Raw genomic sequence first — 72089 nt, forward strand, 5'->3', positions numbered from 1 at the left:
AAGATTGTTGCAGAAGGGGTTTTATCTGACATTCTTATATATGACCCAGAAAGCCATTTTGTAAGATTAATGTGCAATGAGGTGGGGTGTCATGCTGAATAAAATTCTCTTTCCCTGGGGAGTGTTTTATTCAGCAGCCCGTGGGACCCAGGGTCAGAAAGCCCCTTCCTTTGACCAGAGTTTGATTCCCAGACTGCAACACTGCATCCAACTAAAGCTTTTTGCTTTGGAAAACCACCCAAGATGTTTATTAACCTGTATATAAAAAATCAACTATACTAAATCAACTGCTAACACACCAGATTTTCAACTGAGTTACAAGTTTAGATTTATATGAGTTACAATAATATACCAAGTCTCCTCACAACAAGGGCACATTCTAACCCTAACCCATTTTCCATTATGCTACAAGTCGTGGTGTAAGGAAACCCAGGCACGACACGGCCAGGAACTAAACAAGATGAAAATCAAAAGGAAACCAAAACTCCCCAACAAAAATAGGAGAGAAAAGAGAGAAACTTCTTGGAAATACCAAAATAAAATAAGCCACTAAAACTGGCCGAACTCGTAACTACAAGGAGGAGAGTATAATCTCTCGGCAGTGCCAAAATAAAGCAACCCACTAAAAACTTGGCAAACTAGTAGTAAATGATGAGGAGAGTATAATCTCTCGGCAGTGCCAAAATAAAGCAACCCCTTAAAATTGGGTGAACTTGTAGTAAACGAGGAGGAGAGAATAATCTTGGCAGTGCCAAATAAAGCAACCCCCTAAAACTGGGCGAACTCATAGTAAACGAGAGTAAGAAACGAGGAGAAGGAAAGTCAAAGACCTAGCTAAAGTGGAAATAGAGGGAGCTGAACTAAGGAACGCTTCCAGTACCCACACTAAGGAGCTCAAAGGAAGCAAAAAATAACAAACGTAAAGGGGTTTGACAATAACCGCAAGGATATTGTCAGGAATACAATAGCAAGAGAGACCGCTGTAGTACCGACTTCAGGAAGTGGCAAAAATACACTGAAGCACCGAGCTACAGACAGAGAGCGTATAAGTAGCCCTCCCACAGCTGGTGCGAATGATGGTAATGAGTGGGAGGGTTGTCAGGTACACGCCCACTAGGCAACGACAGGAAAATCTGAAAAAAGGACAATAACGTCCCCACGGTGAAACTAACACCCGGGCAGTAATAAAAACCTGACAAGTGGATTAGAAGTAGTAATTAATACAGAATTTCATCAATCTAAACTGCATTTGTGATTTTCTGGTGTGGGTGCAGACTATCGTTAGGAGGAAGTTGTTCATTTGAGATGGGCTTTGTTTGAGGTGGCTCAATAACTTTTACATTAAAACAACAGCATTACACAGAAAGAAACTGGGAGAAAAAGACTTAAGTTGGCTGTGTATTGTTTTGGGTGTTGCAACCTGCATATAGAGGCATGCTTTAGCTATTTCTGGTCATAAATATTTTGAGTATTTGTGGTGGCTTATATGACTTACATAACTTTTGTAACAACAACAACCAAATTGCATGACACAAAAAATACGAGTTTAATATTTAAACCCATAACTAGATGTAAATTTTAAAGTATTCTCATGACATTTGTGCTTCAGATAACACACAATATTTTAAGTGTGACAATTTTACTATTTTTTTCCCTATCTGATTATAAATTCAAGTGTCTTCAATTATTTCTGGTTTCTGCCTCCCTGTCTCCATGCCTGCACACTGAGCGTTAAATCATTACAAGCGCAGGAATTAAATTAGTTCAGCGACTGTAAAAAAAAGAGGCCACGTATGCTGGTACGCCTAGCGCCTACTTAGCCAATTACCCATCGACAGAATTTCCTAAATCAAATTTCCCATCAACCCTGAAGTCACAAGCACAAGACTAGGTGATAATCTGGCGGTGTTTAATGGGATTAAGATGGAATAGCAGTGACAGTTTGTAATGCAGTTGTCTTAATTATAGGACCTGGGCAGAAATGACAGCAAAGCTAACCAATGCTGACAAACGTGCCTGGAGGCTGTTTGCCTTACTGACAAAACATCAGTTGGCTATAAATCACCTCCTGCTTCTCCTGCTCCGGAGCTGGGTACTTTTAGTGTGGCGCAGAGAGCCTCCCTCTTGACTATTTGCCGCACTGTTTGGCACTGGATGTTCACAGGGACAGCGGGCATATGGTGACCCAGCAAGCTATCAGTACATTTTCTTGCTCACATGATTCAGGCTACTCACACACAGCGGCAGTTAACACATACTGTCCAGCGCAAAATTTTTATGAGCATTTAATAGGGAGATGCTCATTAGAATAGTCTAGAATAGAATACAGTGGGATAAAATTACACCCATTAGTGGACATGGACGTCTCTGATGATAACCATTAGGAAGTTACTGTGTATTGGTGAAGAATATGAAAATAATTGAATGTATGCCTTGTCATAATAACTGGCAAATGAAAGTTGTCTTTTGGATGAATTGAGAACGATGCATGAAATGGTTGTCATGGATCTACTGTCCCCAATAAATAGTTTACTGGATTTGTGGGTAAGATAGAATGCCTTTTTTTGCATGAGTATATTCTGTGTATATACAATGGTAGTGACACGTTCAAGCAGGTCCATGTGAAAACAGGGAACCAGGTCCAGTACCAGGTCCAGTACCAGGTCCAGGTCTACACCACCACCCACTGCCACCCAGTCCGCTGTAGACCAGCTAAGGTCAGTACTCCTGTGAGGAATGCAGAACGCAGGCTATTTCTGGCATGCTGCAGCAACATGCACTTATTGTTTCCTAGCAATAATTAAGACGTAAAGCTAGAATGAGCTTTTTTGGCAGATCATTTCCAGAATAGCCACACAACAGAAGTCACATTTTAGTATGAAATTACTTGTTCAATATCAGTGTTTTTAATTTAATTTTTGATTTTTAGGTTTTTTTACATGCTATACAAAAAATCTGCTTCATATGTCAGTATGGTTGCTCCCTAGCTGTAAGCCTCTGTAAATATCCTCATGATAAACCATCAGCTCCTACTAAAACTCACTCGCACTTTCAAGCACACGCACAGTTACTTTACCACCAAGTAGCAAGGCAGTGACCGCAGGCAACAGCACATTTCGCTTCTTGTGGGAACAAAATGAGCTGTCTTAGCAAAACTAACAGCCGTTCCGGGAATAGCTGAGCATTTATAACAACGATTGAGGTGAATAGTGGGTGATGATGCACAACATGAGTCGAGGAGTCACTGAAAGTAGAAGTACACTACCCTGTAAGACACGGACTTTAATGGTGGACCTCTATCTGGAATTATCTTGGGTCTGTTGGCGGACTCATGCCTGTTGCTATTTGTATCTCAGAAATACAGTATATATTCCTATATTCTTAACACCTTTTAGAAATCCAACTAGTTTTTGCCGGGAGGACAGACGTCGCTCCTCGGTTCTCGCGACAGTGCGTCCGCCGGTCGCGCTTCACGCCGCAGAACCCAGACGCTATTAAGGAAATTATCAACGGCGGAATATTCCGGGGCGAGCTGAGAAGCCGTAATAAGAGGCGATTTGGCGGGGCGCGCACGCCGGGTGAGCGATCCTCGTAAATAATGGTTATTAGGCGTGACACTCCGCCTGCCGCTGACCTCGGGCCAGGCCCGCTCCGTGATTCGCGCATCGCTGACATGAGCGATTGAGTGGAAAGCCGGTGCGCGGGACTATGGGCTGACAAATGTATGTTGTGGCTGCCAAGCACTTGATGCCACCGTAGGTCTTCGGAAACATCAAAACACAATCTAGCGGTGGATGGAGCCCGGGGGGGAGGGGGGGCTGGCAGACACGGCAGCTAAAAGCCACTCCGCGAGAGAGAGAGGGAGGGGAGGAAGGGGAGGAGGAGGGGGAGGGTGAACCTGAGAAGCTGTCATCTCAGATGAAAAACAAGGAACCTACTGCGTAGTATGTTCAAGCGAGACATAAAAAATGATCAAGTTTAAGTAATTTATTGTAATATATTTAACGTACAATCTGTAAATATTATTCATCTACTGGTAGCGCCACCACTTATCGTCATTTTATTAGCGCCAGGTGGGATCTCGGTTCTTAGGAGGTAAATTAGAAGGCATCGCTCCGATATGCGACTCACGTGAGCTGTAATCTGCAATTACAGTACAGTATTATGTTCAGGCTGCGTAAACAGATGATTAAAAATGAAGCGTTCCTCTACTTTTTTTTTTTTCCAGCAGGACCGGCTGGGTCCCGTGTTTTTCGAGCTAGCCTGGAACCGCTTCGCGGACGGCAGCCTGCCTCACCGTTGGCCACAGGGGCGGCTCAGGTCTAATGGCTTGTGAATGTTAACTGGAGTATGAAAGAGGATAAAAATAAACTGGCGTGCGGATACAAGGGTGAGGAAAGAAATAAATAAATAAAACGGGATCCTTGCGTGACAAAGACTGCTGTAACAAGCTTTGGGAAGCCAACCCTGAGGTCGCCGCAGACACGCGCTTCCTCAAATGTCACAGTTGTCCGGGCATTGTTTATTGCTGAGCGCCACATGAAAGTTAACGGGATTGGGTGCAGGGGTCTGAAACAATGGGACCCTGCCAGTTTTTATAGCGGTTTGGGGGGAAATTCGCATTTTCAATGCGAAGTCTGCTCTGAGCAATTCAGTGCACTGTGGTGTTGTGGCTCTGGTCTTACACTGCACCTCAAATTTATATTCAGAGCTGCTTGGGTAATTGGAAAGGCCCTATTGGGTAACATAATGCATTCATTTGTCACAGATTATTACATTATTACTATATTACAGCCGTAATGATCTGCCTTTATGAGTCATAACACAATAAGTTACTCATAAGCAAATTAAATGTGCTACTGCATGCAAGATGCCATAACACGTAAAATACCTTTCTCAAATATGATATAACTGTACCAAGTCTGGAAAAAAAGGCTAAGGCATGCAAAAGTTTTGTATATGTTATGCTGTGGTAATGAACATCTAACATCTAATCCTGATGAAAAACCTAACTGTTAACATACTAATACCTTGATGAGTAAAAATATTGAAATTAGTATATTTGAAATGTTCTGTCAATAATGTATATCTTGTGTCCTTGAAGGTACTGTAGGGCCCATACTTGATAAGTGCAGTTGGAGGGTTGCCGGTTCGATCCCGCCTTGGGTGTGCTGAAGTGTCCCTGAGCAAGACACCCAACCCCCAAATACTCCTGATGAGCTGGTTGGTGCCTTGCATGGTGGCCAATCGCTGTTGGTGTGTGAGTGTGTGTATGAATGGGTGAATGAGAAGCATCAACTGTACAACGCTTTGGATAAAGGCGCTATATAAATACCAACCATTTACCATTTACCATATGCATTATCGCCCTGGGTGGGGTGTCACTAGATTAAAACTCTGTAGTAGTGTAGTGGTTAAGGTGCATAATTGGGACCCGGGTCGGTTCGATACCCGGGGTAGCCACAATAATATCTGCACAGCTGTTGGGTCCTTGAGCAAGGCCCTTAACCCTGCATTGCTTCAGGGGAGGATTGTGTCCTGCTTAGTCTACTCAACTGTAATTTGCTTTGGATAAAGGCGTCAGCCAAACGACATGCAGTGTAATGTAAAAAAACAAGTCCCAGTAGTCTAAATAATTACATTTAGCAGAAATGTACATTTCTATTGGGACAAAATGTATGACAAGAAGTACGTTTACAAAAAGCACTGATGATTCTGATAGGGCTTTGCACCAGCAGAAGTGAATACATCAGCACGCTTCCACTGATCCATGATTCCAGGGATTTAACCTTGTTTGCTATTAGCTCCTGACAGCTGCGGAGTCTTTTTCCTCCCCTTCACACACTGTCATATGGCTTCCAGTGCGAGCCCAGCCTGACAGCACGCTAACCGTCTGTAAAGAGGGTGCGCTGAAGGTCATCTCTGGACACATCCTCCACAAAAGTTAAAAGGGAAAATAATCCACCCTCTGTTGTAGAGGGAAGCTGGAGTTTTATTCAAGAGGTATTTTACAGCCATATACTGATTGAGACAGAGATAGAGACCGAGAGAGCTCCAGAAATGTTCTGTTGCTGCACTCAACCAGTTGCCCATTTGCCATATTACTCAGTTTCATTTGTGTAACTCATTCAAAGTCTTATTTCAATTTCAACCTAATATGTGTTAAAATGTTCCTTCACTGAACACACATGCACACACACGCACACACAGACACACAGACACATGCACACACAACCAGCTGCTGAGAATCTATCATGTTTAAGACATGATACATGGCAGTGATCATGAGATAATTAGTGATCTCCCAGAGCATCAATCTTAACCATTTCCACCTGCCATTAGGGAAAACATCTAGATCCTACTTTAAGAATAAAGAGAACTCAGACAACAGCAACACATATTTTCTGCTGTGAATTCTATCAAAAACTAATTTTTCAGGCTTGTTTACAACACAAAAATAGAAGACCGCTTATAATAAAATGTCAGGCATCCACTGACTAATATCTTCATATAGATCATTGAGCCCAGATTACTGTGTCACCAAAGCAAAATGTAATACTGGCACAAAATTAATATGTAGTAAGAGTTTAGAGGAAAGACACTTTTTAGTTAGGCCAAATCGAGTCAGTAAAAAAGCACAAGCAAGCAGACCTGGGTCAAATACAATATTTTCGCTTTACTGAGTTTGTCTGGAATATTTGAACCTTTGGAATGCTCTCAAAAAGTACAAATCCCACCTTCTGGTCCTCTTGGTTGGTTTAATTGCACCAGGCAAGATGAATCGAGCACAGATTTTTGCCCTATTGTACAGTTTTTCTATCGTACAAATCCAAACATCTAACCATTTTCTCTTCACATCCTGTATGGTTTGTTTAATTACAGGACTACCTAATGAATTCATTTTGTATGTGATGCCATTAAAAAAGTTGCCCTGTTGTTGTTTGTCCTATGGTGCAAGACAGCATTGTGAAACTGCACTTCATTGACCATTAGCTCTATTTCCTTAACTGTAAACATGTTTGTTTATTTGTTTATTTGTATCCCCATTGCTGTGGAAGTAGCAACTATTCTTCCTGGGCTTTGCAAAGAACAGAAAACAGAATATATATATAAGTTTTCTTTTTTGTGGTTCCCTTGCTACTTGTGCCAGAGCCACAATATAGAGAATGTTTTAGCGCTGTGACATTTCTTTAGCAAATCTGGCCCTCAGCATATTGGTAGTGTAGATCTGCTTTATCATATTGAACATCCAATTTCTGATTTAAAAAGCGGGCAAATTTAAAGCTGAAAATATGTATGCCTGCACTGATAGCTTCAATACCAGTAATTTAACAACCATGTGTACCTACAGATGGACCATTAATAGACTCCAATACACTGGGCGACTAGTAGGCTTTGTAGACTTGGTAGACATCGATGCCCTGTGCATATTGAAGAGGTGCATTTAAGAATACGCACTCATCTGTGCGGCTGCTGTGAGATTGCTGTTTGCAGAGTCTCTTGGAGGCACCAGTCGAGCCCAAGGGGTATCAGGTGGTACCAAAATAGTGCCCGGCCGCCCCCTGAGAGAGCGATCCCCATGCTGTCCCATGATCCTCCGCTGCGCGGTGGAAAACGACAGGCCGTCGGGGGATGGCGGCCTGATTGTGGCTGAGTGCTGGAGGTGGAGACAGATGATGCCCGGGTCCATCTCTCCGGGAGATCAGTGACATCACGCTCCGCTCTCCCCTCCTCTCCTGGGGCCCGGATGCACGCCATGGCCTGTGGCTGTTATCAGGGGCCCGGCGCACGGCACACAGACCCAGCGTGGTCCCACGCTGAACACAGCAGGCGTGCATCAGCTCCACCGTCTGGACATGGCAGATCACGGCTTCCCTTCATTACGCTCTCACGCAGTATTACCACCACTCCTGCTGCTACTCATTCTACTATTGTTACCAAGAATAATAACATCGCATTACTATTAGTAGTACTATTACTATTGAATTTATTTTTGCGGTAGTATTAGTTGTCAGGTTGTTGCATTCTGTGCAGAATACATGTCTGTGAGTGTGGCTCTGGGCGTCTGTTCTGTGCAGAATACATGTCTGTGAGTGTGGCTCGGGACGTCTGTTCTGTGCAGAATACATATCTGTGAGTGTGGCTCGGGACGTCTGTTCTGTGCAGAATACATATCTGTGAGTGTGGCTCGGGACGTCTGTTCTGTGCAGAATACATATCTGTGAGTGTGGCTCGGGACTTCTGTTCTGTGCAGAATACATATCTGTGAGTGTGGCTCTGGGCGTCTGTTCTGTGCAGAATACGTATCTGTGAGTGTGGCTCGGGACGTCTGTTCTGTGCCGTGTATGTGCTTGTGTAATGTACGTATTCATCCTAAATAAAGTGATGGTGCACGGCCCCTCCGTGGTCAACCCCGCCCAGCCGGAGAGCGGAGCCTCATTATGGGCTACTCGCTGACTGAGGGAGCCTTGACAGTTCACTCCGCAATAAAAGAGGATTTTTTCCCCCCTTAGTATTTCCTCAGCGACTTGACGGATTAGAAATAAAGACATCGCTCCCTGTGAAGATAGCGCTAGGCTTTTATGTGAAAGCTTCTCCCTGAAACCGTTTTATTCCTCAGACTGCGTTCAGTCCCAGGAGAGAGCATTAATTTTAATAACACGCGCTTGAAGTTCTGACTACGCATGCCTCGTATTGTTTGGCTGGAGAACTTCAGCATTCTATTTACTCGTTTATTGTATTTTATACTTTTCTCACAAGTATGTGATGTTTGTACACGTACTGACATAAGTGAGGTGAAATGCTTTGGTTGGGGCTTTGAGTTTCTGTGGCTGTTTCCCTCATTCACAATGCTTAAAATGCTGCATACATCTGCAACAACTTCCTTTGATACTGTGTAATGCTAAATGGCCACATGCTGTTCAGTTCATTTGATTCCAGCGTCGATCATCAGTGAACCACTTGTATCACAAACTACTATTCAAGTCAATCATAACTTAAAGGGAAAAAAAAATCAAATTTACTCTCTTATGGGGAGGGGGGTGAGGGGAATCATCATGTTTGCTCTGCATCTGTTAGACTTGCATGGCACATGAATTGTAGGGTAGCGGAAAATAACTTGAATATGAATATACATGGTTAATACAGTATTAGTATACCTTCTAATATTTAACTAATTCATAAATATTGATTGGGTCCCATAAAAAAATGTGAAGTGTGTGCTGTCAATGCCAAAACCGAAGCCCAGAAATATTTATACCATAGATCAAGAACTATGAAGCTTCTCACATCTCACATTTCCATTTATGCCAATACGAATTGCACTGATTATATTATGTACATACCATTTCGCCCACAAAAGCTCTGTTCGGCGCTCCAAAGGAGTTATCAAACGTTGATGCTATGACCAGAAGAGCTTTTGAAATGGCTCCCCTCTTCCCTCCCCGCAGTCTGGTAGAGTGGAGTTGCAGTTTCTCAGCCCACGCCTGGCCTGGTTTTTTTCGGAGAGAAGAGGCTCTCTCCCCGGCCCACGTCGGAGAGAATTTGAATGCGAGGGCTGTTGCGCGCGGCTCTCGGGCGAAGGTGCTGCCGCGGCATTAAAGCGCAGCGCGGCTGCCTGCAGGCTCCAGCCCGTCCGCGCGCGGGAGAGCGGGGAGGGAGAGATCAAAGCGCCCCGCGCGCCTTTGATCCGCCATCGCCGTGACTCCGGTTTGACCCCGCTGCTGTTCTTCGGGGAGGCCGCGCAAAAAGCACCGCTGATTAATAAACTATTAGGCCGGCCGCAATTTGTGTTCATTAGGATCCACGCCACAAGAAGAGGGAGAGAAAAAAAAAAACATTATGCACATTTTTTTTTAGTTTTAATAGCACGTGCTGTACTCTGAAATGAGGGGCGATAGTGTCAGAAAAAGAAGACATCATTAATTGCACCCCTATTCTTTTAAACGTGTCTAGTTGCAAGTCAGGCAATGATGAGCAGTTCTTAAATATTTCTCCAATATAGCTATCGATTTTCAGGGGAAGATTGAGAAGATTGAGTGGAGGGTGTAGAAATGGAATTTTCCTGTGTAAGCTGTCACACTTTCGTGAGTTCACGTAAATATCAATATTTAATGGATTCAATAGATCTCATATACTCCTGTGTGGTGGGCTCCTAAAGCCTTCTCTGGGATTTTAATGGCCATTGGTCGATGGATCTCCCATGGATGGAAATTCAGTTTTGTGTTGCAGCCCTTTATAATTATTGATTTCATTTAAAAAAAAAATTTTGTTCTAAAGAAATTAGCTTCTTTTGTACCCATAGCAAGGGCGTGGCAGTGCCCACTGAAAAGGGCAGTCTCCCACAAACCGGCTATCTGCACTACAATGCCTGTGAAGTTTAGAAATGCACATTACCAACACGCTGTGAAGATGAGGGACCGCGGGTGGTGTCCATGTATCGTATCAGGCCAGCTGCCCTGAGATGCTTCGGTTGTTCGAGAGTAACTGCACTCGCCATTTCAGCCTGGCTCCGCCTACTACACACTTTTGGGAAATGCTTCCTGGGGTGGGTGGAGTAGGTGTGTCCATCTCATTTACATGAAGTATTCTCTATGCAAATCAATTCATACGGTGCAGCTGTGCCTGGCTCATGAAACTCGGATCAGACTGTCAAACGAGGCGTTGCAGATCAAATAGATTCAGCAATTACATGGCCTATATCTCACCTCAAACGTTTTCAGAAACATTGTTTCGGTGGAATATGAGAATGTTTATGAACAGGCCACTATTATGTTCCAGTTATAATAGCATTAGGCTGGATGGCAACAATTTTCCTGCAGGATGTCTTGATTGACATTTATATGATGTAATCGAATCCTCAAAGGAGATACTCATGATATCAGAAATTGGGTGGGGCAGAGTGGAATATCATTTCAGATATTCTTTCAGGGTAGTACAAAGATACTTTTCAACCAGTTTTTTCTACCAAATTATATTACTTAAGAAATATTGAAATAACGCCACAGGGTGTAGGCAAGTAGTCATACAGCTGAAAAAATAAAATAAAAAAAATAAAGATCTCCACTGCAATTGCTCTTTAAGCTCTCCTGATTTAAGAACTCTCTTCCAGAAATAATGAAACCACGCTGAACACATTTATTATTGAATTTGCACTTACTGTATATAAATGCATTTAGCCCACTGAGGTACTTTGCCTTTAGATTTGCAATTTTATTTGAAATGTTCATCACAGTAAGACACCTTGGTCTGAAGACATAATAAAACTATTTATTGATTGGATGATTGCCAGTTGCTCCACACCCTGTCTATGAAGAGCTCCTGCCCCCCCAGGGGGGCTACACAGACCAATCCCAGCATGCATTGCACCACAAAGCACAGAAAGCAGGAAGAGGAAACTGCTACTTATATGAGGGATGAAAACACAGGACTAGAGGAGCGATTCGATGAGTGATTTAGCATAGCTCATGTAGAATATGTGCATTTCTGGGAACAGGACTCAACATTCAGCCATTACCACCCCGCATTTGTGGCTGGATATGGATATGACTTTGAGTAGCTTATTCCTAACATATACACACATGTGCATGTGTGTCCATTCTCTCCTGATGTCTTTAGACAGGACTTCACCAGTTCTGCTACAGCTGTGTACATCTCTAGCCCTGTTTGTCTCCGTGGTGGCTGTTTAACAAGACAAGAACAGATGATTTCCAGACGTTGAACTTCTATTTACCTGCTTTTGGAATAAAAGTAAGCATTTTTCCTTAATACAGGTACTGAACTGGGAATACAACAAAGGCGTGGATAATACAATAAAATGTGAGTTCAAGCTCAAGCCTTGGGCCCATGAGGGAAAGGGAAGCTTGTGGGCTTGTGTTTTCAGGCTATGGCTGTGCCATCATAGAGTTCTCTCCTCGCTTAGCAACAGGAGTTCCACTGAAGTCCTCCTTTCTTCTCCTGCTGCAGGCTTTTCACAGATTATTTATGGTCATCCACAGCAGAGATGTCACTTAACTTTCACAAGCTTTGAAATCAAAGACCTTGACACAGCAGTAAGTTAGCTATAAAAAAAAACGCTTCTGTTTAATAATGGAAAAGTAAAACAATTTTAATTATGGTATTTTGGTAGACAAAAGTGCAAGTACAACTAATTATGTATGCATTATAATAGGATTATGTTTTTAATAAATTAAAATAAATCTTATATACATCTTATATACAATTTACAGTGTACTATATATTGAACTCCACTTGCTGGTGTTTGTACTTTACCAAAAAAGTTTTTTCTTCAAGTTATCAATAATGAATAACTTACAAATGTCAAGTGTCGAATACCCGAGATGGTACACTGGTCATCAATATAACCATGCCCTAGTTGCATGGTTTAGATCGATATGTTGTCCAGTTCTCCAGACAACAGCTTATTTATTTTCTATTCACAGCCTTCTGAATCCCTACTACGTCTATCAAAATGCCATCAAATGGCCTCCTGGATGTGGACTCGAGCCAAAGACCCAGTCAGTCGGTAGTGCAATGCTGTGCCCCTGGTTCCTAATCTACATCTGTGGGTGGCAGGGGTCCCACAATCACCCAAAGTGTGGTCTTGGGATGGAGGTTTCAGTAGTTGCATACGTATGAACATCACTACTTTAACACGATTGTATAATACACCAAGGCTTTCATTTTTGTGCACAACGCATTGGCCAATTTTCTAGTATCTAGACAGTTTTTCTGCTCATTTCAGTGTCTAAGATTGCAAATCTCTCCCTCCATTCAAATTAATGTGATGCTAATGCATGAATTCCCAGCTTCTCCAATCAGCACGCAATGCTACAGGTCCGTTCCCATCCTGCAATCAGCGCTGAAATGAGAATGTGTCACACACTCTTTTATTTCAGGCTCTCTCTTCCCTTCATAATTGTAGTACAGCTTCCCCTTCCTCTCCAATTCTCACACATTAATCACTCACAAATCTGGACAGCTCGTAACATGGTGTTGGCTCTCGCCGTGGTGGTATAATATATAATAATATTGAAATGCGGACCTGAAAAAAAAACAACAATTCAGACCATCTCGTACTCTGAAAAACAAACAGATTAGGAATTGTTCATTTAAACGAAAGAAAGGGAAGCTAGAAGCTAAAATTGCCTCGAGCACTCCTGAATTTTGCATGTTAATGTCCCAAGCAACACATTACAATGTGTTTTTATGGCATACAAATTGATGTCATTGTTTTATTGCATTATGCCATACAACTGTCAAAATTCACAATAAGAATTAAAGCTAAATTAACAAAATCTTCTCTCTGCAGCTACATGCACTCACCGAGCACTTTATTAGGAACATTTATTTACACTTTATTACACCTACTTATTCATGCGATTATCTAATCAGCCAATTGTGTGGCAGCAGTGCAATGCATACAATCATGTAGATACGGGTCAGGAGCTTCAGTTAATTTTCACATCAGCCATCAGAATGGGGAAAAAATGGGGTCTTTGACTGTGGAATGATTGTTGGTGGCAGACAGGATGGTTTGAGTATCTCAGAAATGGCTGATCTCCTGGGCTTTTCACACACACTAGTTTCTAGAGTTTGCAAACAATGGTGCAAAAAAAATCATAATCCAGTGAGCAGCAATTCTGCAGACAGAAACGCCTTGTTAAGAGACATCAGAGTAGAATGACCAGCTTTGACCAGACTCATCAAAGCTGAAAGGAAGTAACGTAAATAACCACACACAACATTGGTACACAGAAGAGCATCTCTGAACACACAACCCATTATAATATAAGTGGATAGGCTACAGCAGTATAAGTCTAAAAAAAAAGTCAAAATACCTAATAAAGTGCTCACTGATTGTATGTATAACTGAACGATATTGATGTCGTCGTGTGGTGCAATGCGTGATGCAATTTCAACACCTTAATACATCAAATACATGGCACATTATCCTCTGAGAAGGTCAAAGTTGAACACCAATTCAAATCCCCATCTCTGTAGTAGAGTAAAGGGCAACCATGATGCATATCTTCTTAAAACCATTTACTTGCTCATTCAATTCAAACTTCAAAGGTTGCATGGTCCATCTAAGGATTTATTCTACACATGAATATCATGGGTTGCTGGGTGAGTTCTCTGTAAACTTACTCTTTAATAACCAATAGCCAATATTAATACCGCGTCGAATATTAATACCGCATATTCCACCGTGGCTTGCACACAATCCCAAACCGAGCGGAATAATAATGCAATGAAAGCGTAAGCTCGTGCATTGGGTTCTCAGTGAAATTTTAAGAACGGCTAATAATTCCACCCCATGCTTGCCATTACAGTGATGGACCCTCCCAGGCCGGCCTGCCCTCCATTATAATGGCGGGATTAATTATGAATACTGGCGAAATGATTGATTAATATTTCACGACGTCACATTTCTCGCTCCCCGACCCCGCGTGTCCCGGAGGTGGGCCGCTGTGGACCGCGTGACCCCTCATTAAAACACAGGGGGGCGGTCGTGTGGACACACGCAGGGCCGGCTCATGACCAACGCAGGGGGTGGAGCGGCAGGTTCGGCGGCGTCTGACCCCCCCCTCCCCGCTCCCCGGGCCTGGCCGCGCGCGAGAAGGCCACGGACATTAACATCCGCCTCCTCCCCGCAAACGGCCGGCTCGTTAAAGCGCACATAAAACGTTATGTGCATTGCTGCTTTATTAAAAGCGGCCTCTACAGGTAATTACATTACCGCCATAAATACAAAGTCACCATGGACGAAGAGAGGGAGGGAGTTACTTAGGCCTGCGATGAAACGTGAGCAACATACCTGTGGCACCACGCGTGCCAGTTACAGATTCACCAGAGGTCATTCATGGGACCATAGAGGTCGTCCTCAGAGCTCCAGGGGTCAGTTACAGAGCCCCAGGGGTGAGTCAGAAAGCCCTCGGGGGCCAGTCATGAAGCCCTAGGCGGTCATTCACGGAGCCCCATGGGACTATGGCTGAGCCATTTCCGTGTTCTGAACTCTCCGTTTCCAGGGCAGAAAGGGTATGAATAATCCCCGCTGGAAAAGGAAAGGTGTAATTTCTTCCACCCCGTGTCGCTCTTGGCTTTCAAATGCAACTGATAAGACCCCCCGCCCCCCGGCCCCCAACCAACCCCCATGTCACATTTAAATAACTGCTCAATATGGCCACACGCTCTGAAAATGAATGGTGGGAACAGCGTCTAAATTATTCATACAGCACAAGAACGCGTAAAGGATGACGCCCTTGCTTCGACTGTTCGACTGACAGACACCTGCCCGCCCGCAGCTCGGTGATAATTAAATTAGGTAGGAGCGGTTTAATTGTCAGTCTGAGAAAATTGCCATCATTCCCGGCGCGCTACAGTATGTTAACTCATTTTCTTTTCACAGATCCAGATGATACTGTGAGGAACACATTTTTTTTTTTTTCGTGGTACCATTTTACAATTGCCAACAAGGTAGTCCTCATGCAGATATGCATAAATATACCCAGGCATTAGAATTTTAGTTGAAGCCTTGATTTTATTTTTTTATTTTTTCTACTGAGGATAAGAGCACATTGCATATTACGGGCACTGTATCAGAAACTGCTGTGTTCGGTATACAGTGCAATCTGAGTAGGCGCCAGCTGCTCAGACCCCTTCAATCAGTTAATAAATATCAATATTAATGTTCGTACAGCAAGGCACTCCACACAAAAAGCACAAAAAGTATGCCAATGGGAGAAAAAGAAGTCTCCGTTCGTCGGTGCCAGATGTTTCTGTTGCTGTATCTTTCAGGCACAGAAACTAAAGTACACAAAGTAGTTTTTTTCTGTTCGTCAGCAGTTTAGTTCATCAGCGCTACATTGCGCACCATCGGAGCCGTAGGGCAAACGTGGCATTAGCGAATGAAGCCAACGAACAAAACAGCGCGAGTGTCAATGAGTGACATCAATGTAAAGAAGTGTTATACCCTCTCTCCCTCTCATGCCCCCGCACACTGTGGATGTACAGCAAGGTCACAGCCGTCTGAAGCAGAGGTGCCCATTTAGCTGTGACTGAAAGGAGTGAAGGAGAAAGCGGACTGAGGGGGAAATGTTTTCCTCCTCAGACAGATTTTTCAGCTGCTTTGCTCTTGTTATTGAAAATGAGCAGTAGGAAACAGATGGAGATGGTGAATTGGTATTCAGTCCATTGTGCTGCTGGAGCCCATCTGTTGAGGAAGCTACTGTATGGAGCTCTGAAATTGCTCAAGATGGATTAGAGAGATGCTCGCTCGTTCAGATTGCGCCCTGAAATTCAATGCTTTGTGGTCTCAACAGCATTTTAAATGTAGTGCGTGAGAAGTAATATATTCACACGTGTGCTTGTGCATACGCACACTTACACACATCCTCTCTGTCTCACACACACACACGCATCCTCTCTCATTTTCTCTCTCGCACACACACATATCACACACACACACACACACACACACACACACAGAGCAGACAGTGTTTGTTTAAATGGAGACAGAGACTCAGAGAGGCTGGTTATCTGATCTGATGCTCATGGTGCATGAAAGATCGATTCTCCACCCTGCTCTATTCTAAACCATTTATTTACCCACAAGTCCATTAGTGTGGTTGTGGGGAAAATGGTCAGCAGGCTCTGCATTAATTGCATTGCTATTGATTTTTTAATCATTTTGCTGATTATAAAAAATGTAATTTCTAATCTGGCCTTGCAGGAAGAGAATGTTTTCTTTACATGATCAATACGAGTTATGATATGCGCAGGGGTGAAATAATGACTTTGAAGCTGTGCTGATTATTTATTGTTTGCTGGTGTCAGAGCGAGATGCCAGTACGTTTACAGCGAACAGGACTGTAACTTTGAGGGACCTTCTGACCCCGCGTGAAATGAAGATCCCTGCAGCGTCCGAGCCCTTCCTCTGTAGCGCCTCGTCTCTGCTTCTCCGTTCCTTCCAGTCTTTTCTCCCCTCTTTCATCTGCCTCCCGCCAGTTCATACCACATCTCAGTGTCCCAGATAAAAACTCACCCCCCCCCCTTCTTTCTCAATAACAAATGCTCTGCTTGGCCTCATCTTCCTCAGACTCCCCCTGGCAGGACCCCCTGCCCCCCCCCCCCCCCTCGTTCTTCATTAAGGGGGTATCGCAGTGGCCCCTCCGTGCCGCTCCGCTAGCAGGCGTACGGTAACAGCGAGGGGAGTCGGGCAGCCTTCTCGGATGCCGCCTCATCCCCGCCGTTCCTGGTAGCTGCCTCCCCGCTCCGCGGCGCTCCCGCGGGAGGGCCGCTGTGGAGACGCGCCGTCTGGGCCGCGCTCTGATCCCCGGCACCGTAAACGCCCGGCTGACAGGCGCGGAGCTCGGCGCCGCCCGACGGCGAAGTTTCCGGAAGGTTCCGCCGCCCGACGCTGCCTCCCGGTAACCGCGCGCACCAGACAGCCGCCGTCACGCCTTTTGTTTCAGCGCCGTCGTCAGACGTCAGGGGGATGAAGCGATCATCTGTAAACGCCACCCGCCACCCGTCCCCTCCTCCCCCCAAATCCCCCCTGCCCCGAACGCCGCGCTTCCTGGGGACGCGGCTAGATGGCAGCGATGACTGCTCTAAAAGGATCCCCTGTGACACGAATAGCAGCTATAACTGCTCTAAAAGGATCCCCTGTGATACGAATAGCAGCTATAACTGCTCTAAAAGGATCCCCTGTGACACGAATAGCAGCTATAACTGCTCTAAAAGGATCTCCTGTGACATGAATAGCAGCTATAACTGCTCTAAAAGGATCCCCTGTGACACGAATAGCAGCTATAACTGCTCTAAAAGGATCCCCTGTGACACGAATAGCAGCTATAACTGCTCTAAAAGGATCTCCTGTGACACGAATAGCAGCTATAACTGCTCTAAAAGGATCCCCTGTGACACGAATAGCAGCTATAACTGCTCTAAAAGGATCCCCTGTGACACGAATAGCAGCTGTAACTGCTCTAAAAGGATCCCCTGTGACACGAATAGCAGCTATAACTGCTCTAAAAGGATCTCCTGTGACACGAATAGCAGCTATAACTGCTCTAAAAGGATCTCCTGTGACATGGACAGCAGCTATAACTGCTCTAAAAGGATGCCCTGTGACACGAATAGCAGCTATAACTGCTATAAAAGGATCCCCTGTGACACGAATAGCAGCTATAACTGCTCTAAAAGGATCCCCTGTGACACGAATAGCAGGTATAACTGCTCTAAAAGGATCCCCTGTGACACGAATAGCAGCTATAACTGCTCTAAAAGGATCTCCTGTGACACTGGTGGCAGTGGCTTTATCAAACGATATTTAAATACCAAAGCAACCGCGTTGCACAAACTGGTATTGTTTCGTTATCTTAAGCGGCATCTCAGTTAGTACCCATATCACTGCAGTGTTTGCATTAGGCCTGTTGGCTTATTTGGAGCACAATGTGTGTGTTTTTTGTTTTTTTAATCTGAAGTGCTCCGACATGCATAATGAATCTGTGTTTTTTAATTAGTGCGTTGTGTTGTGCTAATGAGATGGTCTTAGTGCAGGCTAAGATTGATTAACGTCTATGCTTGGAAACAGAGCAGAGGAACAGCTTTGAGCATCAATACCAAGGCTGGCCTTGTCCTGAACCACGCAGAAATCCCACACTGGGCAATTCTCTTCATGACTAATATACGCTGTTTGATTTCCAAAAAACAAAGTGCTGCATTGCCTGAATTTCGAAGCCCATTTGTACAGTTTGGCTGGAGCGGGTGAGGTAAAGTGTCTCTCTCAGAGCTATGCCCTTGAGGGATTACTGCCATCAGCTCCAGAGTGCTGTCCCGGTACCGCACTTCCTCAACACTGCTCAACACATTCGATCACCTCTCTCACATTATAACAGTGTACGGGGCAACTCACTGTAGCTCACAATTTACACAATGCCAACTCAGCTGGACGTTCTCTTCAGCTCAGAGTGGAGATAAGCACATCTGTCAGGTGTACAACTAGCTCACCATTTCTGTTCCCGGAATATCTCCGGTGTATTGCCATTTATTTTCATTCTCAAAAAAAGCTCAGTGCTTACATCCTGAAAAACCCTTGAATGTGGATTTTAAGGAAAAACTTGAACAGACTATCAGATATTGTGCATATGCATTCCTATTGCCATATACTCTTTATAACTAAACATATTAGTTATCATAATTGCACAGTGTTGCAATAAATAGCAATGATGCTTTACAGCAGGACGGTACCATGTTTGAATCTTAACCCAGAGCCTTTGTGTATGCATTTTCTGTATGAATTTTCTCCGCATGATTCTGCAGGAGATTCCCGTTTCCTCAGAGCCCGAGGTGGGATTTGAACTCTGGCCTCTCACTCGTCCAAAGATTATAAACATATACTTTACCAGTCAGCTAAAGGCAAAATCGCCTTTAGCAAAGGGCAACGACTTTATTTTAAATTTGAGGGTTATGTCATCAGGGAGTGTTGTCACGGTAATCTGCTACGAGCCTTTGCTCCATTTCGCCGTGCTTTTACTAGTGAACTCGACAAGCTAACCCTGCTATACTCCCGCAGTCCAAAGACATGCAGTAGCCCAATTGGAGACTCTAAATTGTCCGCAGTTATGAATGTGTGAGTGTATAGGGTGCGTGCCCTGCGATGGACTGGCAAACTTCCCGGGGTGGCCTCTTGCCCACTGCATGCTGGGATAGGTTCCAACCCCCTGCAACCCTGACCAGGAATAAGCGATTCAGAAACCCGATGGATGGGATGTCAAGCAGTTTGCATGTGAGATGACTGAAAGGTTTTTTTTTTCCCTATGACTTTCAGTTGAGTTCACTTTATTGTCCCTGGAAACTTGTCTTGACAAAACTTCAGAACGGCAAATGCATTCCAGTCTCCAAGCGTCTGAAATGATAATTGGTTTTCATACTCTGTCTGGACGAGCCTTGAAAGTGGACTCGGGTGTCTGGCTGCCCATACGCTGGACCTATACCCTCTGTTCTGTGCGGATCCATATGGCCACACTGTTTGATACTGAGACCTCATGGCTGTGTGCCAGCACTGAGGAAGCTCAGCTGTGGGAGCGCTGACTGGTCCGTCTCACCGAAACTCGCAACACAAACCGCTACTGACTTTTTATTTTCACTTATTTGACCATATTTATTTATTTAGTTAAAGGTACAATAGGTAATTTCGGATTTCTAATGGTCAAGAGAAGAATAGCAGCAACAAACACTCTCAAACTGTAAACACTGTTTACCCCCCACTCCCAACCCCCCTTCTCTGTAAACGCACTGACGTTGAAACGCCATTGGCTGTGGCAATTAGAGCCAATTTTCAACAAATGAGCTTGAATTACTGTACAGTTATACAATGGCAGAGGGTGAGTCATCATGTCAGTGAGCCTTTTCCAATGATAGGAAGGGGCTTACAATGGTCTTGTACCAATTTTCTAACACAAAAATCTTAACTATTGCACCTTTAATGCTTTTTGACTAACCTTGGTTGTTATAGGACAACCCGTGGTGGTGATTTTTGGAATGGTGCTGGGCAGCATTATATGGTTATTCACTGTGTAATTGATAACCCTATTTACAGAACGTACTGCCAGGCCGAACACCTGCAAAACGACTAATTCTTTTTGGAGCAGCAGATCAGCCATTCAAGACTGAAGATGCATTAAATGTAATTATCAGAGAGTAATTAAGTGAGACAGATGACTGAAAGTGTTGCCACATACTGATTTCATCCTGTACATTCTGTTAGTTTCTGAGAGAGAGAGAGAGAGAGAGAGAGAGAGAGAGCATGGGACAAACAGAATTCTGCTCTGAGATGACCACCCTGGTGACCATTTCACTGACATCGCTACCGCTCAAAAAATCCAGATCAAAAGTATTTAAAAACATCCTATAAAGAAAGAGCACTAGATATCCTCCATCACACTAATAAACTCTTTCAACAATTTATTGTGTTATTGATGTTTTTGTGTAAAATCACAGGTCATTATTTTTGCCAAAAATATCTTCTCCGGCTGCTGTTTTCTAGGGCAGGTGGACATGTCGTCTCTGTCCCTGTCCCTCTCTCTCTCTCTCTGTCTCTCTCTTTCTCTTTCTCTCTGTCTCTCGATCTCAGTCTCTGCCTCTGTCTCTCTCTCTCAGTCTCTGTCTCTGTCTCTCTCTCTCTGTCTGTCCCTCTCTCTCTCTCTGTCTCTGCCTCTCTCTATCTCTCTCTGTCTCTCTCTCTGTCTGTCTCTTTCTGTCTCTCTCTCTCTGTCTCTCTCTCTCTCTCTCTGTCTCTGTCCCTCTCTCTCTCTCGCTCTCTCGGTGAAGGTGGGCATTTTGCAGAGCAGGACGTGGCGTCTCAAAGGCCGGTGAATGATGTGTTCCATTCCCAACTGCAGCCGAGGCCTGTGACTGGTGCAGAGGAGCCGAAGATAAACATTAACTGCTGAAACAGATCAAATCCTCTGAACGTGGACCTGAGGCGATACACCGAAGAGAGAGGAGTCGCCTAACAATTAGCATCACACATAGAGGCACGCGCACACACACACACACTTTATCCAGAGGTTATATTTTACACCATTATTACCATTACCATTCATTCACACTGCTGAAGCAATTCAGGTTAAGCACCTTGCTCAAGGGCACAACTGGAAGTCTCCCACCCGAAAATAGTACCTGTGAAAAAGGGCTAGAAGTTGGGGGAGGGTGTCCTACAATCATTCAGTCAAGTGCTCACACCTTGATTGAGGGGAGGGTTTAATCCTTTTTATATTCTTTAACATTTTTATCAGCGCTTTGTTGCTGCAGGTGCCACTTTATTGATGAAACTGTTTATTTATGCTGTGCCCCACTAGAATCAAAAGCTGTTGACCCCTTTCCTCTTCAATCCTTCCCCTTGAGCGTCAATCTATACAGAATCGTGTACAATCAAAAATACAACTTCTCAAAGAGTTTTGCTTACACAATTATAACGAGCAGGGGGAATTAAAAGATGCTTTTTGGACCCCCTAAATGAAATACCATGACAGATGGAAACAGATTGATGATGTAAAACAGGTGTTACTTCACACTGGTATCTGTCTGCATTGTTGCAGTTGCTTATAAAATGCATGTACCAAGCAACACCGCTTCTCACGCCAAGCCAACGTGCGTCAGCGACGGGTGCCTTCCAGTTTTACAGCTCTCAGCGGCTCCCTCCCTCTTCCCAGACAGCGGGCGCTGCTCGCAGGCCTGATATCCATGCTATCCATATGACGCAGTCTAAAAAAAGAACAGACTGCCACTCGGCACTTTCCGATTCAAACCATCCATTTAGCGGCAGATGCTAAGCATTCATTTCTCCGCATTGAAGTCGTAGCAGTATTCTCGCTTGGGCCGTGAGCGGTACGCCTTAAAACAAGAAGCGACTGTCGACTAGCACCTGCATCTAGTTTTACCCAGAACACAGGTGGACATAATTAGGCAAGCAGTGTTTAATTGCAATCCACAGGAACAATTAGAGGCACTTCATTTCCGTGACCAAAAGTTGAAGGGGGGGGGGGGGGGGGGGGGAGTATTTAGTAGGGCATCGGCAGGGAGTTTAATTGAGAACGCTCCATCAGGAACTCTCCAGAACATTACAACTGTCGTTTTCACAAGTACAGTGGCGCAAAAAGAGTGCAGGCAATGGACTACTAGTGGTGGAGAAATGCGATATGGTCAGATGATATGTCCGATAAACATAGGACTGACCATCTGCTTCAATGCGTGTGCATGTGCATCCTCTAGCAGGCAGGCTAATCGCTGTTCCACTGTATTTAATCCTCTGAAACAAGTAATAGTCTAGATTGCAAGTGCCCTGACTTACTCTCAAAATATTACACATGATTAACAACTTTTATTCGTCAGTTATTAACTGGTCAAATGCCTGGGAAAATGAATCTACACACAGATGGTACCAATCCCAAATGCACAATTCAAAGGCTCGCTATTGCACATATTATGCAAATGCATTGACATTCAAAGGTTATCGATAACTACAGATATCAAAATAACTGTACCATTTTCCCTTGAAAGGTGACCATCAACTCCTGGGTAGTGAGCTAATAAAAATAAAAAATAAAAATGAAATAATCTGAGGATATAATTGTGAGCAAATATTTTCTCTTTAGTTTCCATTCAGAGAGAAACCCACCTCCACAGGCTGAAAATGGGCAGCTAAAACTGAATACACTGGCTGCACATGACACAGTAATTCCACTCAACTACATTAATTATTTTTCTTAAAGAAAATTATTTCAAAAGACCTTTTGTTTATGTTCTAACTTGAGCCAATAACCAACTGCACTGGGCTTTTCAAACTGGCATTTGTGTTGCATTTTATTTGATCTCCAAAGAAAGCAGATCACTCCAAAAATACATTGAAATTAAAAGCTTGCTCTCAGCAAATTGAAAATCTTGATGGTCCATACTTTCTCAGAATGGAATGAGTTTCATTAAATGAAAGTATTCATTAGATGTGCTTTGTCATTCTTCCCCTGAGTCTTTGAAGTTCTTCAATTTTTTCCATCTGCTTACACCACTATGATTACCCTCCCCGAGGCTAAGCAAGCTTTTTGCATTGTTCATTTCTGCTGAAAACAGGACACAACGCACAATGCAACCGGTAGTGCATTAATTTCTACTATACGTAAGACACAGACGCCTGGACTGAATCAGCACTTCACCTAAACTGACTTTATGCATGCACTTATGGCTTCTTCCCAAAAGAAGATTTGGAAGTAATTGTTGGTCATTAGCCTCTGGATGGAGATCTATGCATGTATGTGTATGTGACTGACAGCCAGGTTTGGTGTATGTAAGGGCCCAGTGTTCCACCCCTTTCTTCAGAAGCTGAAGCTGAGGGCAGCCTGCAGCCTAGTGGTTAAGGTACACGACTGGGACCCGCAAGGTCAGTGGTTCGATCCCCGGTGTAGCCACAATAAGATCAGCTGCTGGACCCTTGAGCAACGCCCTTAACCCTACGTTGCTCCTGGTGGGATTGTCCCCGGCGTAGTCTAATAAACTGTAAGTCGCTTTGCATAAGAGCGTCTGCAAAACAACATGTAATGTAATGTAATGTAATGTGAGCTTGGATTCACACAGAATACACCATGGAGGCACAGCACTCTCAACCTGTAGCACAAATAGCGGAAAGGACAGGACAGTGGCAAGCAAATTCTCAACAGTGCCATTCTCCCCAACATTCTGTCCCAAATCACATTGCGTGGATTAAAATAGTTGTAGGAATCATTTTATCTGCCTGCAAGGGCCTCTTCTGAAGGTATGACTGACTGCTAATTTATGTTAAGCACTTTCCCAGAGGTTACAATTTGAAATACGTAGATGTTAATGATAATTGCAAGGTAAGACGGACTGCAGCACTGACTGCAGTTCTTAGTCAAGAAACAAATAGCGGCACACTTTTATAGTAAGAAAAATAATTTACGATGGAATAATTCAAGAGAGAAGGGAAGTAAGTTCACTCTGCTTGAAAAAAAAAAATCCTTTGAAACCCTAACCCTAAAGGAAACCATAATTAGTTACACGGCATAATTACAACACTTTATAGTGTCGGTGACTCCTTTTAGGTATTGTCAATAAACTTTATGAAGGTAAAAACTATTACTGCTATAGTATAGTTTACTATAGTAATAATATAATAGAATAATTAAAAAAACAGGGAAGCAGCAGAGACAAATCTGGGAAATAAACATAAAATCATACGTGTATGTGAAATGTGACCAATTCCCTAAAAACCTAATGGGAAATGAAAATGCGATTTTAAAAGTAATTAATGCCCAATAGAGTCCAGCATATTATTCTCTCAGAGAACGCATCGAGTGCACTGTAGACAGAGTACCCAGCCCCAGTGGTGCCATCGAATGGCTGTAATCACATATCTGTTTGTGTTAATTAAAGCTCATTTGCCCATTAATGCTACAGCACTAAAGAAAAATGGTTTGTTCATGATTAATCATCAGAAGATAATGGGACCATAACCCTGTGCTCTCTGTTTTGACACGCATGGGTAAAACTCCCATGAATACTGTTCGGCGGATAATCATAAGAGCAAAAAAGAAAACATGGATTAAAAAAAAAAAAAAACCCAGGAAAAATAGCGTAGTTTGAGTTGACAATTAGACATGCAGTTTGATCATTCGGAGCACATGGAAACGACCGTGGACCGTGAGCTAAATTGTGGTTCAGAGGGGACGGTGCTTTCAGCTGAATGCAAAGCTGCCTTTAATTGGAACTATTAAAATACTGTGTATAGTATTTAACGCAAAAGTTCAAGTAGGAGTCACTGGCTTTCATTAGAGTTGAGTAAGGATGCATAGCAGGTATGAGCTTGGTGCCGTGTCATTTTTTTACATTTTTTATTTTATTTTATTTTTTATTTTCACTTTTTTACATACACTGGTAAATCAAAAATAAATAAATAAATAACAGTAATAAGAAATAGAAAAAAAATGAACAAAACAAGATCTGACAAAATAAGCTTCATGTAGCCTACGACCATCTCCACGCTCCTTTAGATTCTAGATAAACAGACTTCGAATGGCATCCATTCCCATCAATCCGTGTCATTGAGTAATCAGTGCCCTAACCAGCCTGACGGGCAGCAATTAATTCCACACAAGGCACAGAATCTCTAGCCAGGTCCAGACGGAGCAGACGTTGTCATATTAAAGAAAAACTTGGATACCTGTTTCTTCTCCTGTATTAGCTGTGTACTGTAAGTGCTGCATGCTTCCGGGATCATGACCCCACGTTCTGCAAATACGCAGAAAACGGAGACCTATGTTCTGACGGTAAAGAAGCAAGCATGGCCTGTAAAAGATGAGGCTGCCACTAAAAGCCACCTTAGTGAGAGAAAGGGCCAATATGGCGAGCCACAGATCATCACACTTCCAAAACCCTTCACCACTCCGTGGGGCTCCCGAATCCCCCTGCCCTGTCCGCCCATGTGACCCCCCTCCTGAAGGTGACCCCAATCTCAGCTGCAGCCAATTACCATTCCCAGAGGGAGCCGGGAGAAAAACCAGGGGGGAAGAAAACTCCACTTGATGAAGTAGTCCATGAGCGGGAAAAATGCCGCTGATTGTATGCAAATGCATGCGTGTTTGTTTTCCTCAAGTCTACATGTCGTTAATTTCCAGCTGCCAGTCAGAGGAGTCCCAGGGGATGGGCTGGCTCATCAGACAGGGAGGTGGGGGCTGTGAACCTGCCGGAGAAAAGGAAATGTCAGCACTGCTGCCTCATGTAAATGCATGCAGCAGCAGCAACAATAGCGGCAATAGCAGCAGCAGTAGCAGTAGCAACAGCAATAGCAGCAGCAGCAATAGCAGTAGTAGCAGTAGTAGCAGCAGCAATAGCAGCAGCAGCAATAGCAACAGCAGAAATAGCAACAGCAGCAATAGCGGCAATAGCGGCAACAGCAGGAGCAGCAGCAATAGCAGCAATAGCAACAGCAGCAGCAGCAATAGCAGCAATAGCAACAGTAGCAGCAGCAATAGTAGCAGTAGCAAAAATAGAATCAGCAGCAGCAGCAGCAGCAGCAGTAGCAGTAGCAGTAGCAGCAGCAATAGTAGCAGCAGTAGCAGCAGCATCAAGTTGATGCCAAGGCCACCCTCAGTGGAATCAGAGAATGCAAAATTCACATTCCCCCTTCCACCACCCCAAAATGCAGAAAGAGCTTGTTTCTAGTCCTATCCCACATCACCCATGGCCTCATTGTTCCCTGTAATTAGGAGCTTGGGAAACAGATGACTGAACTGGCTGGGAGTGATTCTTTGCGTACGCGGAACATTTGCATAATTGACAGGGCCCTGTCACAAAGGGGCATCCCTTTCAGTTAACCCGAGGACAGAGGCCATTTCCTCCTCCACACCGCCCAGGAACTCAGCAACGTTTTGGCAAGCCGTGAAGACTGTGTGTGTGCTGAAAGCTTTAATTCCCAAGTACAGGGAGCACGTTCAGATTTTTGCTTCATTTACCGTCATCTTCTGGATTTATACTTCACGGTAGCCCTGTCGGGTGCGACTAAATAGCTAGAAGGACAGCCCAATCAGGAGATAGCATGGTCCCATTATCACCCATTAGCTGAATATGTATATGTCTGTATTCTGATTTATCATGCACTACTCAGCATGCTACACCAAGAAAAGGTAATTTTGTCTACAGACATTGGTTTAGATGGACTACAGTCTGTAGCAAAGGCAAATGAGGTAGGAAGAATATCAGAAAAAGAATTTATAATTTTTTTTTTTTAGTTGAAAGTGGAAGATTATGGTTCACTCTTCAGCTATTCTGTTAAAACATATTATTAGCAGGGTGTCTGAGAACTAATGTGGAGTGTGAAGGCGAATTTAGCAGAACCTTTGTAAATACATGCAGAGGTGTTGGACCAGGAGCGTAAGTCTTAGGTTTGTCTCTGAATTGTGAATTCTAGTAATTAGCAGCTTTGTATTGGTACAAACACTGAAAAATTGGTGCCATTTATATCGTAAAATGTACATGATACAGTATGCCTCTCATCCTTCGCTACCTCCCGATAGGCAATACATTTACAAAAGTCAGGTGTGTTTGGCTGGGCACAGGTTGAGCATCCCAAAATACTGGACATTTTTAAGACATTAGAAATCCCATGTGGAGAGAGGAAATTCCCAGAAAAAGATAATGATTGGTCCTTAACCTAACAGCTAAACAATTATGAGAAAGGCTGTCCTCTCCTCCATGTCTTGACAAACTGGTCAATGTAGCAAGATGACATCAGGGCCATGAGACTAAGGGTTTGTTCTGTATGATTAAAACAGACAGGACATACAGTATACAACTTGTAATCTGACCTGTTCCCCAAGACCTTTAACATGGATTTAACTTCATTAATATTGATGCATGCATAAGGGAGCATGCATTGGACATGCATTGGTGTTATGTTCCATGCTATTGTCAATTGGACAATATTCTGTTAAAAAGATAATAGCCCATATTGTCAACACCCCACTGAGTCACCTTGAGGTAGTACAGTACAGTACACGACTTAATCCCCTCCAAAGTTATAATGAAGTTCCACACTGCTACTTTCCCCATGTTCCCTTGATTTAATTGGAATACGACACACAGGATGTACAAGGTGTAACCTGACACCTGAGCATAATAGTGAAAGACAAAGTCAAATTTATTAATAACAGTAACACCATCAAATACAATTAAACAGAGTGAAACCTAGTTTGGACACCCCCTGGTATTTCTGGCTGTTAATTAAAATAAATCTGTCAACTCCTGCTTTGTGTTGAACTACAACCGCTCTTCTGTTTCTCCACTGGAAGAGTGAGGACCGTTGCACAGTGCACCCAGGCACAATGAATACTTTAGGATTCTGGCAAGCCCAATTGCTCATAAATAAAATGCTCAAAATGTTTGTTAATGTTCTGCATTATTTCTGTGCATACTTTTTTTTGCAATGTAATCATCTTTTAGACCAATAACCAGTTAAAGATCATGGAAAAAGTCATGTCATGCAGAAACGTTAAGGACAAAGGTAATAGAAACAACCACAATTAGGTATGTGAACAAGGCTGCTTAAATTATTTTCACACAGTGGTGAAATAAAATACCGTATACATATTTGTAAAAGAAGAGCCATTATGCCACAGAGCTTTTCATATTTCAAAGGTTTTCATGATGAATAAGTAAAAGATGCCAACGCAATTTTACAGTACAATGTTTAAAAAAAAAAAAAAAAAAAAAAAAAAAAAAAATACAAATCACTGTGCATTTTCAGGTTTGCAGGTCTGAATGCAAGGGCCTCATTCTTACCGAACGAAATGTACCCTGCTATTTCTACAACCAAGGGGGATTTCCCAGAAAATGTCTTGGTAATTTCATTGGGCAAAAAATGGTGGAAAGGATTAATGTGTATTCATTGTACAATGCTTGCACAACTCAATCTTTAGTGGATGTCAAGTGTCTTCTTACTGCCACTGAGCTTGACACAGTGTAAGATTTGTCAAGGCAATCCCTTCTGTCACTGATTAGAGTTTATCATCTTGTGCTGGTTTAAAGGTTCCAGTAATGGGTCTTTCCCGCTGCTGACAGCTTGATACAAGATTACTCCCCCCAAAACCCCTTGGTTTATATTACTCTAGATTTTAGTGCATTCATTTAGTGCGTATATCTTTGCATTGTACGGTGTTTGATCCTGGAGAGAGCAGTTCTATGATACAGGGTGGGATGTCGCTAGAATGGAGGGGTGAGTAGAGGATCTGGAGAAGCAAACTGGGGTATATGATGCCATGATTAGTTATTTTTTATGTGGGTTGTCTGTTAAGGGGAAGTACATCAATTGCAGGAAGTTGGTCATATGGTTGTCATCGCTTTATAGATCAGCCACTGTGGAAGGAACTTGAGTTTATATAAATATGATTCGGCATGTGAATATAGGTGAGGTAAAGGTTCTGCCTCAAACTATGAAATGCTGTTTTAAGTAGATTAAGAATGGTATATTTGTGAAAAAGTACATGGAACATGGAACATGGAAATGGTTTGGCACATAAAGTACGGTCACCCAAAGCATTATGTGGCTGCCCCATGACTGATTGCTTTGTTCTGCAAAGAACTTTTCACCATAGATTATCTTTCACCAAACTCTGTCTTTTCTATCCAAAAATTCAAATAAGCTCCTTATAATGCTTCCTCTACAGAAGCCAATTTGTGTGGTGTCACTGGACCCTGATGTATGGCCTGATGACAGATCTACCTCGGCCGTGGCCTGATGAATGATAGTGTCACAGATCCACCAGGAGTGCAGCACTTCAGATCCTTGGGGGCAAACAGATGTGTCAAAAATCTATAATAGAACAGATTCTGAGATAGATCAATGTTCGCTGCAGGTTAAAACATAAATTAATTTCTCTAAGAACGGACAAAAAGATTGGATTGTTTGGCTCAGCGACCGGCAGCCTCTTTGATACGATAACCCATGTCAGAACCTGTCATCTGACCTAATGATGCGCGTTCTCAAAACACAAAGTGTCGATGGTCAAGGAAAAAACTATTTGCCATAGGTTCGATTCGCTTTACAAAAACAATAGCACGTAACACATTTAATAATGTTTCAAAGAAAGGCAGAAAACAAGGACACTGAGAACGTACACAACATTTGCATTACTTTTCAAGTAATGTAAATTCAATTCTATTTAGAAAGATGCATTGAAGAGATTTGAATGTGGAGAAGGGTTGTGTAATCCTAATTTGTTCAGGTTGTGTTTGCACTGAAAAGGTTGTGAGACACAACAGACCTTAACTAGAGGATCTGAGCTGTCTGAGCTATAGCCAAGGCCAGCTAAATCTCAACTCTTCGACTTCAGCAACTTTGACTTTAGCAGAGAGTGTTTCTGTGTTCAGATCGGCAGAAAGGGCAATACAAAAGTCCAGCCTTGATGAGTTAAACCATGAACCACCGTTTCATAGAAAATAGTTATTTTCGTGACATGCTTTGCATGTGAAGCAATTCATGATTTAATCAAAAATGAAAAATAAGCTTCTAACTTTTTCGATCTTATACTAGGAAGAATAGGGCCCAGATATGACCAAGAAATGTTTTGTGGTTCTAAGCTTTCAAAAAGAGCTTCAGTTTTAAAGTGAGGAAGGTTTTGACAATTTAATATCTGATTGACATACAGCATATGGAACACAGATACATAATGAGACACCAAAATTAAATGAAAGATACAACTGAGTGTCATTCACATATAGTACTTTCGGAGTTAAAGGGCTTGTCCCAGTGGATGATGTCTCCGAGTTGAAGTAAATAGAAAATAAAATCCTTCCTGTGGATCCTTGAGGGACTGCACAGAGGATGCATCTCAGTTGAAAACTCTCCAATTTTTATTCGGAATTAGTGCATTGAAAGACAGGAACAAATCCACTCAAGTTCAACAGCAGTAATGTCAATGCAACAATACAGTCACTCAATTAAAATGGAGTGGTCAACACTGTCAGATGCGGCACTCATGTCAAAATTGAGAATTATTTAACCAAGTCTAAATTGAGTCTGCCTTTTGATGGTAATTTGATTTGTTCAAAAGCACCCCAGTATTATGAAAACATTCTGATACAAGTTGAAAAACAAATGTTGCTCCTTGCTGATCTCACTACCTCGTTATATTTTTGCATGAGACCACTGTAATGATTGCACTAATACGTTAAAATTTCACTCTATTTTTCCCCGACCTCATACGAGTATGTGCCTTTCCATTGGTGCAATTCAGTATGCAGGAGGATTTGGTTTGCCAGTACCTCTGAAGATAATGGGATGCAACCCAGGGCATGTTTTTACTCTTGTACATTTTGCACATATCCCCTATCAGGTGTGGTGGTGGGATTATTTAAAAACATTTTGTGAATTACATTTCTATGCATTTATGTATTCATAATAATTAATGCCAGGTACTGATAATTCCTGTGGAGTCCTCTTCATTCCCCCTGCAAAGACTTCGATGTGATGTCCTGATTGTTATACTGTCATGCATGTCACTCTTTTCCAGGAGTCAAATATGAATAGAACCCTCTCTTTCAAGTCAAGCCGAAATAAAACAGCAAGGAGACAAAATAGGAGTACCTATGCCAAGTATTTACGGATTAGACAGGTGTAGCAATAAATAAGCAATAACATTTTTGTGATGAACCAACACACACAAAACCTAAAATTCGAATTTAAGGGTTTATCTGTGAAAGGTTAATCCAGTGTATAACAATTCCTCAGAGTTTAACTAAATATTGTTTTGTACTGAAACACGTTGAAAGTGGAAAATAAAGATGGATTCATATTTCAGTGCAGTGAGGTTTGATTAATTTCATTCAAATAAAAAAAATGACCCAATTAGAATTCTTGAAGTCTGTAGAGCCCAACTTAATGAGATAATATAAACCAAAATGATTTGGAAAAATGACATAACATTTCAATATGAAGAATAATGGGAAATAATACATGGATATTCTTTTAAATATTACTAATCCAAGCCTAAAAAGAAGCTAATAACTACCATTAACAGATAATGAAGCATAATTAGTGTTATGGGCTTAAGACACTAGGCATCATTAGCCTACATACAGTTTGTGGTTACGTTCTATCAGACTCTTAACAGACAAGTAAAAATGACCGTTTCAGAGAATTGGGTTAATTCTGACTAGCATGCAAACAGAACAAAATCAATAAAAAGGAATCTAACAAATTCACATTTGCCCATGTATTAATATTAGTGCGGAATTTTTGTTATTTCAACATTTGATAGAAGAAAGGGGAAGACGACTCCCAATTTTCCAGTAGTTGAGGTTTGAGAAACCTGATTCCTTAGAGACTTCTTGGCAGAAGCAAAGGTCAAAACGGGTTCCCGTCGGGGTAGTTTGGAGTTGCGTGGAGCTCCGCTTGGGCCTGTGCTGCAAGGGAGCTATTGGAGGACCGTCCGAAGATGCATATAAATCAGGGCGGCTTATTTTCATAGACAGTGGCAGGGTAACTGATTAGGTTAGGTACGAGCTGGGAGGTGCGGCAGAGTCCGTGCATCTAGTAGTGTTTGACAAATGTCTTTGATGACAGTACAAAGCTTGAAAATGGGGGTGACTTTCTAACAGCCATTAGTTCTGTGAGCAGGGTGGGTGGAATCAATCTATTTGATTAGTCTATAGCATTGGATCTTTTAAGCATGGATGGGACACCATCAATACCCTTGTATAAACTAGTACCTTGGGGTTATTGTTTGAAGCCCCCGTGGTGTCCTTCTGGTGGACTAGGGGCTGTATACAGGTTCCAGGAGCCTTCCATTTTGCCAATCTATGAGCATGAGACTGGGTGTAATGTTCACCTGTGTGCACCCTCACCTGAATCCACTCTCATACCTCCTCCTCTCTCCCAGCTAACTTCAGACCGTCTCCTCTGCGAGAAAACAAGCAGGAGGGAGCTCTACCGGTTGATGCTCTTGGCAAAGACATCACCTCTGAATATCTGCCCTGCTAATCCACACACATTAACACCACCCCCTCATACGAACAGGAACACGGGCCGCCCCGCCTCCGCAGTGCGTACCCGGGTCCCACACCTGTGATTTGCAGGCGGCGGAGTCCCGGGGCCTGACCCAGCAGGGACCGGGGAGGCCTCTGATCCAGCAGGGTGACGGACCATGGCGAGAGGCCGGGACCCAGGAAGGCCCGTCGCTCCCGACAGGCGCTAAAGCTCCGCTCTTCACCGCTCTTCATCCGGCCGGCCTGCGGGCGGAGAGCGCAGGGATCCGCGGGAGATGCGCTCCAGGATCCGCACCAGTCGATGAAGAGCGGTGAGGATCGGTGAGACCGGCTCTGCAGATGAATGTGTTTTATTGCGCCGCAGCGATGCCGGGTGTTCATTAGAAATGATTGGTCTAATTAGACCTGGTGCCAATAAAATTAAAGTGCCATTAGAGGTGATAAATGCCAGTTTAATGGTTTAAAGTGCTATTGATGTTTTTAGGCCGTGGCGTTAGACGGGGCACAGGGTCCTTATCCGATTCAGGGAAGGATAAGGGTTAGATTTTGGAAAGTGTTTTTTTGGGTCTGATCAAAGTTTGAGAAGAAATGAGGGCAGTTTGCCAACAAATAGGATTTCTAGGACAAAGTAACTATAAAAGCACTGAAATGGGGTTTGATGCTACAACTAAACCCATGCTGTCACTCAGGGACATGCAGGTAAAGGTGGGGTGCTTTGTGTGCCCCATGTGCCCCTCTTATTTATTTATTTTTTAATGCATTACCATTATGGCGGTCATTAATTGTCATTCATTAATTTTGGTGAAATATATTCTGCACAATAACTTGGGGTCCTAAGAGTTTTTCTGGGTTGGTTTGCCCTTTTCTCACTAAGAAGACCTGTCCCCTGATTTCTGCATGGACCTGCTGTCTGGTCTTCAGTGACCTTTCAGTACACCAGAACTTCTAACACTCAAATCTCAAAACAATTAAAAACAAAAATGACATGATCAAACCAGGGTTACCAACTATATACCAAGTGGGCGTTAGAATATTGCATTTGCAACAAAGGCATACACAGAAGAGAACTTATTTCTAAAAAAGGTTCAATAATTCAGCGGAGCACAGGGGAGAGATTAAAAAACGTGTTATTCCTGCCAATAAGAAATAAGAGTTGAGAGGTCTGAATCAACAAGAGGATCAGGCCTTGGCCTTGGCTGGTTTGGGCAGATGGATATCGGGGTTCACTCTGGATAAAATCCCCTGCAGGCTAATCCCCCCGGTGGGAGGGAAGGGGTGACGAGACTGGAGGAAAGTCCAGCATTTCTCACTTTTCTCCTCAGTTTAACACAACCACAGACAGTTTGTAATAAATCAGCAAACTCAGAACGCTCATCGGTGTAACACGATGAAGTGAGCCACAATGTCTTCAATGTGGTGGTACAAACTTGACATTTTCGGTTGGGTCCTGGACTTTGCGATAATATAATAAAGAGTCTCCTCAGCCATCCTCAGAGTACTGAAGTGGAGCCCAATAATAGATTATTCTCAGCCCTAATGGTGTAGTTTCCTCTCCGCATCCTCAAAGACTGAAATATCCTCTAGGACAGAGATCAAGAAATCACGGTCCTCTAGGTCCAAGAGGAGGTTTTCCACCCTGGGATTCAGGTGTGAAGACAATCTGGCCAATCAGTGGCACTAATTTCTCAGCTAATTACCAGGGAAAAAAATAAAACCAGGGCCTGATTTGGATTTGAGGTCCAGATTTCAAAGAGTCCATTTCAAACAGGGAGTACAGGGAGTGTACAGTATATACCGATATACATAAATCTACAGTTCAAATGTGGTTTTACACAATGAATTAGATAGAGGGGATTAGGTTAAGAACTGAGGTTATTAAAACAAAAACAAAACTCAAAAAAACATAAAAACATAAGGGTGCTGCACATTTCAGTACAGGATCTATTTACTGCCAGAATAGATGGCAGTAATTCTATCAGAATCTGGCAGAAAAAGAATTATAGACAACACATAACCAAAAAGTGATGAACCAGCCACAATATAATTAGCACAAGCCAGAAGCGGTCATAGACAAACATCCAAATGCAATGCTTTATAATACTCTTTACTAGTTTTGGGTAACTTTAAGAAACAAATATGTGCATCGGGTAAACATTAGTCAACCATGATGAATTCCATCTTTGGAGCCTTAATATAGTCACCAGCTTCGAAAAAATGCAAAAAATAAAATAAAATCATTCTGTCCTCATTTTAATTATTGGCACTCATTCGGTTTTCACTTATGGCATTGTATGGGGCTTGCGCAAGTTATGCCGTTAAACCCAGGCAAAAAGGTAACTGTTCCAGAGTTACACATCAGTGCGCTGACAAATTCACTTCAACAAGCTGAAAATGTACTTTCATGACAATGAAATTTAGACATGAATCGAAACAAAACAAGAAATGACAGACAGATCCTGAGGATGGCTTGCCAGAGTTAAGCTTGTCAGTTCAGAACACTTAATCATGCACATGAGTATACTGCAACTTATCACATCAGATGTTTCACATTTCAATATTCAACCAAAACTGCGCTTTGGGGAGTAAATACATTTTCTGTTTATGTAGAAGTCACAAACTTGAGAAGTAATCAGTTAGCATTTGTCACAAATGCAAGTAATATTGCTTGAGGTTCTGTCATAAAGATTGGTCAAAATTCAATCACTTGACTGGCCGGGAGTGTTGAGGGATAGAAGAATTTGACAGGCAATTTGTTTTACAGGAGAAGACAAAATGGCCATAGATGTAAATGAGACAGATCACTCAGAGTAAAGATAAATGCTTTTGAGCCTTCCATTCTCCTGTGGGGTATAGGCTACTACGAAGGCAGCTTAACATACCCAGGGTTCCTTGCCTGGCTTCACAAAAAACTAACAACTGCAACTGGGCATAACCCGTATCACGAAAGTGGTTATCAACTTGCTTGAGTCTATAGCAGTGCAGCATGGAACGTAGGCTGGAAGAATACCACTGCAGAATACCACAAACAAAGCCAGGGTAAAGGGTTGGCAAAAAGTGCTAATAGGGTAACCATCTTACCACTCTTAGCGAATAAATCAACAACCTCACTAATTGCCCTACAGTTTATTTCTGATGTGAGAACTACACATTCTCGAGCTCCGAACACTTAAACTAGCCCACAGCTAAGTTAAATGAGCTAAATCTGTAAGGGGGGAGCAGCCGGGGTGGAAACCCAGGTAGAAACCAGGAACTAAACAAGATGAAAAAATAAAGGAAACAAAAGAAATTCCAACGAAAAGAAAAGAGAAAGAGAAAAGAGAGAAACCTCTCAGTAAGACCAAAATAAAGCAACCCACTAAAACTGGGCGAAGTCGTAGTAAATGATGAGGAGAGTATAATCTCTCGGCAGTGCCAAAATAAAGCAACCCCCTAAAACTGGGCAAACTCGTAAGAAACGAGGAGAAGGTAAGTCAAAGACCTAGCTAAAGACCTCTGTTCCCACCAACTAAGTGGAAATAGAGGGAGCTGAACTAAGGAACGCTTCCAGTACCCACACTAAGGAGCTCAAAGGAAGCAAAAAATAACAAACGTAAAGGGGTTTGACAATAACCGCAAGGATATTGTCAGGAACATAATAGCGAGCGAGACCGCTGTAGTACCGACTTCAGGAAGTGGCAAAAATACACTGAAGCACTGAGCTACAGACAGAGAGCGTATAAGTAGCCCTCCCACAGCTGGTGCGAATGATGCTAACGAGTGGGAGAGTTGTCAGGTACACGCCCACTAGGCAACGACAGGAAAATAGGAAAAAAGGACGATATCGTCCCCACGGTGAAACTAACACCCGGGCAGTAATAAAAACCTGACAAAATCATAATAAACACATATTCAAGCATTACTCTATTCCCAACAGCCAAACTTTACAATGTTTGCATTGATTTGGATCAATCAGTCCAACTCCCATTGTAAAGTGCCTCTTTGTTTTAAATTGTAGGGGTATTTGCATTTGGTTAACATTGCATACAAGTATTACCGGGAATGCTGCGCTGCATAAAATAGGTCATGCTTTAGGAACACATTTTTATAGTGAATCCAAATAAGATATGCTACTGTAACAAACTAAACACAGCTTTTGTGTTAGACTGCAAAATTTAACTGCAACCCATATGCACATTTCGATATTATTGCTGTTATCAACAATTATATTAATATTGCATAAACTGCATCAACTTAAAAAGTTTGTGGAACGTGTAAAAATATTTATGATAACCTTCAGCCATTCCATAACCTACATGGAATACATAACCATGTTTGTGCATCTTTTGGGACCAAAGAAACAAGATTAATATTATTTTCAGTTGGAACCATTTCCGACGGGTCATGCCAATTACTGCTCGGTTCTAGAAATGTACCAGTAAAAATATAAATGAATAAATATATAAATAAAATATAAATATAAAAATGTATATTTATTTTTACAATTGGAGATTTAGCTATGGACTGCAATCTGCTTTGAAGTTACTTTTCTTAATCTATCTGGCCATCTGATTAGTCTATATAATCAATAGTAACACGGAATAAGGGAAAAAGGAAACCCTCTTTTCCAAGACTGGAAAGGGTGTTGTCTGCTAGCCTAGCGGCGCAAGGAAAATAAATAAAATGGTGTAATGTAGATATAACAGAATGCTTTTCCTGCTCCTCTGCTTTGCTGTCAAAACTTTCAATTATCCCAAGTGTGTTGCTGTGGATCTGCCTCGGTATAAAGGGTCCTCCTTGAAATGCTGTACGCTATTGGCAGACAGGGAAGCTAGAAGGGGATGAGATGTCAAATGGAAGCTGTGAAGCTCGTTTGCTGTTTACAGGATTTGAGAGAGTTGGAGAAAAAAAAACCCCGATATTCATCTATTTATAACTCCTCCTCTGTGGGAAGGGGGAATATATTATAACAGACTTGAAAGAAAACGACTATTGTATACGTCTTTAATATTTCATGATGCGGTTATGGAAATTTCAAAAGAATTGCAAATTCGGGTTCAGCTAAAGTTTATATTGAAATTATACAGCTTCCCCCTACAGTCCCCCTTTAATGAGGGCTGCTGGGAGTCTGTTGAGAGAACCATCTGTAGCGACTGGAGAGACTTGCGGTGCTAGATCTCCCCAGCCCAGACAAGCTCTTCCCCCCACAGGAACACATCAGTTCCCATCATTCGCCTGGTGAGACAGCCTATGGCACCCAACATTCAGCTTCTCCTACGCTGTGGGATCTGCATAGTCTTTCACTGCAAGCCCACGACAATGATATACTCCTGATCCAAGAGAGCCAATTATTCATTGACTATCATCTGTATTCAACGTCAGTCAGCTACAATGGCCCAATGGCCTAGTCCAAGCGCTGATTTTTGGATATGTGGGTTTGACCATGATCCCTTTCTTCTTCCGTCTCTTTAATCACTTGTGAAGCATTTTATTTCAATCAGCACTTGACAGTTTTGCATAAATAGTCAATCCTTTGCTTGCGTAGCCTGCCTGTCATGTCATCAGAGCCTGTCCTGTGTGTGCTTTGATCAGCAACATCGTCTGGCCCACTCTATTCCATCCTCAGTCTCCAGGATCCACCAAAATCCTCTCATGGAAACTAGGTCTCCAGGGACATGCCTCTCTAAGAACACACACACACTCATACACCTTTTGCTGATAAGCAAAAAGTAATTTGCCAAAATGTCACGGCAGATATGTAGGCCCTAGGTTAATCTGCTCAAGGAATATTTTTTTTAAGAGCAATCCTCTAGCTGAACGCTTCACATCTCCATAGATGCAGGCTTCAACTTTTTTTGTCAGGAAAACAACTTGGCTGCCATCCAAAGCAGTAATGCCAATGTTAGCCAACATCGGTCTCACACATACGGTACCCACACCACTATTCCCCAGGGTTTTGAGAACGTCTGGGGACTCATGTGAAAAATGGCAACTTCAGGGTTCCCAGACGTGCAGAAAAACCTTGAAACTAAAAGTGTCACTTGAAGACCCAGAAAAACCTGAAAAATAGAGAGAAAAACAACAAATAAAATTAAATGTCCTGTGAAACACTGGGAAAATTGTGAGGAGATGGGGATGTTTTTGTGAAGAATACATTTGAACACTATATTTGAGTCATATGGGAACAACAAACTAAAGTATGATCCCTGTAACTGTTACTACAGCATGACAATAAAGACAAACAGTAAAACTAGGAAGAATATAATAATAATAATAATAATAATAATAATAATAATAAATATATATATATATCTGAATGCAATGGCAGTGAGCTAAGCACACTCACCTGCTATTGGAAATGAACTTTGGTACAGATTTAATCAAATAGCCTAGTGCAATTACTGGTTTATGCGGGCATAGATACAATGAGCCAAATCAGGTTCCTGTTTATTGCTTAATTCATTGCCCTTGCTACCCAATCCAGGTGTAATTAGATGGCTAGCTAGCTGATAAATGCCCAGTATTGCATTCACATGCAATGAAAGTATGCATAAGAATGTCAATGTTTAAGGGAGCAAAACTCAGTGACTCAGTCGACTTATTTTATCGTGCCATTTAAATGTATGAAAATGCATGAATTTGACTATCATATTATGACCCAAAGTTTTACCAATGCTAACAGCTAATGTGCTCCCCATAGCTACCCTTTTTGAAAACCACTTTGTATCATGATTATATTTCAATGTATCTATTGTATGCCAGCAGTGCTCTGTGTAATGTTAACAGCTCTAGCTTGGTTAACATTACAAACCTTTGCATTCAGCTTCTTGATTGGGCTTTAGTCTGAAATCAAGGCTGGGTTTTAGCCAATTATTTCCTATTTATTGTCAAGAATGAGAAACTTCTTTAAAGTTCCTGTTTAAAATTCCTGCATTTTAGTTTATTTAATTTCCAGGACCTCCGATATTTTCTTAAGATGACAAGGAACTGCCAGGTTCAGAGGGTATGGCGCCTGAATATCAAACAGCACTGAAGTAATGAAGAACTATAAATCACCTATTCCATCACAAATGAATGTCTTACAAGATTTACAGCAAATGTTTGTCAGTCGTACCTTTGCTGGAACAAGAACAAAAACTAAAAAATAATTTCAGTATTACTTGCTCTGATTTTTCTGACCACACAGCCACAGCCTTCAGTTATGCCCATTATTTTATTTTAAGTATTTTATTTTTGACCGCACACAACAGCTCAGGGGATTTCTAACTCAATCCTCAGGGCTGACTATGTGCTGGTTTTCCTTCCTACCATAATTGCAGCCTCCGAACGATAATGAGCTGTTAATTGTTCTTTATTAGACATCTAATGTCGAACGAAGGATGATTTACCCTTTTAAGGTCACATAGCTATGGATGCCACGAAGAATAAATATTCCGCATTCACATCCAGGAATTTAAATCAGTCCGATGAACTAGTGCTTTCATTTTCTGTAAAGCGCTGTATGACAAATGATTCCTTGAGAAAGAGGTTACATTAATTAATTGATTAAATTATGGACTGCCAGGTGAAATCATTAGGGTCCTAATTCCAGAAGGTGTGGGCGATTGGTCACCGAGTTTCATGGCAGAGAACCAAAATGAACAAAACCTGCATTATGTTGGAATAATTACACAATTATAAGTACACAATTGCTAGATCACATGTTTTCAACAACCTTAATTGATCAAGACATTGACTGTGACAAAAACCATCATACTGTACAAAGCCGGTCCCTGGAACCGGGTTATAAACCACTACAATATAGAAGATCTCCAGGTTAAATTAAATTAACCGGGAATGAAGCAGGAATGGACCATTACATCGCATAGTCTGTCTAGTATAACTTACAAAACAGCCGTTTGTTTCATTTCAGAAGATATGGAAAAGCATGGACACTCAGCATCCTTGTTGCATTACATATTGTAGAGCTAGGTATGGGTGCTTTGACTCCCATTGTAAAGGAGTGGGATCGGAGGTCCAAACACGACCGAGTTGGGTTCTACAAGACGTGAGATAACCAGAGTTTAGGAGGAAGGGGTAAACAATAAAGGGACTTAACTCCCAGCCAACGAAGAAAACGACCATAATAACCGGTCGACAATTTTAATCTGAGACTTGCGAGGAAAAACTATGACCTAGGTAGCCTACGCAAACTGCACCAGGGAGGAAAACTACGCAGGCTCCCAACTGCGATATAGCATACCTAAAACCTGGAACGGCAAAGTGAACACGAAGACAAACAAGACTATACAATTGAAAAAGTGAAAAGTGAAAAAAACGAAATACCTTGCTATACCAAAGTAAACAATAGACGGCTGCTAAACTTGGAGACGGCAATCTACTGGAAAGACACATTATTGCACCAACAACAATATCCACGATAGAGGAAATATTAGCCACCCCTTACGCTTCATCAAAAATACAAAAATATAGGGAATCTGAACCAGTCTTAATTACCAGCGGGTCTCAGTACTCCTGGGTCCACATTAACTTAACCTAAAGCTCATTGCTTCCCAAAGGTAGCTTTTGAACAAGGCGGAAGTTAACCATGTGGACAAAAAACAGAACAAGGGCGCAATAACCTCAACAATCTAACCCTTGGTGTAGACCATAGGAATCTGCGAACGGGGTCTCAAACTACCTGAGGAATCCCGTCTTCCACCAGCCCAGTGTCTAACATTTGTGCACCAAAAACAAAACGTGAAAGTGCAGATGTGAGACTATCCTCATTACCCTAAACTGACGGAGAATTGCTACGTGTTTAGCTCCCATAGACTCCGTCATAATAGGTAATAAAGAATAGTCAGTCACACCTCACAGAAGGCACAAATGAACATTAAAATGTGTAACCAATAAACATATATTTACTTTCTATGCACGACCCATAAATGAACTTGGTTGAACATTGTGCAGAAGCTCCACATAGTGCAGTAACTTCCAGCAATGTCACATGGAGACTAATGACTTAGAAAGGTACAGGTTTTTCCCCTGCTCCTGCCTTAATGTTATTAATCCCTGAAGGTCAGAATACAACATGGTTCTATGCCATTGTTATGGCCATTGTAATTTCAAGTTTTAATGTAGGGTTATGCAGCATTTAGTTTTGCGCTGATTTAAAGAATATGCACCAACATGAAACGCTGTACAATATGTACATTTTGCAGGGGCTATAGCAAGTTTTTGAAGTTCAATAACCTCAGGCACTCTCCCATTAAAAACAGAGAGTGGGGGTTTTCGGAGGGACAGAATCAGCCATCAGTTCTGTCTGCAGACTTCCGACGAGAGATGTTGCACTGAGTTTTAAGAGCATCTTTCTACAAAGGGACACAGTGATAAGCCCCCGAATTTGAGACATCATTGGCTGAGAGTCAGAAATGCTGGCAGCCTAAAGCGCACCAAAGTCAGAGTCAAAGTGATGCCTTTGACAGGGGTGACTTCTTAATGATGCATGCCAAAGCCGGCTCGTGTTTACCGCTCCTGGCCAGGACGACAAGCATCATTCAGAGTAATACTGCTGTCGAGAGCCTCAATGACAAGCAGCTCCTCCCCCCCCCCCCCCCCACAAAAAAAAATAAAAAAATAAAATACAAACTTGAGGATTCTGGCTTGGATACCGAAGGAACATTCTCCCCAGCTGCTGCGTGGTACGGCAGCCTTCACACAACACAAACGCGCAACGCCGCGGGGAAAGTGAACTCTGACACTTCCCCCGGTGTTTCCAAGTGCTTTGAGAAGTTTGTGCAAGATGAAGTCTGTGGAAATGAATACTTCTGGGAGACAGCCTACTGTGGTGACTATTTTGTGGCTTGTTCCAGCAAAATGCCTTTGGATGTCTTGTATGTGAATGCAGTTTACATCAGATTGTACCAGTTTCCCCGAGACAACAAGAGGCGAAGCAGGTCACTCCTTGCGACTGTGCTCTTGTCTGCGTCCAAGGAAGTTAATAAGTTTGGGTCAAACTTATTGAAATGATTAGCATTTCAGATGAGTAAAGAATAAATGGATTTTGAGCTCTTTTTGGGTTAGTGGACAGCTTTTATAATAGTGCTGATGTGTATCGGAAATGAGAATCTTCAGTTGCTGATGATTTTTAACACCAGCTAACTGAAGAGACTGCTACACAGCCTAATTGCACTTGGAAAGGCTTTCCCCCCACTGGTTTCTCAAATTATACATTTCATAAACAGTAATGGAGCATGTCTCAGGCTTAAACTGGATTGTGTTTTATATGAAATAGTAGCGGTCCTGGTGGAATTCTCCTCGCCCAGTTTAATGGAGAAGTTGCTCTGGGGCAGAGCCATGAGTCCCTGTATCCCGTCTGACTGCGGGGCAGTACATTAGTGATTGACCTGTCCAAGAAGCCAGACTACAAGTCATTTGATGGATGGTCTAGCGAATCGATTGACTTCCCCAGAGGTGCATATTTATGCGTTTGTGTGTGTGTGTGTGTGTGTGTGTGTGTGTGTGTGTGCAAACAAAATCTTTTTTATATAAAATAAGTGAGCTTTTTTTCGAGCTAACTGATATGATTGGAGTTGATCAGTGCCCATCAGAAACTACTACCATTAGGGTCTATTACAACTTGCAGACACAGACTGACAGACAGGCAAGCAGTGTTATACTCAAGTACCAAACAAAAACATTCAAAGTCATTGTAAAATTAAGGGATTTTACATATACATCCCACCACTTTATTAGGTAGACCTGTACACCAGTTTGTTAATGCAATGCAGATGTGGCCAAGAGGTCCAGCTGTTTATCAAACCAAATGTCATAATGGGGAAAGGAATGTGATCTAAGTGACTTTGACCGTGGAATGATTGTCGGTGCCAGACATGGTGGATTGAGTATCTCAGATACATCTGATCTCTTCAGATTTAACAACTCTGAAAATAACTGCACCCACCTCTGTAGAAATGTAATTAATGTAAGGAAATGTATTAGAAATGTAATTAATCATAATTCTCTCTAGTTAACCATCTACAGTTGATTAACACGATGGGGAACACTACTCCAGGTGAGCAGAGACGTTGGTTGTGCAGGAGAAATCCCAATACATAAAATATTGCATTGGCAATATGGCAGACCTTATTGCCCAGCATACTAAATCATGGCAAGGCTTTTAAGTTAAATTTGAATGAATAAGCTGATAGCCTTTCACAGGAAACCTGAACAGCAGCAGGCTAGCTCCGGGCATACGGTACTTTAACTTTACTGAACCCGGTTCTAGGTTTCAGCAGACAGAAATACAAGCAGAAGAAATGTTCATCTTTAATTTGATAGGGTGAGAGAAAAAGTATTCAGTCGAAGCCAATGAGGTTATTGACATACTTGAAGATGATAACTTGAAGATAATGAAGGGGCTTAACAAGAGCGACCATCACAGCCTTTAGCTGGCGGAGGACTGAATCCTTAATTGCTATTCAGCAGATGCGGTCAAAAAAATACGTTGTGTTGCATGCATTGGCATTGACCTCAGGTGAACCAAGGTTGTTTTGAAATCTCTCTGAAGGGCACATGGATGATCAGCTGCCTTTTTTTTGCCAGTTGCAAGATGGTTATATAGCATTGATGCAGACTATCTACTCATCGCAGTCTGTTCATTAAAAATAAAGTGTGTTTAAAATCACTCAGCAAACACAGATTATGCTTGAGTTTCAGGTATTGATCAATCGATCAGAAAGTGTAGGTACTTTTATGGAATGCATTGTTATTTTTATTTTATTTTAAATTCTTCACTTTCCCAGTTGGCAGGTTGATTGACAGCAATTTTTCACACATATGTATTCATTAGTTCTACATTCCACAGCTGTGCTATTCAGCTGGAGAACGGAGAATGTATTCGGCGAATTAAGAAAAAAATGTTTGTCTTTAATGGAAGTTTCTTATAGATAGCTGGCTGGGAGCTAAACTACTATTCATGGAACTATTCCATTTCTTAGCCACTTAATGTACAAAAACTATGCCTCAAGGATAATCATGCACTTTAACAGCTTGAAATAAATATACGTTTTTCTTTTGACAATTTAATAACAGACCCCTCGTCACATTTGTTCTATACTCTGGACATGGCATCTGGAATGGAGATACACTGAAGAGTCTATCAGTTCTGTATGTAGCTTGATTAACTGTGATGCCTGTAATTAGTCGCACCATCCTTATCAGTCAGTAGCCATTTTGGTTTCTCTAAATTGTATATCTCATGTGGCAAATTCATCTTTCACATTCAAGATGTTCATTGAGAGGAGTTGGATTCAACACAATTAATTTAATTACGTAATAAGTAAATCGTGATGAATTTGTACATCACACAAGCATTGAGGGCAAGCGTGTACACGCAGACACACACACACACACACACACACACACACACACAAAACATTTAATATAACTTTGTGGATGTGGATGTCAACCAATTGCTTCGAATTTTGTGACTCTGAAGCAGGGCTGCCCAAGCCTGCTCCTGGAACCTTATGAAGACATGCACAGTTAATTATTTTGTGCCAAGTGAGTCAAGCAATTAAGGCAATTGCTCAAAAAAGGGAAAAACACATCTTCACAATGGATGGACCATTTGCTGGTCAATACCTACAAGTGAAAATGCATTTCTGCAGGAGCTTTTTGCAGGGCTTGTAATTAGGATTAATAGCAGAATGTCTCTGGCTTGCAGTAATAAGATTAATTAAAAATGTGCAAGAAAATATGGTGAAGAAAATATGCTTCTCATGCTTCATATCCATATCAATTAAAACAACGTGCAAAAAAAATAGTTAAAATCAGTACTGGATTTTACCTTTTGCTCATAATTATAATAACAAACGTAAAACTGCAACCAATATCACTTACAGCAGCATGTGGAGCAGCTGCCTGTTTAGTGACACTTTGTTCACTTCCTTACTGTTACTTGAGCTTTATTTATTTAGTTTTATTCATTTTCCCTGATGTTTGGGGCACATTTTTTGAATGAAGAAGCTTTAGTTGGAACTGGGACAGGCATGTTCAATCTCATGCCTGTAATACAGATCAATTTCAATGATCGTAAATCTCAATGTTGGCAGAGTGCAATTTATGATGAATTCTGTGCATGACCATTTTATGCACGAGGCCCAAGGCCTGCTAATCACCGCAATACAGTTAACCTAGTGAGGGTTACATTTTAACCCCTGCAAATAGTTAGGCTTCCCAATACAACTCATCTAAGAATCAGACAAAGACATTCAAACGGAAGCCCTAAAAGACTAGCAAGTTCTAGCTAAAAGAAGCTGCATGCATGGCCAGATCAGAAATTAGTATAGCTATTCACTTTCCTGCCTAAATCCCAACAGGAAAGGTGCCATCACCTGATTGGACAAGACAAGAATGCACAGAAAACAGCTGCTGTCAATGACTAAATCATAGCCAGTCTACAAGACACTGATCAAAAGCTGATGCACAAATCAACTACTGAGTCAAAGGAATCTCAAACTGAGAATCTTGAATATGGAATCGAGAATAATGATCAAACTTGGCAAAAATGAAATAACGTGCACTGAAGGGAACTAACTAGCAAGCACCACAGGATGTAGGTGACATTTGTAAACAAATAGCTACTGTATTACCGAGGGAAAAATGTATCGCAGCAATGAGATTATACGGCAAGAGAGCGAGGGACATGCACAGCAGGCATACAAGTTTGAATGCAAGTACATTATAAAATGGTGCTGTTTGTTTACATGTTCAAATGCTGGCAAATTTTTAATACAAATTAAACTTTTTTTTAGTCAGTGGTTTGGAATAGGTAAACCAAAGGCTACTGTAGTGTTTGTGTTTTAGCAGACCGTTTAAAAATGATGGTCTATGGGTGTGAGATGAAAGGGCTGCATAGACAAGGAAAAGGAAAATTCTTATCTTAGATCTTAGAGTCTAGTCAGTGAGGCCTCTTAGGAATGATCCTTTGGCATATCTATTGTCTCTCAGTTGCATTTACAGCAAATATTATTCTTTCCAACTATTATACTACTATAATTTTCTATCATTTTATGGAATACTGGGATCAGAGTGCATTTCTGTTCTAAACAATCAGACTTTTTTTCCCCTCAACTGGACTGGTAAATATATTACTCCCTTGGATTCCAGCTGTGGCTGCCCACCAATGACCCCAATAAATCATAACATAATTATCTATGGTCAATATTGTTAATGTATCATTCATTATAATTACCAATTGTGATTGTGTATGTTTCTGATACATCTTTTCAGTAGCCTATTTAACACACCATTAATTTCCCCTCCAGGCAAAATGGCCAGGAGTGCATTTAGGATACACCTCATAACAATTGGCCAAATACTCCACTATTAATCTTTCTTTTCTGCTTTTTCACACTGGAGTTCCTGGGGTGTCCTTAGTGGTCCAAGGCATTGGGAATATGTATCCTGTGTGGCTCTTCAGACGTCTGGTTTGTCAGTTTGGATCAGTTTCTATGTTGCCTTTATTGTACACTGACAAATGTCAGATTGACATGATACTGTATATGACCATGTTTCTTTAATATCTTTAATGGCCTGGGCTGCATTTCCCGAAGCCTTCTTAACGCTATGTCGTTCGTAAGTTATTCCGTAACCTTTTAACCCTTTAAGTTATACCGCTGTACCTTAACATTTCTGGGTGTTTCCCGAAACGTTCTTAGCTAAGTATACCTTCTGTAAGTGATACTTTTGTAAGGTTGGTCTCGACCACTATTAGCTATACCTTAGCGATGTTGTCAGCTCACTCCACTAGTGGCCACCACTGTTACAACCACAAGCCTCTGAAATCAGCTGTCAGCCTCTGTCAATCTGTTAAGCAATACGTAGACTAATAATTATACAGTTGTAGTTGGCTAAATAATGTTTCTAAAATGGGAAAGTAATGGGAAAGTCATTTAAGGCACCATGACAATTAAAAATAAAAGATAATAACAATAACGTAAATAAAATATGACATGCCAAAGAAGGCATATTGCCAGGTGACGTAGTGGGATGCGTGATACCACAATCTGAGGCACCGGGTTCTTGCACCCATTTGGTAAAAATGATATATATGGTTGGATAATTCAGTTTGTACATCTTGAATTCTATGAATAAGTTACCAGCAGTCATGAGTCATGATAAATGCAATATTTTTAAGCATTCCTGCAGTGTTCTATGTAGAAACACCACCACCACGCACTCAAGCAGTCGTTGTATGGAGTGAATAATCGATCGTGGAGCCGTCGATGGGCCTAGTAACGTAGCACATAGAAGCTATCCCTTCAGCTACCTCCTAATGGATAGTTTGGGAAACACGGCTAGAAAAGTGAACAACTTTAGTAAGGCATACCTTTCGAGTCTTCGTAAAAAGGGTAAGAGTGAATCGGGAAACGTGGCCCAAGATCACTGAGTACTCCAGCATGACTTTGCACTGAAATGCCTCTTCAGACCTGATCACTCCTGAATCCCAGGACCTAACTGTGTACTGAAATGTGTCATTCATCATTTATCGTTTCCATCTAAGCTGAAGGAAACTGATTAGGAAACTGAATTCCTAAAGTAAATCAAATTCTTAAAAATAAAAGGTTGCCTTAAACATTTCTGCTTCTAAACATCACCATATTCAAACCAATACAGAAATGCCTTCCTCTTCAAACATTTTAATTAAAAACTTTTCTGCTATACAATATAATAAAGGAGCATCAAAGAAGCTGAAGATGCCTCAAATAACATCACAAATAAAGTCCGTGCTCTGGAGCATGCAATATGTTTCAGATATATTTTTCAGTTCATCGATTAGATTTCCTAGTCCTGGTAGTCAACAAGCCTGGAAGCCAATCATTTTGCCAGACAGTACCATCTAGGGCATACAGTTTATTTAAAAACAAATATGATGAAATGTTTTCAGTTTTGATTTCTTCATTGTGAAAAGGGCTATTCCAGCTTGCTTGCAGTATGGCTGTGTCTGTGTGCCAGACTGGTTTGCAATATCATGCCCAGTTAACTGTACGTTTGTGTTTCTGTGTGTCAGCAGGAAATGAGGTTACTTTTGTCTGTCATACTTGGGTCTTCTGCCCAGTACTGGTGTAATTAGGGTCAGAGGATCGGGTGATTTTCAATAAATTGAACTGTGGTCCACTGGCAGGCTCTGGAGGGAAAGACAAAATGTCTGTCAGTGGCAAAACACATCTGACCCCGGGCGTGGGGAAAGTATGGTCAAAAGTGTTTTCACCCTTTCCTGCAGACAAGTCCCTGTTAGAGTTCATCATACATCAATTTCCGTAAGTCCCCTTCTTTTTCCCAGAGAAGAACTTTGACTTTGATGCTGCTGATATTATTATTATTATTATTATTATTATTATTATTATTATTATTGTATCAGTCTTACCCACGTAAGGTCACAGGGCTGATGCCTCAACAGAAAACACAACACATTTATCAGGAAAGTAATCCATAATAAATGCACATATTTTTGCATTCTGTGTGGACATGGCCATGGTGGATAACCACTCTTTACCACTCTTTAACATGTTATCCAGCACTGTTTTCCAGGTTTGAAAAAAAATAAAATTATATATATATATATATATATATATATATATATATATATATAGACCTGAGTATTGAATAACTGTTACCTCCTTACTATGTGATGAATTGAGTTATTTTGAGGTTGTGGCCTCATTGAATACCTTATCAATGCTCTCCATGCTAGTCCAGGCATTTTGCTGATTAGAGAGTAGGCATGCAATTATATTACGGCTGAAAGTGATCCATCACACCGTCGACGTCACACTCATCTGTTTCCCGTTAGCCAGTATCACAGAGGGTGGTGATAATCTCACAGTCTATATGATACATTATGAGGAAAGAGATTCCCCTTCTGAATATCAATCATTTGTTTAGCCTGCAACAGTGCTAGAAACCACGATTAACAAGAAACCAGGGAAGATGAAGGGTTTTGCAATCTGTCACGTCAGCTCCACAGGTGTTTTGTGTATCGAAATGAAGTGGCCATATTGAAATGATGTGTTGTGTAAAGTATAGTTGCTGGTTTACAGTCATCTTCATTGTGGTAATCTCCTGATGTATTGTTATGCATACAAATCTTTATTTTTATTCAGGTGACATTTAATATGTATTAAATTATTTCTCCTTACAAAACATTTTAAACGAGATTGTATCATAAATGGGTTGCAGTGTATGCATGACATTTCCTGAAAGCCATAGCCTTTAAAGTAATAATATTAAATAATAATAATAATAATAATAAAGGATTGTGCAGTGTACCTGTTTCACTTATCTCAGTAAAAGCAAAAAAACAGTGGTGAGTCAGTTTTGTCCTCAGGTTCCTCCTGTATCTACATATCAGTAACAGATCTCTTTTTCTCTCACTCTTCTCTCTTTCTCAAAGGGATGAAAGCAGTCCCCCCGTTGCCTTTCTCCAGTGACATATGCAAAGCAATTTCCATCAGACATTCGCCAAACACCTGTGCGAGACACCAGTGCTTTGTAAGAGCCAGGCTCGGCTCACTCCGGGACCCATGAATGGGAAGGGCTTATTAAGGTAAACATAATTTATCACCTTTTGTTCAAGGCAGTCTGCCTTTCCTTTGACTTGACGTGAGTCAAACCCTTTTAAATCCATTATATGTCAGCGTGCCACATTTTTTCCTTTCCGTGTTCCAGCGTGGGCCATTGGTGTCACCTTGGATACTTGGTGTGGGGCTGAACACTTCTGTGACCTTATTCATAGTCTATAGAGTCTTTAGAGAACTTTCAAGTTCTGAATTTCTGCCACTGAATATGGCCAGAGGTTCCCTTGGGGATTTCTACAGTAGATCATCAATACTGTGGATACAATTTGTCATATTTATTAAATGTGTTTTGACAGTTTCTCCTTGTTAAGTATATGACCTTAATATATTTGCAGCTCATTAGCACCTTGTCTTTGGCTTATTCCAAACAGGCTGGGGGCTTCTTGCCACTGCTACTTCATTAATCAGCGTTCACACAACTTTATGCAGGTGTAGGCCAAGGGCATCCTCCCTCAGTGCATCCAGTGACTCAGCTATTTAAGGTCCAAAACCGATCGAGTGACTTGAATTTTAACTCGACTTCAAAAACAAAAAAAGATAATCATGCAGTACTGTCTTTCATCGGAAGGTGGACACTCACAGAGAGCTGGTAGCTGGTCAATTATCCTTTTATTATTATTCAACAGAATGCACATCCAGCCTAGTTTATACAAAATAAACTATAAAATAAAATGTTTTCATTGTAAAATAAAAAAAACATACATTGGCTTAATCTGATCATACAGTTTTTTTATTACAAAACTTGGTGTTTCAAGAAATGAAAAAGACGAAGGTTCATCCACAAAATCAGCAATCGCCCCAGCACCTCCCTCAAGTATTTTCAGCAGGAATTGTTTGCTTCTTTGATGTTTTTTTCTGACTCTTTTGTGTCAAAAGAAGTTGTCGATTATGTCACTTTATCGGTCAGTTGTCTAAGTATTTATTGGTCTTTTGATGAATGTGTATGCTACGGACACACCACAAAACAAGCCGGCTTCAATTCCACATTAAACCAGGTTGACGGAGGCAGGGGCACACCCTCACTCCTGATATGAGAATGTGCTGCTGTGGCAGAAGTCATTTATCCTGGGCACACTGGCATGGAATGAGTTAACGGGTAAATGTCACACTCTGCATTGTAATCTCCATATAACATGGCTCAGCGGGTGACCTATATTTTCATTATTCCATGCGTGACATTTGGTTAAGAACTAATTTTAGTCTTACGCAAGCCCGGTGGGTAATTAATTGTAAGGATCAACAATTTGCCAGTAGTAATCGTGACAAGATCTTATTCCCATAGTTGAGGTGTTACTCCTCAATAAAACATAAATCCCATGAATATGTAAGGAATATGTTAGATTGGTTAAATATTGGCGAGAAGTGTGGCACAGTCTGCAGGCTGGCCTACTATCCGGCCATATCTCCCAGCACGCTTGGGAGATCCCAGTACTAGCGAAATAGCAGATGGCATATGGATAATTAAAAGAGCTGTCCAAAATAAGTGCTATGGATATCTATGTGATAAATAACATTGACAATGCTTAGCAGTTTAAGCACAGGTTGTCTTAGCTAGCTGCTTAAATTGGCTAATTACAGTTGTGTGATGAAAATAAAATAAACGGAAGCTAATATTAACAAGACAGGATTTTTGATGTGTCTGACATAAGTCTGTTGTCGGAGGAATTAGCTGGATAGTTAATATTAGCTTACTTTTAGATCTGTTATTAGATTCTCATCAATATACTGTAAAATGGAATCAAGTCCTCCAATGAACATGTGGAGTCAAAGCTGTTTTCACTGTCTTCACCAGAAATATTCACTGAGTGATTTCTTCCAAGGCCTCCAAATATCAATTCATCCGTTTAATAGGCATTGCTAAATAATTTGTAGTAAAACAACAAGCTTTTTTTCAGTACATAGCATTCTCATCATGTTTAATGCTGGCGGCCTGTAGCGTAGTGGTTAAGGTACATGACTGGGACACGGAAGGTTGGTGGTTCTAATCCCGGTGTAGCCACAATAAGATCCGCACAGCCGTTGGGCCCTTGAGCAAGGCCCTTAACCCTGCATTGCTCCAGGGGAGGATTGTCTCCTGCTTAGTCAAATCAACTATACATCGCTCTGGATAAGAGCGTCTGCCAAATGCCAATAATGTAATGTAATATAATGAAAAAGTTATGGTTTGTTTACACAGGAGAAACTGTGGCTGATACCTAAACTGATCAGGAAGAAGCCCGAGAGCCAGTTACCAACCAAATAAAATAGGAAACAGGAAGGACTTGTAGAAGTATAATTAACAAACACCTCATCACGAATAAGGAACAAATGCCTCTTCACTAATAATGATGAATACATTCCTCTTAAATTATTAGGGAAACTTAAATATCGAATAAACAAAAAACAAAAATAACTCACTAAAGGAACTACGAGCCAGCACTAGAAAATGGGTGACTGCTACAAAACATTGTCTTTCTATACAGGCATAACAACTTCAAAACTGTTAAAAATGTAATTATTTATTTAAGAAATAATTACATTTTGTTTGTCAGATGAGAAAATGTAATGCTTATGAATTATCATTTGATATTGTCAGGCTGGGTTGATAGTGGATATCCTGACCACAGCATTAGGTTTTTAACCCCCCAGACTTCCTGGGGGAACCCCGGGCCAAATGGAAAAAAGTGTCACCCCTGAATACTTTTGTTGTGAGCCCCTCTCACTGGCCTCAGGAATTAGGTTCAGTAACTGTGTTAACACATCAAGCGAGAAAGCCCTTAACAAGTGCTTTTGTTGTATGCCCGTAGATGTCAACAATCACAGATAGGATCTGTATTGAAAATGATGGCGGTAGTCTGTTTGTTCCGGCTGTCACACTTTCCTCCAAGCAATGAGTGATGTGGTTACCCCATGGCTCGGAACAATTCAATCTGTTATGGCTGCTGCCGGCTCTCGGCACATAAACCGAGTGTGATGCATGCTGGGGGATCGGGGAGTGTTGTTGGGCATGAAAAGCTGCCGTACAGTAAAGGAGCGGGCTGACTTTGCATGCTGGTGTCTGTCGGCACTGCCTGCCTGGCTGATAGGATTTGCTGGGACAGGGGAGCCTGACATGCAAAAAGCAGTTGGAGGAGATCCAATACCCTTCCTCTTATAACAAGGATTTAAATGTAGTTAGGGAAGGCTCATTTTTAATCCAAAATTAGTCAACTATGAGATAATTATGAACCTGCTGTCAGATGATACTCAATTGTGACATTTGCGTTAACAGAGATGAATTGCGCGTGTTTGGGTTTCTCAGTTATTTAACATATTTCCTTTGTGTTTATCCTTATCTGGGGTAAGGTATAATACCCAAGCTATATATACTTACTGAACACTTTATTCTGAACACCTGGACACTACTTATTCACATCACCCATCAGAATGGGAAAAGATATGATCAAAGTTTGACCGTGGAATTATTGTTGCTGCCAGACAGGGAGGTTTGAGTATCTCAGAAATTGCTGATCTCCTGGGATTTTCAGTCAAAAGTCTCTAGGGTTTGCAGAGAATGGTGCGAAAAACCAAAAAAACATCCAGTTTTCAGCAGTTCTGGGGGCAGAAACACATTGTTAATGAGAGAGGCCAGAGGAAAATGGTAAGACTTCAAGTCAAATCTGACATAAATGCAAATAACCAACCACTACATTAGTGGTATGCAGAAGAGCATATCTGAACATACAACATGTCAAAACTGTAAGTGGATAGGATACAGCAGCAGAAGACTTAATAAGTCTAAATAATAAGTCTAATAAATACCTAATAAAGTGCTTACTGATATTTTAGCTTTCATGCTTTCTGGGAAAGCTTTCTAGCCACATGCCAGATGTCTTAATTCTAAGACTGTAAACCAGTGCTTGTGTCTATTTCTGTGTCTCTTTCTGTAGATAGACCAAATTGATCTTGCCTCAATTGACACAGAACAGCACTGACTCCAAGCCTGATTGCTTTTGAACAAGAGGAGCAATTGATACCCCGGTCCTTTTAGATACTTGGCTTACTGTGTGTATGACCTACAAATGGAAATGGGCTGTCTGAGTTATCACTCTCATATTATGTTGTTAATTACATATATATTATGTTGTCACTCCTCTGAAAGTACTCTACTAGCATTAAAGGCAATCAGCAAACATTCTCATATCAACTACTGTGTATACGTTCATCCAGTATATTTCACACTGTGACTTTATTAATTATTAAATGTTTTAATGGTGTTGCTGAATATTCCTTAAATGTTCACTTAAGTTCAAATAGGGAGTGTGAGAGGGCCATGACACATGGATTACATTGTCAGGATCTTCAAATCATTGGGCAACTACTTGTTCTCTGTCGACAAAGGACATTGTAATCTTGAAAGCCATCCCTCTGCAGGGAAAAAAATCTTTGATATGGGGTGCAGCAGATCAATCGTTTTGATCGATTGGCCTTCCAAGGGTATGAGTGCAGGCATATGATAGGCAATACCCATGATCTCTCTACTTCTATTGGAACAAAACAACATTTCCTCATCGATAAAATAGAAGTCTTCAAAAATCTATGAAGTGAATACAAGACCTTGTAAATGAATAATAACTCAAAGTTAAGAACAAAGTGTTTCTAAGTTTGATTGAAGAGAGGTCTGTAGCTCAGTGATGTGTCAGCTAAACATATTTGCGTTTGGTGATGCACAGGAGCTGTGGGTCAGGCCCTCTGCTGGATGATTTATGTATGTTTATCTATAATACCCTGGCTGCTTTATGGAATGCATACAGTACATGTGGCTAGATTTAGGAGAAAAAAAAGATTTCTGTTTTGCATCCCGACATGCATCGTCCTCCAGAAGCACAGACATAACGCCCAGGAGAGAGAGAAGCTCTATAAATTACCATAGTCCTTTTCTCCAAGCCTGCGAGGTGTTTTAAATTGCTGTACGCACAATGCTGAGATACTTGTTTACCTTCCTTTTGTCTCGGAGGCACAGTCAAATTTAATCCTGTTTGAGCCTCCTGTCTCTAACTCGACAGAGCAGGCAGAATGCAGATGAGGTTTACCTTTGCTTAGCCACAGGCTACAACAAACGCTTCCTGTGCATCAACCTCCACTTTGATGGAAAGTATAAACACTTCAATGTCTTCCCGAGCATGTGCATCAGCAGTGCAGGTGTAGGAGCGACTCTTTTCATTCCGAGGGCCGAATTTGTACGGTCTTTCAAAAGCGAATTTTTGGGTTACGCCCATCGCTCAGAGACCGCGACTCAAAATGTCTGCTCAGTGTTTGTGAAGTGAACGCTCTGGGGGTGGCAGGTGGCCCTCCCTCCTCTCCCGACAGAAAGAGAAAGAGGCTCGGCGAGAGATGTAGTGAAAAATGCGACCCGATCTCTCTGTGCTGGCTCTCCGCACGCATTACGAAAACGCAGGCCTGCGACTGCCGGCTCTAATGGCAGCACAAAGCAGGGGAGATCTCCGGTGGTAATGCTACGTGACAAAGTCTTTCTGTGTATTTATGCGGCAGTAAAAATGCTTTAAAGGTATAACACAGATCTTTCAGAGCTCCCTGTGCATAAGCACTGCGGGAAGTGGGCAAAGAACAACTAGATTTTTAATTTACAGCAAAATATAAAGCCTCCACAAAGCAACAGGCAGACAACAACATAAAGCCTTCATTCAGGGCTGTAACGCTGTCGGGGGATTATGTGATTAATTATGTAGCCACACGGGGGGAAATACGTTTCGTGTGCTCGCCGATGCTGCCGCGCGCTCGCGGTCTCAATACGCCCCAGTAAATCAGCGGATTTATAATTCCTTCCTCGGCGACTGAGGCCACGGCACGGGAAAACCGGCCGCGGCCATGTCCGACATCCATCACCGGCTGGGTCCCCCCGATCCGACCGGGAAATGATCCGGTGTCCGCCCACTCCTGCCGTTAGGTAATGAAAAATAAAATCTCTTATTACCACGAGTGCTGCCCACCGGATCTCTGCTTCCCGCTGTTCTATTGTGTGAAAGTAACGTCGAGAACCTCTTTTAATTATTTTTGGAACCGTAGCAACCGACGCAGAGTGTATGAGGAGGCGAAATCAGCGAGGGTGGGTTCACATCTCTCGTGTTTGAAGATCTCAGAACGGTTACACAAGTGAACTGCACTTAACATGCAGCCTACAAATGTTATTTTAGTGTCTGATCATGACAAAAATGCATTAGCCTTGCACCTTCAAATAATAATGACATTCCAGCTGTAAAAAGCTTGTTTGTCAATAGCTTTACATATCCAAGACGGTTGAACGCTGACAAATCTACACCAAATCTAACCACGGTGTGGGTAACAATCCCCTGCGACAACCTGATAAATCGTTTTCATTGTGTTTCATGCCTGTTTTGTTAAACAGACATGCACATTTTTTATGCTCAAGCTTTCGGGAGAGGAGAAGAGAAAGGGGGACAGTTCAATCACGAGGTAAAATGAAGAGTATCGGTGAGCAAACAGACTGCACAATGGAACAAAGCTGAAGCCTCCAGGTGTTAGTCAGGCTCGCGGTGAAACCTGACATCTCAAACCCGCAGAGGGTTCCTTCAAGCAACTGTAGCCCACAAAATGTTGGGCACAGCATTCTGGGATTGTGTTCTGAGTGCATCATCCCTTCGCCGGTTTCCCTTGAGAAAACCAGGCCCTGTCTTTGATGACTCGGCAAACACGAAACTGGGTTCTGCGACGAGAGGAATTTTGGAGCTTTTGGAGACAAAAATGGCTCAACCACCCTCAAAGAATGAAAGTGCCCATTATAGCTCCGACAAGAGACAGCAGAGGTGTTCTGACAAACTGCTCTGCTACCCAGGCTGACCCACCTACTCAAACTGCAAGTGTGCCTTAAAGTTTTTCACCTCACCTCACTTTGTTTACTCCTGCCCATAGTGCTACGCTATATAGCCTCAAAACATAGGATCTGCTGTAGCCTAATTGCTAGCTAGCAGGCTAGCTAATGTTGGGTATCTTGCATTAGTCACATGAATTGTTTCTCAATAATCCATAAAATGTGTGAAATATTGAAATATCAAAACTTTTCAAATGCACTGCTGTCCAACACTATAGCCGACTAGTCGTAACAGATTTTCATTTTTATGGAAAACTTCAGTACCCTGTATTTTAAGGGTTACCAGTTTAATTCTAAATAGCAATTCCAGTGTGATGTATCACTAGGATCTAGCTCTCCTGTACATTTCAACCAAGATAGTACAGTTTGAGGGGTGGCACTATTTCATGACAATAAGGTCAGCATGGGGAATCATGATAGGTCAGACTGAGCATGTTGGTCAATTTCCCAGTACCCCGTCGCATGTTAATCTACAACAGCCGAAAAGGTTATGGGGGAAAGAGCAGCCTCCGGGAATCGTACCTGCAGCGTGATCGGCTTCAGCCTGTCGTTCGATTTCCCTTTCATGCCGGTCGGATTTCCGATACAGTACGACGGCTTGCGCGGCCCTTCATTGCCGGTTACGCTTTTGAAGCACGAACAAGAGGTAATCTAATGAAAGGCCCTCGGCTCAGTAAGCTTGACATTCATTTTGCCACAGGAAGTGCAACCGCCAACCGAGCGATTCATGCATTCTACACATATCTGCACATTACGGTTACGTGACGAGGGCGCTCGAGGCAGCGCGAGGCTGAGTCCTCCAGCGGACAGCTGGAGGTTAGAACTGGAAATCAGGAGGGCACATGATAGCACAAGGAAGGTCTCGTCTGAATTCAAGCTCGCCTTCCGAGTGCAGGGAGCGAGAAACAGTCGTCACGTTGTGAGATGAACAAGGCACAATCTGTCATTGTTGGTTACTGCATGGAAATGGGTTTGATTGGGCATAACTGTCTGGCTAAAGTGGTTGTTTCTATTATATTTTATAATTTTATAATTAGTATTTTTTTATTTCGTAGCCACTCTGTGTTTGAGCCCCACATATACAACATGGTCTCCCGCTGAATTAAAATATACCGCTGAAACACAGAGGTTTAATTTTGTTGTGCCAGATCTATTCAATTACACAGTGATTGATCTTATGGTGCAAGGAACAAGGATCTATTTCCTACTTGATTAGGACTGTGGCCTTTGGTTCATCAGCAGCCCTGTGTAAATGTGTAGGTGAGATCCTGAACAGTCGGACATTACTTCACCATGGAAATATCCAAAACTTCCTTATCTCATGCTTTGAAGCACAGTGAATACAGCATAAAACCATCAGTGCCATCAGAAACTGTAATGTACCACACCAAGGTATTGTGAAGTAAGTGAGAATACTGTTAAAAGTGTGTACTTCTACAAGTACTGTAAATCCAGATGAGTCAGGTGCCAGTAGGAATATGTCATGTGTAATATGTAATGTGTGGCTGATCTGTGTATGATTGTCTTTATATTGTAAGCGGAAGTGAAAGTAAAACATTTTGACGTGGTTGGAAAATAAAGATTTATATTGTATTCTAGAACAAAGCCCCGCCACCCCACCCCCCCCCCCCAATAAATAAATAAATACAGAAGAATAAAAAAAAAAAGTCTCACAATGACCGCGCTGACCAAACTCACAAAAGAACAAGATAGGATGTCTGGTTTCCGAAAAACGTCTCCATCCTGTGCCCGTAAAGATGAATCAATCTGGAGCTCTCTGTTTGTAAGCTGATAAAGGAGACTCACGTGAGCATGCAGCTGTTCCTCCGTGATGAGCCGAAATCGGAGAGGCAGACAGAGGCTCGCTGCGACCACCTGCATCCCGCGATTGTTCCACATGCGACCATTACCGCCAGAAATGCCTGCTGACAGTAATTGCCAGCAATGAATCGCTGGCAATTCTTCTAATTTGCACTTGTCAATGTTTCGCGAGTAATATCGCGGGCAATTCCGTGTCAATTGAGCGCAGAGCAGCCCAAGGTCAGTGCAGCAGTTGCAGTTTGAGAATACTGCATTGATAAGCAGAATTGTCCTGAGTGCATAAATGTAATATGGCGTATATCTTTCGGTTTGGCTTGTCATCACTCACAGGAATGGCTGAAAATTAAATTAAGCATCCAAGCATTGCAAAAGTGACCCTGTAAATATATTCATGGATAACACCCTGTAGCTGCATTAACATACAAATTGATAAGAAATCAATTTAAAAAATCTGAATCTGAAAAAACAACAACAAAAAGAACAATATACAGTCTCATTTTAACAGTATCAAACGCATCTTCCACCATTTGCTATTATAACAAACAGATGAGGAAACAGTAGTGTTTACTGTTATTGATTTACCTTCTTGATCCTTCTTTTCTCTTCCTGTTTCATCTTCCTCTCCTCCGTGCATTTTCTTCCTGCTTCCTCACAATTCCCCTTCCTGACTTATATTCCTCTTCTTCCTGTCCGTTTCCCCCCATGATTTATCCTCCTGTCTCCATACTTCCTCTTCCTGTTCCTAATGATCCTTCTTCCTCTCTCCCATGATTCTTGCTTCTGACCCCCAAGACTCAGCCTGTCCCCCACGAGCAGCTGCAGCCAGAAGGATGATGCTGTCAGCCTGGAGTGGAGCAAAGCCAGGCCCCAAACACGGATGCTGTCTCACTGCCACCATCCTAAAAAGGCTTCAATTTATCACCCAGATAAATCTGTGTCTCGCTGCACAGCTGAACTGCCAACCTCTCACCCCTAAGACAAACTGATGGAAATTACACCATAATCTTACCTCTAGTTGGTTTCCAGATGGAAGGACGCACTCCAGAAGGCAGCTGGGAGAAAGATGGAGCACATTTACGTCTTCTTGTATTTATTCCTCTTATAAGAAAAGAACACAACTGAGCAAGGAGAAGGTCACTGCTGCTTCAAAGACACTGTTTCAGTAAGGTCAATGATTTGCACTCCCACCAGTGAAACGATGCAGATGCTTCTAGATTATTGGTAAGTACATTGTCTTTATGTGCCGATTTCATTTTCAAAAATGTACGCAGATAAGTACTTAATTTGTCCTTTTCTGTGAGATGGTAATGGGGGGGGGGGTTGGATCCCTGTATTTTTAGATTGCAGGCAAAGAAAAGGAACAAGATTCCATGAAGCTGTTTTTTTCTTTGCTTGGTTAAGTGACAGCATGGGATGAATAAAAGACAAGCCAGAGAAGATATATAAAAAGGAAAAAAGAGTACGAATATAGGTTGATAAGGAAAAGTAGGAGAGAAACTAATTTTGAGCACATTGTTCTTTTCAGACGGTAGAGATTCTTCATTTACAGCTACATTTATGACTCTTTTGGCATTTAAATTTGTCAACAAAATTATTATTATTATTATTATTAGTATTAGTATGAGTATTATGTAGTAGTATTGTTTATGTTTTGGGGGCTGGAGCAGGCTCTAAAAGTATACGTTGCTTTTAGAAACTCGGGTTGCTAATCAGTGGATGTTGCACAGGTCACATCTCCCTCTCCTTTCTGCTTCCCGCCTCTCCAGGCCTGGGCTGACACGCTGTGTGCACGTGACCCTGCAGCCGCAGGACTGGGCTCAGTGAAGAGCGTGCACGTGCCTGAGGCAGACAGGTCTGGGCTCAGTGAAGAGCGTGCACGTGCCTGAGGCAGACAGGTCTGGGCTCAGTGAAGAGCGTGCACGTGACCCCGCAGCCGCAGGTCTGGGCTCAGTGAAGAGCGTGCACGTGCCTGAGGCAGACAGGTCTGGGCTGAGTGAAGAGCGTGCACGTGACCCCGCAGCCGCAGGTCTGGGCTCAGTGAAGAGCGTGCACGTGCCTGAGGCAGACAGGTCTGGGCTCAGTGAAGAGCGTGCACGTGCCTGAGGCAGACAGGTCTGGGCTGAGTGAAGAGCGTGCACGTGCCTGAGGCAGACAGGTCTGGGCTGAGTGAAGAGCGTGCACGTGCCTGAGGCAGACAGGCCTGGGCTCAGTGAAGAGCGTGCACGTGCCTGAGGCAGACAGGTCTGGGCTCAGTGAAGAGCGTGCACGTGCCTGAGGCAGACAGGTCTGGGCTCAGTGAAGAGTGTGCACGTGCCTGAGGCAGACAGGTCTGGGCTGAGTGAAGAGCGTGCACGTGCCTGAGGCAGACAGGTCTGGGCTGAGTGAAGAGCATGCACGTGCCTGAGGCAGACAGGCCTGGGCTCAGTGAAGAGCGTGCATGTGCCTGAGGCAGACAGGTCAGGGCTGAGTGAAGAGCGTGCACGTGCCTGAGGCAGACAGGTCTGGGCTGAGTGAAGAGCGTGCACGTGCCTGAGGCAGACAGGCCTGGGCTCAGTGAAGAGCGTGCACGTGCCTGAGGCAGACAGGTCTGGGCTCAGTGAAGAGCGTGCACGTGCCTGAGGCAGACAGGTCTGGGCTCAGTGAAGAGTGTGCACGTGCCTGAGGCAGACAGGTCTGGGCTGAGTGAAGAGCGTGCACGTGCCTGAGGCAGACAGGTCTGGGCTGAGTGAAGAGCGTGCACGTGCCTGAGGCAGACAGGCCTGGGCTCAGTGAAGAGCGTGCATGTGCCTGAGGCAGACAGGTCAGGGCTGAGTGAAGAGCGTGCACGTGCCTGAGGCAGACAGGTCTGGGTCCGCCCTTCAGCGGCGGCCGCCTGCAACAGGGCGCCTCTCCCTCCTCTGGCCACAGCCTCCGGCCGATAGCGTACCGCGTCCCCGCAAGGTCAGGACCAGAGAAACTTTGTCGCCCGCGATTCGCCGCGCTCTTCTCCGCCCGCGCCGCGGATGCGTGAGACCGTCCCGCGGAAACATCAGCACCTAATCCTCAGGCAGACGCTGTTAGCCGCGCATTAGCATTTTTACAACCTTAGCAAAGGGATTAAACGCGCTGTGCCCGCGTGGGGTTTTCCTGTTTACCGAACTGCACTTTCATTTCATTTTGATAATGTGAGAAAAAAACAATATTGATTGGTGTTTGAACACACGTGGCACATGCGTGCAGATGCACAGGAGAAACCTTGATAAATCATGTCTACAAGACTGGGGCCTTTCTTCACAGCGAGCCCTTCAAGCCGTGACAAATGACAACACTGCCAGGAAGACAGTAATCAATCTCTATTACATTACAAATGCTAAAACAACGTTCACCTTTTCTCCTTGCCCACACATACAGTAGTCCCTGAGTACTCGTCTGTTCAAAAGCTGGGATAATAATATAAACATTATTTTTAAAAGGTCAACTTTCAGGCATTAAGCCCTGAGCAGCTTGCTAATAGCTTAGCGAGCTGAGAGAGACATTGATCGAAGCATTGTCCCCCCAGATGGTCCAGGGTACGCATGCTTGTTTGTTCTCGAAAATTGAGTTTGAGGACATCTCACCTTGTGGGACATTAGAGAGTGGCACTGAATGAGCCCCTCCCTCGGATGAGATGGGGGTTGTGATCTCACTGCTCAATGTGAGCAGGCAGACCCTACAGCTAGCAAAGACAGATCGAAATTGAAACATTCGCAGATTACCGTACGATTTTTAAACAGAAAATATAGCCAATCCTATTGATGTTTTCACATGCCTGTTTTGATTTTAAACATAAAGCTATCTTCTTTGTCATGTCCAGACCCAAAAGTCGCACTAATAAATCCCCAGAATGAAGGAGAGACAGTTACACTTTGAACCACTCTCCCTCTCCCTGGCCACTATAAGCCCCTGTCCTCTCCTTAAGGACAGTCATTCATCTGCACTCAATGGCCTTGACCTAAGGTCCAAGTGAAAACAGAAAAAAAGACAAAAAATATGCTCCATTATCAAAATAGGGTACCAAGCTTTTCAGCTAAAGCCCAATAGATGGATCTGTGCAAATGTCATCATCCCTGACAAATAATGACAGTATCCATCAGCAAATTATAATGCAGAAATTGTAAAGTATTTTAGAAAATTGAGTTTTTTTCACAAGGCCACTCATCATGAAAAACAGCTCGTCATGAAAATCTCTGTGTCCTTGGATCTGGATTGAGGAGTTTGAAACTGCTGATTACAACTAGAAATAAATACATCTCACATCCAGAAGGACAGACAGCTTTGAACTATGTCCATGGGACATACCGCTTACAGCTGCAAACCAAAACTAATTCAACAGTTTGGAAAAGATACAGCTTATGTTAATATGTGCGCATTATCCCTCTAAAGAGGGACGATGAAAACAGCTATCACGTGCTTGTCAGCAATCTGGTCTAAGTGGATTTTCTGAGGGTGCCCATTTGTACTGCAACTGGGGACATTCAGAACAGAAAGAGCCGCACTCATCCATCTTAATGAGCTCTGCTTTTGTTTTTGTACACCCATGCAACTCTACACGGCAAAGAGAGCGTTGGGAGTGAATAACACTTAGTGATAAAATCTCATGTTAACATCCCATACCTATGCAGAGTCACGCACTCATAAATGTGTACACAGGCATCACCCACATGCACTCAGACACATGAAAATTTGTACATACACACAAACACACACACACGCACATATATAAACCCATGCTTAACAAAGACTTGCAGTGTTCCGAATACCAAGTTAGCTCACGATGTTCTAAACACTACGACTTTCATGACAAATAAATAAGATCAGTTTCGATTTTTGTGTATGTGTAAATTATCATTCTTATTCTAATAATTCGTTTTAAATTCATATTAGCATTAAAGCATTAACCAGATAAAGATTTAAGAGAGATAAATAACAAGAGTGCAAAACTGTAGTAGTTGTGCTTTTGGTGCTGTTTGGAACATCGTGAGCTAATATGGTTTTACGAAAAAAGAAGTTGTGCAGTAATTTGTCTTTTTCTATATAATTATTGGTCCAATTAACATCAATCAAAGTGTTTTAAATTACATTATAGTCATTTAGTCAGAACCAGGGACAAGTGTGCAGAATACCCTTGAGGGAAGTACGGTTACAAGTCCTAAAGCGATCACGTCATAGATAAAAACTTGAACCCTTGGAGAATAATCAGATACCTATCCAAGTACGAATGCCCAGGTCGGTAGCTAGTTTTAGTGTCTGGGATAGCAAAAGAAACAAGCATAATCATAAACCACATTCCTCAGGAGAAAAACCACCATTGAACGGACGTTAACTTCTGGTGGAAGAGGCCACTTCCCCGCGTTCTGTTCGTTTGACGTGATTCCTCCATTTTGGGCTCTGTTCTGAGCCTTCTGTCAAACACTCTAGACATGTATCAGACCCGGCTCCTCTGAGGGCCCCTGCTCCTCTGAGGGCCCCTGCTCTGACAGCACTGATTGGTGGAACTGCAGGCTGCAGCAGCGACACCTTTTCTGTCCAACCGGGATCTGGGAGGAACTCGCTGTGAAGTCCGGAGGCTTGCACTTCTATTAATCAGCGCACATCCTGCTTTCATTACAGGAAGAAGGAAACAATTCCCTGTTGTTTTCCTTCTCCCTCTTTTCTACAGGCCAGTAGAAGGATGCAGCAGTATGCAAATTTGGAAAAGGTACACAGTTCACGTGGTTTAGCAATATTGTAAATATTGTTTAATGACCATTTTATTTACTGTATTTACAGAGTGTGTCTGTCCAATTTAATCTCCAAGTACAAGATGATCCAGACAGAAGTAAAAAAAAAAAAGTATAACTGTATGTCCAATGAAAGCAAGACCACAGATTTTCCCCCTAGCTAGCTGTCTAACCCCAAATAAACTACAAACAGTATTTATTGGAGCAGGGATCTCAAACTCAAATCCTAGAGGGCCTCTGTGTCTGCTGGTTTTTGATGTGTTCCTGCACTTAAGTACTCAATTTAAGTCATTGATTGGCTAAAGAGTCTGCACATCTTGTTCTGAAGCCAAAATTGGCTGCTGATTGAAAGAAAATCACAAAGACTAGCAGATGGCAGCCCTCCAGGACTGCAGTTGAGAGTCCTGTATTAGAGCAACAAGTTATAAATAATGGGGTGGATGACAAATAATATTTATGTAGGGTTTAAGGAAATAACACTGACTAGCGTTATGACTAACTAGTTAAAAGACAACTGACAAACCTTTCATATAATCTAAGCTTGATATTGGCAGGGATACAATTAATCTCACGGCGACAGAGCAGGTGGATGATTATTTTCCACCCATCATCGTCTCCACCGTTTACTATATGCAGGTTTATTTCATCCTCTTAGTTTTCTGATTCAGCCCCTTCTGGAGGATGCTGATCCCAAAACAACAAGGGCTTGAATGACAGGTTTCATCGGCCACATGCTGTTCTCCGGAGTGAACGAAAATTCAAAAGTAGTGATCATTATCTAGTGGTGGGTAGCTAATAAGAGGGACCGGAGGTGTCTCTTTAACGAGCAGGGTCTTGTGGTCATAATGAGCAATGCAGCAGCATTCACACCACAGCGATAACAAACTCGGCAGAAATGATCACGTAATTGGTCCACAGAAATTACCATGGTCATCGTACTTGTGGGTGAAATTATGTGTGGGGTTTATGCAACACGAATATATAATCAATTAGATGGTCAAATATAAGTCCTCGTTATTTAACTTCACGGGAGGCAATTACTGCACATGCCTCCCCCAGCCCTCCATGTTCCAAAACCCTCATCCGTTTTTAAATGAGCCTGTCTCATATTAAGACATATGAAACAAACAGTTTGTCCCTTTTTTTCTGTCGGGGAAGGGCACAACGGCAGTAAAATCATTTTATGCTCTTAGCCTGTCCCGGCAAAAATGTAACAGTCTTTCAAGCTTATTAAGATGAAGCCCACTGTCCCCCAGACAGTTTAATAATGGTTCTTTATGTTATTATAACACAGGCAATTTTGTCGTGGAGGGTTTCAATTTCTAAGGCAGCGTCCATCATTCGCAGGAGAGATTAGGGTCCTGTGTGCGGCTAATCGGTGACAGAGTCAAATTGCGCAGACTGTAGCTCAAGTTGTTGTTAATGAGGCCATTTGCTCATGGTGGCGTTCAGGGGGAACTAATCGCTGAGAGTGGAGGGGTGCTGGCGCTAGGGGGCGGTCAGCTGTGGTCACGTCAGGGAGCACCAGCCCTCCGTTGCCCGGGCTTCTGCAAGCTGCCGGTGATATTGTGCCACCGTTCCCCGCTTCCTCCAGAGTCAGCGTTCGATTCTTTGGGTTTCTTGTGCTTGAGACTTCAGAGAGAAAGACAGGACAGGAGAAATGTTGACGTACAGAAATAATAGAAATTGTATGGTGCTATGTGCTGCTGTAGGATGACACAGAAATACAGGCACAATGGTACTGTACATCTCTGTCAATGAGGTCAAACACTCGATAGCCATCTGTCTGTTTGTCTATCTGTATGTCTGTCTATCTGTATGTCTCACTATCTATATGTGTCTGTCTCATCTATCTATCTATCTATCCATCTATCTCGGGCTCGGTGTGGGAAGGCAGTCAGGGAATCTTTGACCACGCCTGCTGCTTAAGTGGCAGGATGTGTCCGAGACTTTCCATGCCAGAGAGACAATGAGAAAAAGCCAGGCTGAATTTTACTTCGTTGAAGTTTATTTGGTTATGTCCAAGGGTGAACGGGTAAGTTCTGTTCATTATTTGCTGCCCTTCTCAATAAAAGAAAATGAATGTGCTGGTAAAGTCCAGAGCCATTGAGCCTCCCTGTGTCCAGCTGTTCGGTCCCTCCCTGGGGGGTGCGTCATAGTGCGTGACAACTAACTACTTATCTACTTATTGCAAGGTCATTTTCCTGGAACCAATCGCCTTTTTTAACCAATTGCTACAGTTGCATTTTGTAGCTTTTGTGTGCTTTCATAAATATTAACATTCATTTCTAAGTGGCTCCCTTCACTGCCTGTTCCAGTATTGAGCTGCACCACTGTCTGCCCTGGGACCGCTGTAGCGGGTGGATCTAATAACGACTTGGGGGCAGTGCCAATGTTTTGAGGTTTGAGGTGAGCTGAGAGGACTGTCCTTAATCTTCACATGAGGACGTCCTCTGAGCTCATCCCAAACCTCACAACATTGGCACTGCCCCCAAGTCATGACTAATAAGTCATCTGGTTCAGATAAATGGATGAGAGTACAAAGTTAGCAAAGGAGTTATGCAAGTGTTAGCACATTGATCTGTCCCAAACACCCTGCCCCCATACTCTTCAGAAAGACTTCAGTTGACTTGCAGGATAAAATTTTAATACTACTTCATTTTTTAAATCACCATTTACTCCCTTGCATATTTGCACTTACATACATAATCTCCCCACATAAATTTTCATAAATTTGGCGGAAGTAAAGTCAGATGAAGGTTCAACTTTGTGCTATGTGCTATGCACTGGACACAGAATAAATATTGCTGATTTCCTTGAAACCGAAATTGGAGCAATATAGAAACACAAAAGGGCCTTTGTTCGTTTCCTCTGTGCTGAGGCACCACTATTGATTGAAATGCATGCTAAATAATACAAGCAAATGTAAAGCTTATTTTCACTCGGTTATCCATCAATTGAAATATTGGCACAGAAGTCTAATTTATCGAATGAACTAATGTCCAGTAATAATTCTCCTGTCCTCCAATGATTAATAGCAGCTTTTAAGAATTTACATTTTCTTTATGAAATTCTTGTCATATTTCTCTTTTAAAACGAGTGTGGGTTTGTCAAATAACCCATTGACTGTAATACATAGTGTCAGCAGAAAAAAAATAAGTCTGTATTTTGAAGACCAATAATATGGAAAATGCAAATGTGAACAGAAGAAATCTGCAGTCCCTGGACGCACTTTGTGATAAATAGCTCTTCACAATGCATTTGCGCTGTTCTGCATTATATGATGTGAGTTTAGTCGTGATAAGAGGACAGGTATGCTATTACTCCGTACCTGTAGCCTGCTCTATGGTAGACTGGGAACAGCTTGACTCTGACGTTGAAACAAAAATTTCAGTTACTGATTATTGGTGTGAGGAATCAGTGTGAGCCTTCAAAAGGGGAAAAAGACAGCACTGACTTTAAAACATTTTAATACATTTCATGTGCATTTATAGTCTTTGTAGGGGGTGACATGGCTCAGGCAGTAAGAGCAGTCATCTGGCAGTCGGAGGGTTGCCGGTTCGATCCCAGCCCAGGCTGTGTCGAAGTGTCCCTGAGCAAGACACCTAACCCCCAAATGCTCCCGACGAGCTGGTCGGTGCCTTGCATGGCAGCCAATCGCCGTTGGTGTGTGAGTGTGTGTATGAATGGGTGAATGAGAAGCATCAATTGTACAGCGCTTTGGATAAAGGCGTTATATAAATGCCAACCATTTACCATAGCCTCCCTCGTGGCTGGGAAGATGACCTAAAATATATATTCTGCATACTGTCCCAGTTTCTGAGTGAAATGATATGAAATATTTGCAAATAGTTCCTGGTGATTTGCACCTGACTTCACCCAATTTGCTCAGATCAATGCTTGTCTTTCAGGGGATTATTAACAGTACAGTACAGTACCTTTGCAGAAATACCTCCAGTGGCACTTCTACAGCTCATTTGCACAGTGTCTCTTTATAGAGACAAATACTTGAAGTGTGAAGTTTGTCAGTGTAGAAAACAGAGGATTACTTGCCTATAAAAAACAAGTGAAGCAACACCTCATGGCTTTATGCCTGTAATTACATTTAGGATATTTTTATGTATAGGAATATTAATATGTATATTAATACTTTGCAAGATGTCATTATGTATAATTTGTGTTTATGAATTTACTGTAGGCGGCACGGATGGTGCAGTGGGTAGCACTGCCGCCTCACAGCAAGGAGGTCCTGGGTTCGAATCCGGTTTCCTCCCACAGTCCAAAGACATGCAGGTTAGGCTGATTGGAGAGTCTAAATTGCCCATAGGTATGAGTGTATGAGTGAATGGTGTGTGTGCCCTGTGATGGACTGGCGACCTGTCCAGGGTGTATTCCTGCCTTTCCCCCAATGTATGCTGGGATAGGCTCCAGCCCCCCTGTGACCCTGTTCAGGATAAGCGGGTTAAGATAATCGATGGATGGAATTTAGTGTATATTAACATAAGTGCATATGAATAGGAACACGTATAATAATTTGTTTGCAAGTCATCAAAACCTTTTCTGGTTTTCATTTTATGTGGTTGTTTTGTCTGTAAAGGCCCCATCCCTTGTCATGTTTTTATGTGTTGTGTGGACCCCAGGGAGAGTAGCTGATGTTTTGAATCAGCTAATGGGGATCCTGATAAATCCTAAATCCTGTATGACCCCTAAAACTGCCATTGCTAAAATAGATCCTCTGTGGATCACCAGTGCGATGTGACAAAACCCCCCTCAGTGACACGAGCAGAAACTCTGTACCTCCCACTAACTGTCTTCTGACTAGCCATGTCTGTAACAAAACTGGGCAAATCAAAATTGCCCATAACTAAGCGCGTGGCAGGGCTTGGTCTGAAAGAGAGAATCGGGGCAATGAAAGGCCACACCTACTGATTAAGTATACACCTGAGTTGTACTTTCTAATCAGATCAAGGTTTAACGTGTGCTTCTTGGCACAGTCAGGGTGATATGCCTACATGTCTGAGATATAAGCCTGAGAGGAGGAGGTGGAGGAGAAGAAGTTTGTTTTTTTAATTCATTTTTACCATGTCTTTAGTTTTTTTACCAAGATCCTGTGAAGGTCGAAAAGTTTAATTTCACACTGCCTTCTTGATTTCTCTCTCAGCACATATACATACAGTACGCCAGCGAAATCCAGCTCCTCTGTCCGGCCCAGATATGTCTTGGACCCACTGGAATCAGCAAAACCGTATTATTTGGGGATATTTTTCTAATTGACAATGTTAAAACCATTAGTGTTAGAAAATCCTCTTTCTATTGATGCTACAGATCATTATCGCTCCAGCACATATATTATACAGCACAGTGCTTCGCCTGCGCTGTGGATACTGTTCAAAGCATCTTCAATTATGAAGGTCAGTCGTTAATATCCACTTTGGCAACGACACATTTTTTTATGATACGACAAACAAGGCATGTCTAAAGGAGAAGAAAAACCCCTGTGTGCTTCTCGCCGCTTGCTTTGGTGATAACTGAACGGGTGAGAGGTGCTGGGAGGCCGCACCTCCTCCGGTTGACGGACAGGCTTGGCTGAACACAGGCCGGCCCGGTTTAGCGTTCCCCCCAGACAGCGATGCTCCAGGTCGTGCGCATCGCTCTCCCACACAGCAGAACTCTACCTGCTGTCAGATTGGCCTGTCTGATGTGAGGAGGCTCACAATGCCACGTTTGCCCTGTTTGCTCAGCTACGGGGGGGGGGGGGGGGACCTCGTCTCCGATCGCAATCTGCCCGTGTCCAAAGGCAGCCCGTGCGTTTGACTCTTGAAGACGGTGGAACAATAGAAGATGATGCTGGCCTCGCTCAGTAGCGTACACACGCACGCACACACACACACACACACACACACACACACACACACACACAGGCACCTTTTATTCATGGCATGCCTCGCCTCTGTCTCTCTCCTGGTATCAGACCCCATTCAACAGATAAATGACGGAATTCAGGTCACTCACTCTATCTGATGCATTCAACACACGGAAACTGCATTCAGGACAATTGGACTCATTTAGCAGGTATGCAAACTACATTCCAGACAATCTGCCCCATTTAGGCACACTTACAAACTGCATTGAGAGCAGTCTCAAACATCACTTCCTTTTCATCAGATCAGATAAACCAGGCGGCCGCATGTCTAGCTGATTGTAAGCATGTGCATTACGTGCTTTACTTCACCGCCAGTTAAATGACAAACACAGAAAGCACACTCAAACCTATGAATTCATACATTTTTAGTACTGGAAACTCAGCGAAATTCAAATGAAAGCAGACATAATGGTGCACAGTGCATAATCACGCAGATGGCAATTCAGATGATAACCGGGTATTAAAAACGTATCAATTCATGGGTTGTCGATAAACGACAATTCAGATGATAACTCTTATAATCTTTTCTGACACTGAAACCAGTAGAGAGAAGTATATTCACTATTTTTAATTCCACAAAACAATACATGGTATTTGGCTGCAGAGGCTTAAAACTGTATTAGTTTATTTCTTCTTTTGTGGGCAGGACACATTCCACAGTGCATGAAGACTGCTCATACTACTTACTCACGCAGTAGGTTCCACACAGTTTCACACTTTCTGCTGTTTGGGGCGTTTCATATTAAATCAGGCCGGATATGTCAATTAAAAGCTTTATGAACAATGAGTCCGCCGTATCGTTCACACCGGGGCCGAGCAGGGTCTTCCCCTAGTGCCTCTTTCCTCAGAAACGACAGTTTAGCGGAGCAATCGGGTGCAGCAGAAACCTGGAATCAGCACGGTCTCCGCCCAGGGCTCGCTGTGGGGAGCTGCACTGCGCTATGGGAAGAACGGCACATTCGCTGCACAACACTGCATCAGCTACCCGATCAGGCTCCCGAGAAGGGGGGACAGATTCATAGGAAACTCTTATACTGTTGAGCTTTTGGATTTTTTATTTTTGAAAATTAGCAATAAAGAAT

The 72089-nt window shown here is 42.4% G+C and overlaps 1 long non-coding RNA gene across 1 annotated transcript; it reads right to left on the minus strand.

Annotated features, from left to right (window-relative positions):
* Window positions 1-25461: 25461 nt before the first annotated feature.
* On the minus strand, window positions 25462-60139 carry LOC133116203 (uncharacterized). Its single transcript, XR_009705845.1, has 3 exons — window positions 59929-60139; window positions 59332-59447; window positions 25462-26257 (listed from the first exon to the last, which is right to left on the minus strand). It is a non-coding gene; the product is annotated as an uncharacterized LOC133116203 (long non-coding RNA).
* Window positions 60140-72089: the final 11950 nt, after the last annotated feature.

The sequence above is a fragment of the Conger conger genome, chromosome 17 (assembly GCF_963514075.1).
Source record: "Conger conger chromosome 17, fConCon1.1, whole genome shotgun sequence".
NCBI lineage: Eukaryota > Metazoa > Chordata > Actinopteri > Anguilliformes > Congridae > Conger > Conger conger.